The sequence below is a fragment of the Xiphophorus couchianus genome, chromosome 12 (assembly GCF_001444195.1).
Source record: "Xiphophorus couchianus chromosome 12, X_couchianus-1.0, whole genome shotgun sequence".
Classification (NCBI taxonomy): Eukaryota; Metazoa; Chordata; class Actinopteri; order Cyprinodontiformes; family Poeciliidae; genus Xiphophorus; species Xiphophorus couchianus.
Genome location: NC_040239.1, coordinates 22,345,026 through 22,417,114, shown reverse-complemented (window position 1 = coordinate 22,417,114; position 72,089 = coordinate 22,345,026). Strand labels below are relative to the sequence as shown.

The 72,089-nt window shown below is 36.8% G+C and overlaps 3 protein-coding genes and 2 long non-coding RNA genes across 8 annotated transcripts; 3 read left to right on the top strand and 2 right to left on the bottom strand.

Annotated features, from left to right (window-relative positions):
- Nucleotides 1-11,636: 11,636 nt before the first annotated feature.
- LOC114154955 (uncharacterized) lies at nucleotides 11,637-20,361 on the bottom strand. The gene is made up of 2 exons (XR_003597654.1): nucleotides 20,285-20,361; nucleotides 11,637-13,132 (listed from the first exon to the last, which is right to left on the bottom strand). It is a non-coding gene; the product is annotated as an uncharacterized LOC114154955 (long non-coding RNA).
- A 16,284-nt stretch (nucleotides 20,362-36,645) lies between these two features.
- Nucleotides 36,646-39,369, top strand: LOC114154121 (dual specificity protein phosphatase 14). Its single transcript, XM_028032928.1, has one exon. The coding sequence runs from the start codon at nucleotides 38,673-38,675 to the stop codon at nucleotides 39,216-39,218; it is 546 nt and encodes a 181-aa protein (XP_027888729.1). The 5' UTR covers nucleotides 36,646-38,672; the 3' UTR covers nucleotides 39,219-39,369.
- Nucleotides 39,370-40,760: 1,391 nt separating this feature from the next.
- LOC114154122 (uncharacterized) lies at nucleotides 40,761-42,660 on the top strand. The gene is made up of 2 exons (XR_003597497.1): nucleotides 40,761-41,288; nucleotides 41,400-42,660. It is a non-coding gene; the product is annotated as an uncharacterized LOC114154122 (long non-coding RNA).
- On the bottom strand, nucleotides 42,430-65,643 carry tgoln2 (trans-golgi network protein 2). Its single transcript, XM_028032927.1, has 4 exons — nucleotides 65,423-65,643; nucleotides 45,422-46,899; nucleotides 45,160-45,243; nucleotides 42,430-43,513 (listed from the first exon to the last, which is right to left on the bottom strand). Exons 1-4 carry the CDS (start codon nucleotides 65,475-65,477, stop codon nucleotides 43,508-43,510), a joined length of 1,623 nt encoding a protein of 540 aa, XP_027888728.1. The 5' UTR covers nucleotides 65,478-65,643; the 3' UTR covers nucleotides 42,430-43,507.
- LOC114154119 (uncharacterized) lies at nucleotides 56,740-62,657 on the top strand. Of its 4 annotated transcripts, XM_028032924.1 has the most exons (9): nucleotides 56,740-58,470; nucleotides 58,810-58,944; nucleotides 59,076-59,210; nucleotides 60,052-60,120; nucleotides 60,248-60,342; nucleotides 60,671-60,797; nucleotides 61,196-61,313; nucleotides 62,036-62,112; nucleotides 62,289-62,657. In XM_028032924.1, the coding sequence occupies exons 1-9, from the start codon at nucleotides 57,274-57,276 to the stop codon at nucleotides 62,397-62,399; spliced, it is 2,064 nt and encodes a 687-aa protein (XP_027888725.1). In that variant the 5' UTR covers nucleotides 56,740-57,273; the 3' UTR covers nucleotides 62,400-62,657. The 4 variants fall into 4 exon arrangements, 3 of the variants coding, with proteins under 3 accessions (XP_027888725.1, XP_027888726.1, XP_027888727.1); XR_003597496.1 differs by lacking the exon at nucleotides 60,248-60,342; XM_028032926.1 differs by lacking the exon at nucleotides 56,740-58,470 and having other exon boundaries at nucleotides 58,492-58,944.
- Nucleotides 65,644-72,089: the final 6,446 nt, after the last annotated feature.

The window sequence follows — 72,089 nt, the reverse complement described above, 5'->3', positions numbered from 1 at the left end:
AACATCACACTCATGCTTTTTGCACACAACAGCTGGACCAAGAGAAGGATGGGGGAAAAAATAAAGATAAAAAGCGATCAGGTCAGAGACAACTAGTCTTTCAAACAATTTATTTATTTATTTATTTATTATTATTATTTTTGACAAATGTAAAATGGGATCCGTGGAAAAGCAATCTTAGACAATCAGATAGCTGGAAATTGTGTGAAGCTGTAAAAACAGTTTTAGTTGGTCAGGTTTCTTGTTTCCTTCAACACTTTTCTGTGTTTCGGTGAGGTTGGGAGCCAACGTCAATATGGAGCAAGAAGGAGACGTTCATGTCAAGGAGATTTCATCTGATTCTGTACAATTTATGAAAATGTTCACATTGCGTAAATATTTTTTTTTCCAAAGTTCTCTTGAGCAAAATGTAAACTTAGTTAAAATTAGTGTAATTATTTAAAAACCTAACCAAACAACTGGCCAAAAAAGATTCATTGTTACTTCCTTCTTTTGTCTGAGTAAATGCAACATCTAAGCTCTTTTTTTGTACAATAAGTGATCAAAATGACCAAGTAGATGAGTTTCGTTAGATCTAGGTGTTCAAATGTCACGCCAGTCAAGACAAAAAATTATGTTATGTGGAGGCTAGACACACTACACAAGAGAGAAATTTAGATATTGAAGTCTGTCACTTCAGCCTGTCTCCACTCAAGTGGGAAACCCCTGCAAGAAGGCCAAAGTTTTACATCTGGACATAGAACAATATAACAATGCCATCATAGTCTCAGGTAGGTGTATCTTTGCAGGTTTTGTGCACAGAAAAAGTTGCCCAAACATTTACATACAATGGCATCTCTGTTTATATTTGGAAAACTGAATGCAAATCTGCAAACTATTGCTAGGATGGTGGCTAAGGAGGTAGGAGTTCATCCTGTTGCTGGTGGGTTGCTGGTTCAATCCCCTTCTTTGTCAGTCTCAGTCATTGTTACCTGGGGCAAGAGACTGCCCACTAGTGGTGGTGCCATTTTAAGACGGCCTTGCCAGCTCTGGTAACATTGTAGCTTACCACCATCAGTTTGGGACTGATTCTGGTGTGAACCACTCTGTGGTCCTCTGGACTAGATAAGATGCTACACAAGCATTTCTTATGACTATGTCTGACCTTCTGCAAACAAAACAGTCAACTCAAATCCCCCCCAAAAATAAGTGAACCTCCAAACCAGGCACGACAAAACCTACTGTGTTGTTTGCCTTTATGTGTTAGTTGTTTTCTCATCTTGGTCATGTTTATACTGTTGTTGTTCACAAAGTTATTGAGTTTAAACATCTGGAAGGAAAGAAAAAAAGATATAAAAACTAATGGAGGGCAATTTTCCATCTTCTGGAAGTCAGAGGGAGGTTTAATTTCCACCTTTATGGATGAAACTGATTTATTTTTAAGACCGTTCTGTCTAAAACAATAATCCTAACTTTTCCTTTCATGCTGCTGCTATCAGCATTATCCTTTTTGTCAAACTACATCTGCCTCTGTTTGCATCTCCTGCAAATGAATTCGAAACAGAGTTCAGGAAAAAAAAAAACAGGCCATCTCTCAGTGCTCTCTCCCGTTCCCTCTCTGGATCACAACAACACAATTTCCATTTATAATTTCAATTGTTAATTTGCATAAGAAAAATTAGTTGGATGACATGCGTGATGTTTTTTTCCACCCCCCCTTTTCTTTTCTGCTTAATTTTCCCACTAATTATAAGCAGCAATGGCACATTATTTACATAAATAATTGTTGTTCCTTCTGTTCGCTCGTATTTTCCTCCTTTCTTTCTCTGTCAGAGTTGTTTTGGCATTTGTCGTCCGCAGGGGCAATTCTCCTCTGAGAACATTTTCACATATCTCCCGACTGAAATGTCTTGGATCCTCAGTGTTTTGTGTTTGTTGTGGTGTTTTGCTGTCCTTTGTTCAATAAATAGACTCATCCTACATTCTCCCTTCGCCTCCAAACTTCTAAACTCTCATAAATAAATATGTCAGTAAACACTTTCCTACTGTTTTTCCTTCAAGATAGAAGAGTTTTCCACTTCTGACTTTCCAGGGAAGTTTGCAGTCCACAGGAACAAACTTGCCCACTGCCTGGGGCTTTGTTTTATCATCACCCTTTTTTTTTGGCGACGCCACATTTTGATCTTCGGGATCAAATATGATTAGTATTTTACTTATTTTGAGCTTGTTGATAAAGTCTAACGTGCACCGTGGCTAAAGCTGTAAATTACCCTCTGCTGCTCAGGGACCTTTTATAGTACAAACAAAATATTAATGAATCAAACAATCAGGAGCATAATGCCGGTCACATTTCACGGTTTATGCAGAGCACATTGCCACATATCAAACCTGGTAATTTGTACTCACGGAAAATGGCTCTCAGTAGCTCAATAAAACATTTGTACATTCACTTTATAGAAGCTCATAATTAATCATGTTATAACAGCCAAAGTTCCTATGAGGCCAATTTACTATGTCAAGTGTAAAACGCAATTTACAAAATAAATGAAAGACTTACTGTGCATTGCTTGGGATGCTTGTACTAACTCTTTAGTAATGCATTTTACATGAACTTCTTCCTCTAAAAACCTGGCAAGAACAAATTAATTTGTGTGTTTTGAAAATGAATATTTTTTTTAACTAGAAAATAATGTATATTAAATAACCTTTTTGCTGTCTTATTAAAGTAGATTTATTCATTCTAAAAGAAAAAAAAGCAATACATGGAAGTTTAGTGACAATGACAAGTAGTGGTTTTGGCCACAAAATTAATGTTTATTTTGAAACTACCATAGATGTACATACCATGTTATTATTTATGTATTTAAACTTTATTTTAACAATTATAATGAGTCAGTTTGTTATGAAACGCATTGATAGGGAAAACTATAATTCAAATATTTCTGCAGTCTAATTGAAAAAGTTTTAAAAGTCCAAATGTGCCTGATGACAAATAAATCTTCCATTCTTACTAAAACTGCTAACATATTTTCACCATTTAAGGCACGTAAACATTAAAGGCTGGTACTCACAAGTCAAAGTTGTGCACTTATAGTGTCAGCCAGTGCTGCTGTGTTTCGCCACCACAACCCATCAAAAGTGCAAAAATAAGCCCACTCCAACATGTTTACCACATTTTCTATCTGTGGCAGCCATGTTGGATCTGACCTCAGCTTTGTTTGGGGACCTAAAGACTTTTCAAGTTACGATTCGGTCTTCAAGGGCGTTCTGTTTAATTTTTCTGACTCAGAACTCAGAAATTCTGACATCTAAATACAAACTGAGCTTGAAACTTGTTATTGGGTTGAGGTTTCTGGAGAGAGAAAGATATTTAAAAACAAAGAAATAAGCATAATCTGACATTTACCTGTTAATGACAGAATAATTGTTTACCCCTAACAAGACATTATGGGGGGGGACCACAGGAATGATTGAATGCTGTGAGATGCCCTAACCTCTTCATAATTCTCTCTTTGTTATGTTCCACATTTACATTGTTAACAAAACAACAACTATTCACTACATATTAAAACATTTCTAAAGCAAGAACAATTATTTGACAATAAAAGTGTTTTTTTTCTTCTCCGTGTAATCGCACAAGCCGTAACTTTGGCTCTCTTTCAGCAGACTCAAACTGATTGTTTATCTAAGGGTCCAGTTTGCTCCCAGTGACAAGGGGATAGAGAAGTCGCCAGGAACCAGCGACAGGAACTGCATGTGGGGCGCACATGTTTAATTGAGGGAAGGAAAATGTGCATCAGTAGTATTGAGAGGAGCAGAGGGTGATCTTCAGAGGCCAATTAATTTGGAATACAAAGTAGTGGTGCAATCTGCTCAGGTTTCTGTCTGGGTGCAGGGCTAACTCACACCAGCCCTCGTCTCGAAGGCATCTGAGATCAAATTAATTTCAGCATTTCCACCACCACCACCCCCTACAACACCACCACTGTCTCTACATATATTTTTAGTCCGTAAAGTCTAAGCTATTATCTTGCCGAAAATTATTCACTTTCTTTTTTCTTTTTTTTTTACCCTTAGTGGAGAAGCTCACCGAGTTGTGTTTGTCAACAAGGACAAAAATAGCACATCTTCTCTGCCTGCTTCTTCCTGTGTGTCCAGAAGAGAGCGAAGCAATAAAACGGCTAAAACTATTTCTGGAATTGGTCAACCAACTTCCTGTAGAGACGCACAATGGGAACCACGACCCTTTTCTTTGTGCTCAACATCTCAATATAGTGGTACCCAGTGCTCTAAAAAGATTCCTTAGCATCCGTGCTTGACGTCTTACAGGTCTCTAAATTTATACATGTGGATACGTTTCTATAGCAGTAGCAACACCGGCTTTATTGTGTACTCAGACTCCTGATAAATGTAGTGCATTTTCTAGGATAAAAGTCTGGAAAGAAATGAAACTAAAAAGAAAATCATGATATATGCCCACGCTGACGGAGGCCTGAGTAAGAGGCAGAGATAAGGAAGGCTTGCAAAGGAGGGAAACCTAATTGTGCAGGGGAGAGCGGGTAAGAGAATGTGGGTCCTCTGTGAGATGGTTAATTTATAAGAGCGGTAGTGGAGGTACCATGACAGGCCGGGTAATGCTAAGGAATAGTTTGAAAGATTCCTTTGTCTCTCGGGTTAGGAATCCATCCACGTCACTCAGTTCCCATTTCTATCTTTTTCTCCCTCTGGCTTTTTCTGTTTCCATCACACAGTGGAGATACTCGCCTCTCTTCCTCTTACAAAAGTAATCAGTCTTAATCACGGCACAAATGCAATAGTTTTCCTGACTTACATGGAAGCAGTGCCTTTAGCTTGGATCAAGCTGTTTTTTACAGGAAGCGATGCTGCAAAAAAGAAAAAAAAAAAGTATAGCCAGGCTTACCTTTTTGTACATTTTTACATATGATTCAACTAGAGTTTATGACTTTGTTTTCCACTTAACTTGGTTTTTCATTCATAGAGAATTAGGCAGCCAGTCCTCTGTTTCCTGCAGAAGTCACCCCTGCTCTCTCCCGCCCCTCTCTCTTTCTCCAAGCCCTCTCTCTCAGTCTGTACCTCATTGCCAATGCAGGGAGCATAGCGGCAGCCATAGACTCGCACGTGGAAACACCCGGCAGACAAGAAAAATGACGGCCAGCGCAATCTCATTTTCTGAAGGGCTGCAAGTCAGGCAGGAAATGGCTATTATTCCATCGACACTGTCGGTATTAAGTTATTTCCTTCTCTAAATACGAGAATGTTCATGAATATCTATTGAGTTCCAGGTGCAAGCGCAAGAGGTTTTGTCGCCACACACTTGGATGATTGCAGCCCTATATTCTGCCTGCTGCACCCTCACTTCTGAGATTGAAGTGAAAGACAATGCTAGTGGAAATTGGCTAATAAATCCAGAAGAGGCAAAGGGCTGTTTGAGCGATACCACCAGCTCATGCAGAATAAAACCTCCTGTCCTAGCTCAGCCTCATGCTTTCCAAAAAGGGGGTGATCTCGCCTGGAGGGCCAACTCTTCCTCACTTTCCACAGCCGGAGGCCTTAAAGGGAGAAATCTAAGTGAGGTTCTGTTAAAGGTTTATATGCAGGTAAAATCTAATCTGCTGTCGATGACTCTCATGGTGTCTTCATTTAAGTTTAGTTGGTCCTTGACACTTTTGCCAACTTGACAGAAGAGTGGCTGTCTGAAAAGAAGCAGAAAGTAACTTAGCTCCATGGTTATACTTGCAAGCAATTGTAGATGCTGTAGAAGAAGAATAACGTCGTCTTACTGTGAAGAGTTAAGACTTATAGACATCAGTCTTTCCTCATGTATGATTATGTTTGGTTGTTCAAAATGAACTCTCTTCTGTGTTTTTTTTTTTTTTTTTGTAACCACAACAATTATCCTAGATGTCACAATTTTTACGTAGTCTTAAAAAAAATAAAATAAAATAAAATAAAAAACTTAAAAACACCCACCATTCTCATCATTGGTCCTAAATCACCTTGATCAACACCTAAAATTTGCACACTTGGTCTTTAACTTTGGAGGCATGGATTTCTTCTTCATCTTGTAATAAGGCAGAGAAACTTGGTAGATGGCTAAAACCTATGGACCAAACATTGCATTACAAAGTTTATTTGTAATATGACTATAGTCAGAACCTGGAGTTGAAAAAACTTCACTTAAAATGGAAAACATTAAATTTTACTTGGTTAAGATATTTAGCAATCAACTATAATCAGTTAAGTTAGTAAGTAGAAATATTTTTTGTCATTACCAAGACTCTAAAATTAAATCATAATAGTTTTTTGTTTTTTTTTAAGTCTCAACTTTCCCTCAGATCTGTATTTTCATGTCAGGTTCTTCATAAGTCTTAGATAATGCTAGAAAAATTATCAATTAGCTAATTAGCCACGAGCAGTATGCATTTTTTTTTTTACATACAAAAACGGAAACACAAAAGATGAATCTGAATACTTGGCAAGAGCGCACGAAGGGGCTAAAGCTAATCGCTAATTTGAAAGTAGTCCAGGTTTCATACAGGAAGATCACTGGTGAAGCACCCTTCAACCTCTGTTTAGCATGTAAAAGATAATCCTTGCTGTCTGTTTAAAAAAAACACATAAATACTACAAGAGTAAAGCTTGGTAAAACAGCATTTGCATAAACTGATGTGGAAATTGGAGTTGGTTAATAATAATCAACATCCATTCTTAGTTTCCCCATCAGCCATTTGCGTCTGCTGGTATATGTGTGACTATGCTTGGGCATAGTCTGCAGCATCAGTATTTCAAAGGAATTACACGACCACTTTCTTGAGCTCTTTGTCTTTCATGCATCAGAACATTGTACTCCCTGCAACATGTGCAGAAACATGAAAGTCAGAGCAGAAAAAATTAAGAAAAAAAAGCAAAAGCGATGCAAGAGACTGTAAAGGTTGGAGGATGACGATCTGCAGCCTGTTACAGGCTGAAGTGACCCGTTACCTCCCACTCTGTGGCGAGACAGAAGGCAGACAGCAGAGAAGAAGAGAGACCTGGTGCTCTGCTTACATCTGTCCAGTCAGAAGCAACACGCGCTGAAGAGGATACGGGCAAAGAATGGATTGAAGCTGGTGGAGCGTAAATTAAAGTATTGATTTCAGGGTCACAGTCATAGAATGAGGTTTAGAAATAAATTGAAATAAACATATCAATACATCAAGTGTATTGTACCACAAGTACACAAATACACTTCCTCGAATACATTATGAACCATGTTTAGACTAATTGATCGTCGATTAATGGCATCTATCAGTGCTGGGATAAAAAAAAACTCTTCCACATTTTCTTACGTCAAAACCGCAAACGTCAAAGCGTTTTACTATCACTTCCTGTGAACTTTTGTGAAGTTGGTAAAACGTGATGTGTGGTTGGACTCTAGAAAACATACAACTTCTGGAGGCAAATGGTTATCCTGGATTTTATTTAGTGAAAGGGAAAACAAATGTTCACTACATTTCCTAACATTTTGAAAACTGCATCTGCTTTATTGTGAACCATCTGCTTTGTGTTGGCCTGTCAGACAAAGTAACAATAAAATACATTGAAGATTTTTGGTTGTAATGTGTAAAAAAAAGTATGAAAAGGTTGAAGCAGTATCAATGCTCTTGCAGGTTACTGAATGTAAGAATTGCATGTAAATGTTATGGTGATTGCAGCGAATCACACAACTGAATGCAAGGTTTGAATTGTGATCACAGAGATATTAAACATTGTCTTTTGGAAGCATGTGCCTGGTAATTTTCATAATTTCGGGCTTGCTAACTGTAATAAGGTTTCTTTTCGCCTACACTGCATCTAAAATTATACAGGCAGGTCATCAACGGTAATTTGTCATTCATTATGAGCTCTTTTTCAGAAGTAATTTTACTGCACAAATTTGAGAACGAGAGACTATGATAAACAGCGTGAGCAGCTAATCGGAGTCAGTATTTCAAACATGAAAATTCATCTCATCTGCATAATAAAAGAATAAAGAGCACACCATAAAGTGAACACTCAGGAAAGGTTAAAGTACTTCCAATTTATGGGTCAGAGGGAGACGCTTTAGTGGGAAGAGGGAGTGAAATTACTCGGCTGGGAGACCAACAGAATCTCAGTGTAAAGACATGGCAGCCAATTAAGAGAAAGGTCAAACTATAAAAGAGGAAGCGGCAACAGGGAGGCTTTGCACACAGCCTCTCTTACTTTTCAACTATCCCTGCACAATATATCTTCTGCTCACAGTGCATTGTTTATAATGACAGCATGCTTTATGGATACAGTTGCAACCCCATTAAAAAGTCTGTAGCTGTGTTTGAAATTAAGCTCTTCAGAAAACTTGTTCTTGTCAAAAATTTGATTGATTGATTGATTGATTGATTGAAGATACTTACTAGATTTTATTGATAATAAAAGATAATAACAGGTCATGCCACAATACTGTCAGTATAGCACCAACAACCATCATCTCTTTTAAATTCTTATAACATTAAGTTTCTTTTCTGTTTTCTTCGACACAGGTCATATGGGGATATGTGGAAGATGAATACATGCTATGCGGGATGTTCCGAATAATCCAAGATGACATTTTCTAATTTAGAAAAGAAACACTAAAATAATAAAAAAAAATTGTCTCATATGAAGCTTAACAGATGAAGTCCTCGTGTATTTAAAGTTATATTTTTCCAAAAGTCCTTGCCTTGAAGCAAGGACTTAAAAATATGTCAATCTTTGCTTGACCCATCACAATCACTGTTTAGACATTCTTTTAAAAGCAACATTCTAGTCTTAATCATGTTATTCTGGAAATATTCATAATTGGGCTACAGTACAGAGCAAGGAGCTGTAGTTGTACAATCAAGCTTCCCTGTGAGCAAATCTTTGTTTTAAATATGATCAAACAAAATCTAACCATGCCTAAAATCAAAAAGTGAACATCTTTTCGAGATGTTTTTAACATTTCCTGATTGTCAGCTAAATTTAGAGTTATTTTATTAAAGAATGTTGACATCCAAACAAGAAAAAGCAGAATGAGTCAGGCAAAAATTCATGACTTCTAAATTATTAACACATCATCTTTACAAAGTGAAATAAATATTGAAATGCTTCAATGTGCTGAAATTATTCATTAATTTATAAATCTATGCCAGTCAATCTTTTGTCCTTATGGCAGAAGCTTTAGTCAGAACAGCATGCCAAACAATTGAGATTTTTACTTGTATGAAAAATAACTGAGTCTGGTTATCTGCACAGCCTATCGAATGTTTAACAACACTTTAGTTTAAAACTTACGACTGGAAATAGTTATCTCTTACTAATGTCAAACTTGTGTACGTCGGGGAAAACACAGAGTACTCAATTTTCATCGCACAACCTCAACTCAAAAATAAACTTGAGGAAAGGAAAATTCTGGGGAGGAAAAAAAAAAGCTTCACCTAATTCATGATTATTCATTTAAGTCTTCCTTTATGCAGCCTTCAATGCAGTGAAACATTGACACCTTGCCCTGTCCTCACTTTCCACCTGCCTCTGAGCAGCTGGCCAGGCTCATGGGCATGAAAGTGTGGTAAGAGAAATGACATGTGTAATGGGAAGTGGCATAACAATTAGGGGGCTTATGAGATGCTGGTGTGCTTGTTGTGCTGTGGCAGTCGGTTATAAGCCCATATGACTCTGCAGGTCCTTAACGTACAAATATAAACTCGCGACAGTCAGAATTTAGGATGTTTTATCTACACCTTTGAGGCAAAACTCTTTAACATCCGTGAAAACTCGCAGTCTTTTGATGTTAGTGGATTGATGTCAGTTACTGTCAGACTTGCCACAAAAAAGACAAGACAATGATGAATTAGATGGACGTACAGACGGTGGCAGGAGGGAAGGGACTCAACGGGGTTGTTAAGGTAAGAAAAGGTAGGGCAGAAAGATCTGAGTTTCTCTTTTCAGAGTGTAGCGCCACTCTGCGGCTCTTTGACCTCTGCAAACTTCTTTCTTTTCCCTACTTCAAATATCCTGAGAGGTGACAGCACCCTGTCACCTCTCTGCTCTCTCCCCAAGGAGCATCTTTGCTTCATCTCTAAACCAATCATAGCTGACGGTAGAGCAAGGTGCGCCCACCTGTCTGGTTCTTCTGTCTGTTTACTCCACCTCCATTTTAATAACAGCCTTTGCTGCTGACATCATTGGAAACAATGTTTTGTTTTGGGGTTTTTTTGGCATAGTTGTGACAAGTCAAGTGTTACAAAGAAGGTCCCAGATTTGTTTTGCTCTGCATTTGGAACTTTACTTGTAACAGTCTTTTGCAGTTTCAGTCAGAAACTTTAAAAAGGTCTTCGCTCACAGCCAAAAACTTCCTTCCATCCATCCATCGTCTATCCCCGCTTAACCTTGTACCAAGAAGCACATACTTTTTGGCCTATATCTAAATAGTTTTGCATATGAGTTCCAAAGATGGAAGTTTGCACTAAAGGATTCATTAAGTTCTCTATGGGTTGAACTCAAACAGTAAACCGCTAATTTTAATTACATTTGAACCTTTTAAACAAGATTTTTTACTCAGCTTGTGTTACTGATGGGATATTCTTAATCTTTAGCTATTCCTCTGTACTGTTCCGTTTCCTCAGTACCATCTTATATTTTGTACAACGTTTTGGGTCAGTTATTAAATTTCTCCACCTCCATATGTATGTCCTTACACAGCTGTCAGGTTTGAGTTATCGCCTCCCCAGATTTTAAGCACTCCTTTATTCAGCCAGTTCCTTGTCAGATCCTCCTGTTCCTTATCCCAACTTTTAGCCCATCTTCTCAGTTGCTAAACCTGTTGCTCCTGTTATGCTCTTCAGTTTGTGCTCTCTACTTTGCAGCTTTACTGCAGACATTTTTGCAGTAAAGCTGCAAAGTGTAACCTAAAGAAAATGACACTTCTACAAACTTCTATTTCATTCTGACTAATGTACATTGGAGTTTTTCCTATTGATCATATTCTATTTCATTGATTTTGATGCTAATACATTTTATTTATGTGGAGGTTATACAGTTGAGACTTGAGACTGGTCCTTGGAAGCTTTCAAGCTTCTCCACACTCTAAAATGAGTGATATTCATAGGTAGACACATTTCAAACTTGCACACAGAAAAACCAGATGGTGGGCAGCAGACATCAAGAAGAGAAGCTCTCTTTTGTGGATGTAATATGCAAGACAAACATCCAGCTTAGCATTTTTTAGCACACGTTGGCACACTTTGGGCAGTGTACGAACGTCAACAGTTTAGCCAGAAGATGAAATTGATGTCAGGCGAGGATAAAAATGAACTGACCTTAAGAGAGGGAGGATAGACGGCACAAAGCTTTCTTGCCTCATCTACATTTAGAAGCTCGTCTGGGGGACTGCCTAAATCAACCCGTTACCCTTAATTATCTCCAAGGAAAACTGTGATCCACCCCAACCTTTTAATATAAATCCCGCAAGCTGACATCTGACTAAACAAATAGACCACACGGTCACTCTCTTCAGTGCTTTATTTTTTTTTCATATATTAATGTTGGCCAGGAGCCTTGTTCAAAATAAATCCATAGCAGCCTGAGCTGACCTGGTGCAATACTTTAGAAAATTAGTTTGGTTTTTTTTGAGGAGTGGAAGGCTCATAGGTTGACTAAGTCATTCCGTCAGTCTCATTTTACAATGATAATTTATATTAAGAAATTTAAACAATCCATCACAAAAATATGTTCATATACAGTTTGAACAAATCCAGAATCAGTGGATTGCTGGTGAAAAATTCACAAATGATGAATGAAAGTTTTTCGGGGGTTATGCCCAAGACCATCATGGGAAGACAGTATTACCTTCCTGGCCTGGGGTAGTTCTGGGATTCTATGAAAAGCTGGACACACTAGCGGGTGAATGTTGAGGTTTCCCTCCTGGACTACGCAGCGGGGTCTTGGAATAGCTGGAGATGATGGATGGACGGATGGCAGTAACTTCTAAATGCTTAACATATATATAAAGTTCTCCAGATGCATCTAGCAGGTCCATACTGATCCCTGTGTCATACTCAAACAGATCTGCTATTTGTCTTCCAGCTGAACACCATAAACATTTGATGTAAAGCCACACCAACTACGACGGCAATAAATCTGAAAGGCAAAGCAGCTAAAGATGGACTACCTTGATTAAAGGTTGTATGTCACTTCTGCTTGCACTTAATTGCTGTATCATCTATTCAAGTTAGGACTGCAGAATATGAGGGTGTTGCTGACAACAGAGCAGAATGGGAGTTCATGCTACAAAGGCCTCACTCTAGGGGACTGCAGTTCTGGCAGCAGTATGTGTTTACATTGTAATTAGGACTTAATTGTCCTAATTAGAATCCCCAAACCCTGATTACTCAAACTCCTCACAACCTGCTGAGCCAAACATCCCGACTCCAATGCACTCTTCAGCTCAGACACTGTGCATAAGGTCTGCTCCAAGAGCATGGTGTAATGCTGATATGATTTCATGAACTCTGACTGGGAAGCATCTTCTCAAACCAATTCAGGATGCTGTTTGGGAAAAAGAAGACTTTCCTGGGGAAAAAATATGGCTTTAAGCTGGAAGCATTTTTGCGATGGGGAAATGTACATATGGCAAAACTTTGGTCACATCGTTTTTAAGACTCTTTCATTGAAAATAGTAAAATTTTTCCACCATCAAATTTTCTTCCAGTCCATGTCCCTTTTTCTCTTTGTACCGTCTTCCTCCTCACTGTCCTCTTAGAAATCAGAGGGCATCTGTTCTGGGTGGTTGTGTGCAACAAGTGGAACATAAACACACCTGTCTCCCTCCCCCTTTTCTACCTGCTCACAAAGGGATGCTGAGCAGAAGGGCCCATCAGTGGTCCGTCTGAGACCTGTAACCAACACTGCCAAGCCCGGTTCCCAGTAGAGCGCTGGGCTAAAAATCCAAATGGTGTGTGGAGAGACGGGGGCAGGTTGGCTGGCTGCAGCTGTGCTGGAAGACATCATGCGGCATATCAAACCACAGCCAGCTCTCCTGGGGTTCCGCATGGCTGGACGGGCCTCACACTCTGGGACCCGCAGGGAGGCATCGATCCACAGCCGGCATGAGGCGCTTCTTCACGTCAATGAGGGTAAGGAGAAAAAAAAATAAAGAGCTTATTGTTATGTATGCTTTTAAAACTTTTATGCATATTTAAAAGAGTATTCATCAAATGTTCTGTTCATTAAACTTAATATTCTGACATTTTTTTTAATTGAAAATAACTAATAACCATAAATGAGTCACAAAGCCCTGTGTGTGTGTCTCCGAAAACAGAAATCTTTGATTTATTTTTTTCCCCCAATGTATATGGTAATAATTCATGTATCTTATCAAATTTTACTGATGGCCGCTCTCAGTTCTAGGCATGAATGGCTGCAGATTTTCCTGCAGGACTGGCTTCAACTTTTGGAATACATTAACCAAAAAGATATTTGCTACATGCGAAAACTGATACAGAGGAAATCTTTTTATTGCAGGATTAATTGCTGCCAAAAACTAAAGGGAAATAAGTGGAAAACGGCAACACAAGAGGATAGGTTTCTTGAAAATGATGCATCAAAATTTACTTTTCGATCTACATTGAAGTTACATCTTAAAGATTACTATAAGATTAAGGCTTTTAGCACAAAAAACTGAAAACATTTTTGTAAAGGAAATATAAATCTCAGTTTTCTCAACATTAACATCCACCCATCTAGTGTCTTTACATGATAGCCATCTGCTGTGGTGAGGAGAAAGGCAAAGGAAATCCTGAACACCTGAACAGTGTGGAAAGCCTTTAATTCTCAAGTCATTTTGTATTAAGTGGAAGCATGCTGCAAAAACAAAAAAGTAAAAAGAAAAATAGTCTGTATATAAATCAGTTTATTTTATTTATACGTTCTTTTGCTCTATTTTATCCTGTTAAGCTTAAATTGCTCCAAGAACACACACTATGTAGTCATGAAAATACCTTAAAAACGAAAAGATTATGCCTCAGTCTAATGAAATTGCAGATGAAGAAAATTATTGACAGATGTCAGTCTGAAAAGGCTTAAGAAAACGTTTTTAACCCTTACAATGTGAGAGCCATTATCCACAAATGTAGTAAACATGGAAGAGTTGTACCCTTTCCTGGCTAATAAAATAAATTTAAAAGAAAAGAGAAAGAGAGCATCAAAGACTCATTCAGAAGTCAAAAAATAACCCAGAACAACATCTAAAGCATTCCAGTCCGGCTTGTCTCAGTTTAGGTCAGTGTTCATGATCCAACAACAGGAAAAAGACTGGTATTAAAAAAAACATGGCTTATGTGGGAGAGTTCCAAGGAAAAAACTACAGCCAAATCACAAAGAACATGCAGGTCTGTTTCACATTTACCAACTAAAATCTTGATGCTTTCCAAGTGCTTGGGATAAATGTGTCGTGGACTATTGACGTAAAAATGGAAGTGTTCTTACCGTGTGCATCCTGTCACATCTGGGGTAAAACTGATGCTGAATTTCAGAAAAAGAACATCATACCAGTGAAACATGGTGGAGGATGTTATGCTACTTCAGGATCTAAACAAATTTTAGTAATTGATGAAACTATGAACTCTAGTATCTGCTAGATGGAGCTGATGGAGAATATCCTATGATCTCAAAGTCAAGCACACTTTGGCTATGCAACCACACATGAATCCAAAGCACACCGGCAAGTTTACCTCTGAAAGGCTGAAAAAAACAGTGACGATTTGTAGGGTCCTAAATAAAGTCTGGACTTAAATAACATTTAGATTGTATTTTGTGACATTAAACAGTTCATTTATGCTTAAGCAGTTGCATTGTGGATTCATTAAAACAATTCTGCCGAGTGGGTAAAAATTCTTCCCCAGCAGCTGTTGCAGCCAGTGGTGAATGTTTTTTTTTTTACATGTGGTCCGGTTTTCATAATTATGTTCCCTTAATAAAGGAAATCAAAATTTGAAAGTTGTTCTTTGTACTTATTCAGGATCTTTCTCTATCAGAATCTGTTAATGTTTTTCTTTCATAGCAGAATGTATTTTTCAAAAAACCAAAAAAAACAACAATTGAGTCAAATGTTAACAGTGGCACAGCGTATTTTTCAAGCTGGCCTGTTATCCGTACAACTGAGTGGATTTATTTGAACCTTTTTGCCGTTTTCATCAGTATTTTTACGAGCACCAATACAAAAGTAGGGAGAAAAATCTAAAATGCCACAACAGAGACAAACTTTTCTGCAACAAAACCATATATTGAGCTATTTTTACAACAAAAAAAAAAAAAATTGTATTTTTAATCCAAAAGTAGAAAAATACACAAACACCCCCTTGGTGTGTGATCTCTGCTGAGCCCTCACTACTCACTCACGTCATGTAATGAACCAAGTCCTCTCACTAATGAGGCTGGCAAAGGACTCCAGGGTCAAGTTTTCTGTCTCTCAATTACACACACACACACACACACACACACGCATACATACAGTCGCTGCTCAGACTCACTTTTGAAGAACCAGCTGCAGAATTTTACAAGCTCTTACTTAATTATAAAGGACGGGTCAGAATCTCATATTATAGAGTTCATTTTGGAACCCAGGCATGACACCAGATGATGAATGTTCTCTTTTTTTATGGAGAAATGACACTTCTGAGTGACCTCAAGAGAATTCATTTGCTTTTAGAAGTATTTCCCCTGAACAAAATTGTGATGTGTGTTATTGTGAACTAAAGGGCTTAGAGACATACGAATAACTCGTGTTTGGAATTAATTTCCAGGCATATAATGTATAATATCACCGCATTTATTTGTTATTATTGTTGTTAGCTGCTATTCGGTATTTGCTCCGCTTGTGTTGTCTAAACGGCTCACGCTGTGCAGCCTCTGTGATGCATTATGTGGCGGTTTATATAGACAACCAGGCAGCACAGGCGATGGGGGGGATCCACTGTCATCAAAAGAGTGCTGGTAGTTCTGAAGAGGATTATGCTGAATGTAAGGCGAATTAAAATACAGATTTGAGTCAGAGGTAGACAGAGGCATCTTGTCACTCTACACCTAAAGGCATCCTTCACCGAGTGGCATTCACAATCACAAGAAAATAATACCTACATGCACACACACACACCCCAACACAAAATCAGATTCTCCATCTCTGCAGGTGCTGTCATGGGCCCACTCTTCAGCCCCCCATCTTTTCCCCGGCTCTCCTCTCTTTCCTTTGTTCCCAGACTGCACACCGTCATGTCCAGGTCTTGCCTCTGGGGAGCTCAGCCTGGCAGGAGGCTTGTTTTCAGAGCTTTGCTCTTTTCTTCCTCTCCCACTCTTCTCCTCTCTCCTTCCTGGGTTCTTCGTTTGTACTGGTGCTGGCTAATTACCGGCGCATTCTCCCCCCTGCCAACAGCGTGCTGCTGTTGAGCTCACCCCTTCTTCCTCCCTCCTCCAGTCGTACGTTTCTCTCTTCTTCCCCCCGCTAGGAGTGAGTTGGGGAAGGAGGTGGATGGAAGGGCCGGGGTACAGATGTGTATTAATGAAGCGGTGAAGGGCAGGGGGTGACTCACAGAGACTGGGAGAGGGGGGTGGAGGGGAGAGAGAAAAAGGAGCAAGAGGCTATTTGCATGCAGAGACAACGAGTTTCACCTCTGCTACAATCCTTCGTCTCTGCCTGCTCCTCTCCCTCCAAATCCTCCCCCCATTATCCCGCATTCTCTCACTTTTCCAGCTACCCTTCTCTCTCCTCTACCTTCTTGCCTCTCTCCTTTGCTCTCCGGCTTGCTGCCACTGCTGATTTGAATAATTCAGCACAAACCGGTATTCTCCAGGGCCCCATTGTCTGTGCGTGGCAGGAGAATGAGAAGGAGAGAGATAAGGAAAGAAAGGAAGAAAATAGAGAAAAAGGAGCATTGCAGGGCAGTGTGTCTGCGTGTGTGTGTGCATAGGGGTGTGTGTGTGTAAATGGCAGGAAGAGAGAGAGAAAGAGGGGGAGAGGTGGGTGAGAGGGAGGTCCATCCTGCCTTCTTTTACCTAGTAGTGGCGTAAATCAGCACTAATGAGGCAGAGGAGGAATACCTCGGTTTGCAACTGACTACAGACCGCTTTCCTGAGCAAGCACTCCAAAGCACACAGGTAGATGCTTGTTTAAGCAGTCTGCACACACACAACACCTTTATAACCTTCAGTGCTCTGCTGTGTTTTGGTTATTGACTTGTTGCTAACCCTCAGTCTCTTGTGCTTGCCACTCGCTGCATGTTCAATGTCATTCTGGAGGTGGGGGAACATTTGCAGAGAAAAGCTGGTAGGACACCGGTTTAAATGAACATATTTGGATGAATTTGCATTAAAAATAAAGATCTCATGCAAATATCTGACAACTTAGGAAGTGATCTGGCTTTAGGGATTGGCGGATTGCTAAAACAGAATAAAAATAAATTCCTGGAGTGCACTGGATCTCTGATACATTTACACCACGTATCTGATAGAAGGCAGCTTTTCTGTGAAGACCTCAGAGGTTTTGTTGGAGAACATTGAAGAACATAAAGAAGACCAAGAAGCACAGCAGACAGATCAGAAATAAAGCACAAAAAGTTGCAGAGACAGCCCAGCAATCAAATATCGAAGGAATATGACACCTGCAAACCTATTACGGCATCACCGTCCATCTAAACTGAGAGGCCATGGAGGAGAGCATTAATCAGAGAAGTCACTAGGACTGTAGTAACTTTGGAGGAACTGCAGAGATCCACAGCTCAGATGGGAGAATCTGTTGACAGGATAACTATTTGTTGCGCACTCAACAAATCTGATCTCCATGGAATGGTTGGGAATGGAAGCCATTGCTGAAGGAAAGCAGTAAGAAATCCAATTTGCAAGTTTGCACAAGTCATGTTGAGGGCACGGCAAACATGTCTAAGAGGTGAGTTGTTCAGATGAGACAAGACAAAACAGTGTGGGTTGGAGAAAACTAAAACCTGACATCAACCTGAGTGCATTTCCCCCTGTTAGGATAGCAGTCTCAAACGGCATTCCTCGAGAGCCAGAGTCCTGCAACTTTTAGGTGTGTTACTTGTCTGACATACTTGAAATAAATGATGAAACTGCCTCTCTACCATCCAGTCAAGCTTTAAAGAGCTAAGCTAATGTGCTAATGTTGGAGTCAGGTAAGCTAATGTGCTAATGTTGGAGTCAGGTGTGCTGAAGTAGAGAGACAAAAGTGAGGACTGGCTTTTGAGACCACTGTGTTAGAGGATCCAAATCATTTAAGGCTGAGGACAGTTTAGATTAAAACATGTGTAAGAATTTTCTATCAATCAATCAAAATTTATTTTTATAGTACTTCACTTAACCAAACTACTTTCCATTAGAGTAATAATAAAATATATAGACTAGAAGAAATATAAAAACATTGCAGTAATATGGTTGGTAAATAACAATGAATTAATTGCTTTGGATCAGATATAGTAAATAAAAACATAAAGGATTTTGACGCTAGTCTACTCTGGTCAAAATCCAGACTTAAATCCAGTCAATAATTTGTGAAAAGACTAGAAAAGAATAACATTTTCATCCAATCTGCCTGAGCTTGAGTTATTCAGTAAAGAAGGACAAGGGAAGGTATTCAGAGGTGGAAATCTGGCAGTGATATTCCCAAAAATATGTGCAGCTGTAAATGACACAAAAGGTGGTTCTAGAAAGATCAACAGATATGAATATATTCTTTCAAGGTTCTGTACATACAGCTTATCCAGACTTATCCAAAAGTCACCCAGAAACTGGGACAATTCTCTGCTTTGGCTATTAATAATTAATTTGATTGCAGGACAATCACTAACTGTACAATATTATATCTAAACTTTACTTCCTTATACTATGAATTTCCATTGCTGTTTTTATGCCAACATTTACTTTAAATATCAAACCATATTCTTTTTTTTTTTTCTCCGTTTTGGATTTTCTTTTCACACATCTAACTTCCCCAAAAGCCAGCTCCAATAAACTCAGCTTCACCTGGTACATCGGCACCCACCCAGCAACTCCTATGTCAGAGGGGCTCCGAACCCGTCCAGTCCGTGAGAACATCCCCAGATGACAAGTACCACACAATGCAAACGTGAGGAAAAGCTCCAGAGATTTAAGAACATACTGCAGCATCCTCAAGTCCTGCTGGTGATTTGTTCCCATAAGAAAATATGTCAGTAATAGCTACACCTTCATGAATATGGACCAATCTGGAGGCTTTGTACTGTCTGCACAGCGACTTCAGTCAAGTGCCTCTCTCTTAGGAGATGACACGCTAGCCCGTCTGATGTTGGGTTTTTAAAAAGACATATAATGTCTTGACATCAAAGGAATGACGCAAATGTTGTGAAAGGGCTTTCTTTTGTGAGGCTTGTGAACCTCCTGTCAGGCATGGGTAAAATGTGCCTTTTAAAATGTTTGGGAGTGTAGATACGAAAAACAAAGTATTGCATCTTTTTCTATCACACTTTAAGCTCTCCGTGGCTTCTGTGCAAGAACTAAAATCCAATAAAAAAAGAAAGACAATGATCTTGGGAGAGGCACAATCACAAGGTTTTATGTAGAGGTGGAATTTACTGGGTGCATCTTAAAACTGCAGTGATGCAATCTGAGGAAAAACATTGGGTTATTTGTATGAGATAAGACGTCAAGAAATTTGTAGTTAGGCTCAGTTAAGTAGCCAATCAGAAAAGCATGCAACATCATTGCAATTTCTCTGTTTCCTATAATCTCTGTATCTTTTTATCTGTTGTTTTTCACTTCCAGACAGTTCAGAAGCAACCAGGAAAGGAGTGGGATTTTGACTCATGTTGTAGGAATTCTGTTTAATAAATTCAGTGCAGGTGGAGGACCTTTTCATGCTTACAAGTTCATCAGCGTGTGATCCATAAAGTTGAGGGAACATAACTTTGACAGACTAAAGAAGGGCAAGTGAGCTCTTGTAAAGTAAAACTACGCACCCCTGGATTTACTTAAACAAATACCTAAGACCTTCCGACTTGAATATCCTTGCAGTGACATCAGCTAGTAACGAACTACTCAATTCTAGCAGATGCAATAAGCAAATAAGCAGCTTCTTAATCCTAAAAACAATATAAGAAGACATATCAGAAGAGAGAGCTTGGCCTAGCAGTCAAAACAGATTTTCAGAATGTGACGGAGGAACGAGCATGAAGTTAGTAAAGTCCGTGTGGACATACAAGCACACAAATATGCAAACCCAACAAATTACTTTTTGGTTTCAGCTCAAACTGGCGTGGTTCGTCGTGGTGCACACGCGTTGTTCCTGCCTCAGTTGTCACATCCATCCTAGCTTGTAATTTTCAGTGTCAAGCGTTCTTCTTCTTCTTTTTGTTTTTAATGGCGGTTGGCAAGCAACTTAATGGTGTGCATTACCGCCACCTACTGGTATGGAGTGTGGATCAGGACGCAACTTAAAAAAAAAAAAAAAAAAAAAAAAAACACTAAATCCTTTCTATCAGTTTAGTTTTCTTAAGAAATTTTATGAAATAACATAAATATTCAGAGGAAGAAGAATATCCCAAAATATCTGATATTTTTAACTGTAACTTATTCTTTAGAAGCCTATATTCTAATTTCCTTCTCTCCTCGGAGTACTTTGGACATAACAATAAAACATGTTCTACTGTCTCTTCTTGAAGACAAAGATCACAATTACCTGATGGATGTTTCCCCATTTTAAATAGTGTACTGTTTAAACCTGTATGACCAAAACGTAATCTGGATATAATGTTTTCTTCTTTTCTACTTCTTTCTGTTGCCCTCATTGCACCAACTGTCCTTTGAATACAATAAAGCCATCTACCAGTTCTTTCTTCTTCCCACTGCTTCTGCCATCTTTCCTTAACCTTTTGTTTTATAATAGATTTTATTTCCTCTTTACTAAAAGGAATCATTATCTCAATGGAACTGTTTTTTGAAGCTTGTTTTGCATATTTGTCTGCCAACTCATTTCCTTTTATTCCTATATGCGATGGAACCCATGTAAAAATGACAATTAATCCCATGGCCTGAATTCTATAAAGTATTAACTGAATCTCAAATAACAGGTCTGGCCTACAGTCTCAAGCGTTTTCCCGGTTCAAATTTTTTAAACAAAGTAATTTCCGGTCTAAAGCGCGTCGGGAGAGAGTCACATGACGGCGTAATGATGTCATCAGGACGTATTAAGCGTTTTCTATAAAACTGAATATTGTATTTTTGGTGACTGGTTTATTCCTTTTTAGTTTTTTCTCAGCGTTATTATTTCCTTTTGTACTATTTAATAAGAGTTTATTTGGGTAATTTCTTGTTCTTGTTTTGTCTTCCTGTGGGCGGAGCCTGTGACTATAAAACAGGGCTCTGCACCACAGGCAGGTCACATTGAAGGTGATAACCTATGAGCTGTGAAGAAGGTGCTGCTGTTTTTGTCTGTTTTTGACTTGCCTAGAAGTCCATTGTAAATATACTGCACAGCTTCTCAAAAAAAAAATTTCACCCGAAGATAAGCACAATAAACACCATCTGAAGTGAACTACGGCATTGGCCTACTATTTGTTTGTCCAAGTCATAACAGAGCCCTTCTACACAGAACAATTATTACCTTAGTGTGGTATGTTCGACCTGGAGGAAAAGGGCCTTAAAACGTTGATGTAAGTTTTTTTTGTTGTTGTTATTTGAACTAATAACATTTGCTCAAAATTTAGTCTAAAACGAATTGTTAAAAAAACTCATAGTCATAACAAGGGCTCTTCCACACTGCCTTTACAAAGAGAGCTCAAGCTAAAAGAGCTAAACACTCACCTTTCTAAAAAAAAAAAAGTCATTTGTCGGTGAAAGACTTGAAGAAAATAAGGTTAGAATCTAGAGCAACAGAAAGATGAGTGCAGATTTACCTAGCTCCAAAGTGATGCGCAGCAGGGAATGAAGAGGAGGTGAAGGGGTGAATATACTTTATAAGCCTGTGGGGGTAGTATTATTGTTCAGTTGTTTACAGACAGTATGATGATATGGTATTACCTTAGTTGGTTAGGGGCAATATTGTGGTCTGCACAGTGGGATAGATGTTTGTACTATCGTCTTGCAGGAGGAAAGACCTGGCTGGCACTCCAATGCAAGGCGACCATTCAAAAGCAATGGCTAAATCTGTCTACACAGTTTTAAGACAAGGAGGTGCTTCAGATGATACGGGGGCAGTATTATGAGATGAAGATGATTGAGTTGGTCAAAGGATGTAATTTGCTGTTACTTTTGGGATTTGTTGGCGACTCTTTGTGGTTCAAAGTAAAACACTCTTGCAAAAAGACTTTCGAAACAACTCAGGAAGGAGATCAATTACGGCTCATACCACACTAACTATGTGCGTGAGACTCAAACTTAAATGTTGTCCAATAAAAGATTAGAGCTGTGATTCTCACTACCTTTTGTTCTGCATTAATAGTGTGGTAATTCAGCATGTTTAGCTGGTGTGTTGTGTTAGCTCTGTGGATAATATTAGTACTCGTCAAGACAAAGACAGAAACAAAGAACGAGAGAGAGAAATCTGAGAGGGAAAGAAAGAAAAACATTTGAGAAAGATAGAAACAGAGAAAGACTAGAATAGAAATCTAGCATCTGTCATGCAGCTGGGAGTATTTCTAAGAGATGCCAGGAGAAAAAGGAATTAAACACATCATGGGAGAGAAGGAGGGAGCCGCTCGGAGAAAGCTGGGAGGGGAGATGAACATAGGATCCAACATGGCTGGACTGGATTAAAATGGCTGGAGTTAAGGAACACTTTTCTGTTTACATAGCCATAATGGCCTGTTTGAACTTTCCTGTCAGACAGGACTCATTTTGCTGGCATGATTAACTTTGGTTCTTAACCAGACTTGCATGCTGACCTTTCCAAGCTTAGCCTCTTTTTATGATGACGATGTAGGTAATTTGCACCTTGAGTAAAGTTTTATCAAGTGCTAAATTTACAGCATTGCAGGATTTCAGGATTCGTGCAAACGAGACGTGTCATTGATGAATGCAAACTCCTCTGCCTGATAACAGCTGTAAGTGGCAGCAAAAATAGGACCACACACACCAGTGACGTGCAGTGGAGTGAAACCCCGGCACCGAGCCTTGGCTGAGCCTCACTCCCGCCGACCCTGACAGTAATCAGGAGGAGAAGTGAGTGCTGAGGAAGTGTCAACAGAAACAAACCCAGGGCTTCGTTTGGGCCAGATTGAACTGATAGCTCATTGTTGGTGACATAATTTAGATGAATGGTGGGTGCAATCCATCAGTGGAGTATGGCTGGTGAGGGTGAGTAAACGAGGTGGTGTGCGACCCGCTCTGTGTGTTCCTGCCAGTGTAGGTATCCTGTTACCCTACACCTGTTAACAACGCCAATTCGCTTGTATAAACAGTAAAGTGATCCTTTTATCGAAGCCAAGGGGACAGAGAGAAGGGGGAAGAAAAAGAAACGAGTAGAGGGAAAAGGATAGAAAAGATGAAGCACAGAGGATTAAAGAAATGTTTTCTTGTTTGATTTTAAGAAAGACAAGCAGTTCTGGACATGATGGATGAACCCGAGGTTTGGAAAGACAATTCATGGACAGATGACTCAGATACACACTCCAGCACCGAAATTGAAGCTTCTAGGTTAAAGCAACAGGGACATCTAGTGGGGAAACATGTCACTGCACTTCAGCGCCACGCTCCAGCTGAAGGCCAAACCTTTACTCTTGTAAATCAGTCAAGTTACCATAATTACCGTATTTCTATTTATTAAATGACAGAATAACAAGTGATAGATTTTAAAACAGTTCTTATTACTTTCTTATACTCAGGGGTTTAGATAGATTAGGATTACAATAAATTTAGAAAGCCGATATGATGACGTTATCTCTTTGTGAGCTTCTGATAGGTTCATCATTTAGGTTTGATAGAGACAGACCTGTGGATGTCTTTTAAGGCAACACCTCACACATACAAGAGTTAAGAAAAATTAGCCAATATATCATAAGGAGAATTGTGAACCGCCGAAAGTTTGGTTCATTCATTTTCCAGATGCTTGATGATTCCATAGAGATCTGCTCAAACATGTGCGTATGTAAACAGCATGAGAATGTGCAGCTGTCGTACTGTCCAGGAAGGAGACCGGTTCTGAGTCCAAGAGATGGATGTGTGAATCAAGCGAAAACTTAGTGAAGTTATTGATTGAGGTTAGAAGAGTGAGAGCGTTATTAATCCAAAGTGAAACTAGTTCTGCATCAAGACTGAAAGGTCGCTCTGAGGAGAAGAAGCACAAAACGACATAAAAAAACATGATTACAGTTTGTAAATGCATCAAGGGACAGATTCTTACTATTTGTCATGTGATTTGATTCCACTGAAATTGGAATATGTGGCTGTAATGATCACCATTACATTATGAGGAAAAGGGGAGCAGGCTTGCAAGCCTGAGAACATGTGAAGAATAAATGTGAAGTTGTGTTGGCAGCGTAATGTTGAGTCGGGGTTTCCCTTGAGAAGAGACTGATGCTGTTCACAAAACAGATGAGTCACGAGGACAGAATATTTTGTGAAAATATTGAAACAACATCTCAAGAAAGGCAAGGCAAAGCTTGGGCTCAAATGGACAGTGACCCTCATCACACTGCCAAATATGATGCAAATATGAAGAACAAAAAAGTGGCTTATGAGTAGAGCCGAAAAAGGTGAGTGAGAGCAAGGCAGCCTGCAAACCTGGCTCAGTTTCACCAGTTCAGTCAGGAAAAATGGACCAAAATTCCAGCAAATTGTGGTGCGAATCTAGAGCAATTAAGGTAATTCCAAGTTAGGGTTGATATGACATTAAATGCTTTAAATGTGGACAAAACAGGGTAAAAAAAAAAAAAAAATCCCAAATTTTATTTTAAACTATTTTTAGTTGAAAAGTAGGGCAACCAGCTTACCTACAATAGCTATAAAACAAGTGTTAAGTTTTTGGAGGGTAAGATTACAATGTTTGTTGATCAGCAAGTCTTTAACTTCATTTTTTGGGGGTTCATAGAGGAAAAGAGGTGTGGTGTTTTAGGATGGCTGTGCCAAGAACAAAACATTGTGTAATGATGGACAAGAAAAATAAGACCCATTGCATTAGCTGGGCTGTCTGTGCTAAATAGAGAGAGAAACACAAAGCTAGCTTGCTAACCAGAGCTTTTACAACTCTGCAACACCACACAACTGAAGGAAGGATTTAATCAGCTAAATATACAACATGTTCTAATATTTGCCTCATGTTTAAATCTGTGTTCAAGCAATCAGGGAAACTGTTTTCACTAGCAAAGGCTACTGGCTAACTTTTGTTTTGAGTGTTTCAACATCAGTGAGGACAATCAGTTTTTCTAATAGTTTTAGTTTTACTGAAACTTGTTCAAGAATGTTTTTTTGTTATTTTCTGTTTCCACCATGGTAATGACACGGTGCATAGTCCTAATTTTTCTCTCCCTATTCCATTGTACAGAGACACTTTCTTTAAATGGCAGGAGCGAGGCGCCAACCAGCCATATTTATCCTGAGAGGAAGTTCCTCGCGTCCTCCTTGCCTCTCTGTCTCCCCCTCTCTCCGCCATCACATTGTGTCTGCAGCGTGTCACGTCTGCCTGGCAATTATTATGAAATTAAAGCTATTTTCCATGGCCGCTGTTTGCCCCGTTAATAACCGCACCGAGATAGGCCTCCGTTCATTTAGCATTTTAGTTCAGCTCAATTCCTGTCGCATTAGCAATAGGAGCAAAATCAGAGTGTCACTCAGATATTCTGCCTAATGGTTTGGCAATGGCTTGGCCTTTTTTCCAACCCTTCTCCCTTTCCTTTTTGCGATCCTCCTAACCCTATCTCTCTACCAATTACGCTGTTTAATCTATATGTAGATAATGGTGTCCGGGACCTCCCTGTTGAAATGTCAGGTGTGAAGAGGTTATTAGCTAACTTTTAATTACTGTCCATCACTCAACAGCCAGCGGAGCTGATTGGCTCTCTCAGTCTGCCTGCTTATCTGAACGTTTGGCTGATGTCGCTGAGAAAGAGGAAGGCATTTAAGAAGTAGCAGCTCCCTGACTTACTATCACTATTTCTATTCTATTAACTGAACTAAGTGTTTTAGAAGGAAGACAAAGGAGGAGGAAGAGGAGGAAATGGTGTGGATCACATGTTAAATAGTTTAATGGTTAAACAGTAAGAGGAACACGCAGTGAGGTATAAGGTCACAATACAGTGAATTGACACCTGCAACAAGAATAAAAGTAACTATTCACCAAACTAATGTAGAGTAGAGATTTAAACATTGCCTCCAGGTTTTCCCAAAAACCTGCTGGAATCACATTTTGTGTTACCGCAGTGCAGACAGAGTTTAAATGTTTTGACCTTATTAAGACTGTAATTGCATTGTTCATATAGATAAGCTAGATTTTAATCTCTTTCAAACGCTTTACGGGTCTGTAAAGAGTTTCCTTGAAACCCCCCCTGCTGCGATGCTAAGCTCTTTATGGGCATTTAAAGACCCTCAACCTTTGACCCAAAGTTTACAGCTCAACTCTTCCATTCCTGCTCTGTGATACATTTGCTGGGCTGCAACATTATAGAGATGTGATCTCATGTGTTTGCCAGGCCACAACTCAATGACGTGTCAGTCAGACTGAACATGTCTGCATAAAATATTCAGTGTTTTCTGTCTGTTTTCTAAAATATACATTATAATTATATTTTTTGTGGTATTGCAGGCTAAGTCATACCATCATTAAATGCAAAGATTTTCTTTATTTTTATGAACTCGGCCTAGACGGTAATAATGATTATTAAATCATACCCCTTGATCTTTTTTTACTTTATAACAAAAATATATATATATAATTTTAGTGGAGTTAGTGCATTAAATTGGTGCATAACTGTAAAGGGGAAGGAGAATTGTGTGTTTTTCAAAAACCTACAAATTAAGATCTAAAGTCTGACATGTATTTGCATTCAGCTCCATTCACTCATTTACCCCAAAATAAATATACTGCTCAAAAAAATAAAGGGAACACTTTAAGTGTGAAACACCTGTTTAAGTGTTCCCTTTATTTTTTTGAGCAGTGTGCATTGGCAACCAGTTGTCATGAGAAAAATAGAGTGCAATTCAGTCTCAGCTTAAATACAGCATTCCTTAGAAATCTCTGCATTTGCCTAGAAAACAAAATGCATGAAAAAAAGTCCTGTTTTCAGTTTACTGCAAGCAATGTGGAGCAAACAGTCAAGAAATATGTGGAAGCAGGTGCTCTGATCTGAGGTGACTGTAGTTGCGGCAACGTTTTGCTGCTTTTCTCGACAATAAACAATGAAGCTGGTCAGATGTAATGGGAAGAAGCATGGAAGTAAATCCAGGAAAACCCATGAAAAATCATTGAGCCTGGTCTGGAGATGGTAATTGATGAGATGCAAAAAGCTGTACGCTTTAAAAATACTTTTGACAAAAGCAGCTCTAAATGTGCAGTTAAGAATAGAAAGCCTTTGCACAATAATAACCTGATTCCTCTGCTTTTATTTGAACGTTACAAGCTGAGAAACACTCAGAATCACTCAGACACACACACTAGCATGCGCTTACAGAAAAAAACCAATCTCTTTTCGTGCTTTGAACCGTCTTTGAGCTGATTTACTATTTAAAACTCAGTGGGGCCAAAGCACCTCTGATTACAGCACCTCTGAGAAAAAAATACTTCCGAAACTCACTTTTTCTTCTTTTGCTTCCTAGTCATCTTTTACAGCTGCATTTTTTTTTCAAAGTAGAGAGCTGCTTTCTGCAGACATCCACCCAGCTATGGAGGCTCCGGTTTCAGAGAGCTGCTTCTGGATTAGACGCCGTCAGAGATGTAAACAGCCAAGCTCTGTCATCACATTCCTTATTTTAGTAAAGGCAGAACAGGGAGACAGAAGTGAAGAATTGGCTGCAATTAAAAGATATTCTGAACCAATTATTAAAATTAAAATTTATTTTTCAGTTTTCTGCTACCAGCCCCCATTGTTTTCCTTTAGCACATAAACGTCCCTGTGGTATTCATGACCCAGTAAACCTGAGTACTGGTGTGTTTGGAGAAATAACCACACACCAGAAGACGTTGTTTAAGTTGATTATGTTTCTCATTCCGACATTGCTACCTTTCAACTGAACTTTATGTGATATTTAAGACTTTAACTTAGTCCCAGCCTTCAGTTTGGACTCTTTTCTCTGAGTTTCTGCGGTGAATTACAGCTGACCCATGAAGACCTGGACCCTGCTGCTCCTACCTCTGGAAAACCTCGTCATCTGGAACGCATCCGCGCTCAAGTGAGGGAGGGGCAGAGCTCCTTTAGTCTGATGCAAACAGAGGAGGAGGCCACTGGAATGAAGCTGCCTTCTGCTCTGTTTTGTTATTATCTACCTTGGCAGTAACAGTTTGATTTCCCGTTGGCCAGGAATGCTATTTTAGATGGAAAAGTTGTGGAAGTAATGTCTGCAGACAAGAAAAGCTGCAACATCTCAGAACATAATGTTTTGGGATGAGCTGCACCAGCATGTTGCAGAGCTACTGTGGTGATTTTATGCTCCAATATATCTTGTTTTTCATGATTAACGTGTCGCATAAGCTCCCTCTGCTTTTTAAACTTTATAATGAGCAGCCATAGCAACATGAAACTGTTTACAAGTTTGAGTGGTTTACGTGTGCGCATGAAAAGCCTCTTTTGGTTGCAGCGAAAATCTGAATCTGGTGTTTGAAGAACAAACTCCGGGACAGAGAAACGGTGAAAGTATTTTCTTCGTTTTTGTTTAATATTTGAGTTCAGTTCTAAACTTGTTGATCCACCTAAATAGAGCTCTAGACAGATTTGCATTTAAATGAAGAGTTGTAGAAGTTCTCCATTAGACAATTGATTACCAAATAATGTGATGTCATTGCGCCATTATTACATGAATATGAAGATCAGCACGAAGTCTAACATCTCAAGCGATGGAGCAAACTGCACAAAACACACTGCCTGGTGAGATGCTGCCCTCTGCTGGAGACCTGCATATATGCACGCAAAAATCTGTATGATTTGGAACAGTTAGCACGTTTATAATAATAATAATAATAATAATAATAATAATAATAACTATTATTATTACATTGTTTCTTTATTTCGACATAACAGAACGGAAACACAATAAAAATGCTTTATTTGTACACAAGACCAGCTCTTAACAGAGGAATAGTTCAAACAAACAATGAAGCAATAAAAAGTTCACATTTCTTACGTTCATAATTCTTTCGGCTGATCTGACAACTATTGAGATATTATTGAATTTTCAAAGTATTCTGGTGGCACGTGGGACAATTTGTCATCGCTGATTTACAGAATGATAAATATAATCTGAACAAAAAAACATGCTTACATTGCCAAAACGGCAAAAAAAAAACTTAGTGCAGCTAACTATTAAACATATTTCTCAGAGAATGTGTATTTTTTATTGAGGTACGGGAACAGAATGCTTTAACGACTCAAGCAATCCAACTTCCTGTTGCAGAAAAGGAGAATCTGCTGATTAGAAACAATCCTTTCCATCTCTGCCATTTCATTTCTCCTCACCATCATTTATCAACTTTATTAAATAAATATATATATATATATATATATATATATATATATATATATATATATATATATATATATAATTAATGTCTCCCTTCAAAAATATTCACGGAAACACAGAAAAGAAGGTCAATAAAATTTCAAATTTGATTCTGATACAAAAAATGCTGAATGTACTGATATAATTTTCAAAGTTGTGGAAAAATATCTTGTCGAGACAGCATTCTTTCTTATAAAGATCAGAACATTTTTATTAATTATAACATGACAGTAATTCTTATTTGCTTAATTACAGAAAAATAATAGTAATGAAAATAGTAATTAGTAGTTTAGATAAATAACTCAATGTATTTTTTTCTATGTAGCAAAACAATAGATAGGCTAAAACTTCCTATAACTTTTAAGAATTTTGATGCAAGTAGTTGGATTGAGTTGAACAAGTTATGAGGAAAAACATTCTTTAAACAACAATGCGCTCCATATGTTGTTGTTTTTCAGCCTTGCTCAGTTTCTGTTGATGGCAATTCATATTTCCAGAGGTGCTCTTAAAGTCAGCATCAGACCCTCAAGTTCTGGGTCTTCAAAAAGAACAAAAAAAATAACATTGCAAGCAAAAAGAAAACCTTCCTCAATTAAGATTTTTAAAAACACATAGCATAGTTATTCCTTTAACTTAGCATGTCTAAAAATAGAAAAACCCCTTAAAAAGGGCAGTGCCATTTTATAGCATGATTAAATAACTATGTTGCCTTCAGTTGTTATGAAAATGTTGTATAGATCAAATATGACTTAAAGAAATTTGACTCTGTAATTTAACACTTTCAAATTAGACCTCTGTCTCTTCAGGAAGCTCTTTCTCTTTCTCACACTCTGCCTTCAGGACATGATCACAACAATGTTCTTCCATTAACTCTTTAACAACATTTCTACCAGCGTTTCACTGAGACGTGGCTCATATAATACAGCTGAATGGTTGCCACGGCAGATTCAAGGATTTCTCCAACATGCATGAAAGAATGAAAGCAACACTTCAGGGATGTTTTTGGTGAGGGAACAACATGATGTAAAGTTAAAAATGAGTTGATTTTACATAATAGTGCCCCTTTTATACAGAACAGAGAATACCTGGGGATTCATTGTTCATTTTAGGGCCTCAAATCTTTCTTGCTTTGTAGTTTTGGTCATTTCCCACCTGATGGAGCGGCCTGCAATTGAAAGTTTTATGCTAAACGCACATCAGTTCGTAGGTGACAGGGAGGACGTAGTGTGACTAGCAGGAAGTTGCTCATGTCTAAACAGCTGGCATTATGGAGTCGGGCATTTTGAATACTACACTCTTGCAAACATGGGAGCTTCACTGACCTCTACAGATTCCTCGTGACCATCAGAGTATCTACCCTTTGGATGCTTTATCAAATTTGCAGTGTGACTCACGCCACTTTGTGGCACAGCTATCATCAGTGGCTAGCAACATTCATTGACTTTTCCTGTTTCTTTGCCTGACAAGGCAAACGACCTCCGTACAATGTTGCAAAGGCCCTTCTGTTAACCTACTGGCCATGTTATAGTAGCTTTCAGCGTCCAGCACAGGCTCATCGTGAGACACAGCGCGGATTGGCGGAGCAGCACAACCTCTCCTGTGAAAAATTGCACGTCAACTTGGGAAAATGAAGATGGCTCAGGTTACGCAAATCAATTTTGGTGTAAACGTGTAACTTTAAAAAAGTATTTTTAATGACAATTATATAAAAAGTATTGGTGATTTTGACTGCAGCACGCACTCTTTCTTCTCAAACATCCGTTCAAACACACTTAAATACATTCAGTAAGCGATGCAGCTCCTCGGTTTGAAGGTGCTCTGGTGACTGTCACATTAAAAACACAGTTAGTGATTTCAGTTAGTTAAGGTTAGAAAATTAGTTTATTAGTAGGTTAGTTTGTTAGTTTGCAGAGCTTTTGGAAGCTCCTCTGGTTAGTAACACTTAAGTTGCTTTTTAAGAGATAAAACCTCAACTCAGCTCTTAAAACACACTTGGGAAAGTTGATGCTTTTGGGGGAGAAGGGAAAGCCAGTTGACTGTCTTATAATCAGCACCACTGGTACCACAACGCATGCTTTAATCAACGTGAAATCAATCAGATGACAAGGAGATGTTAGTAAGAGTGGCAGATGGTCCGATACAGCCTCTGCATTGTTAGTATGAGCACTATTAGGAGTTAGTTACTACCTACAGGGACAAAAAGGCCAGGTTGACCACACAGAATACAATCAGAGAAAGAGGAAACTGCTTTATAAAAAAAAAAAACATGCAAATTTAGCCTTTAAAATGAAATCACTTGGGATCAGATTACACTTTTCCAGCTTCAGTATGTGGTCAACCGAGTTTGACCTCAGCAGCTGCTGCTGCTGCGGCTTTTCTTCTAGCTGTTCGGTTTTCAATGTTGCCCTTCCCCGGTCCTGAAACCCTTCTTTCCATGCTCGCTTTAGGATCTCCGAGTTGGACACCTCTAACAGAAGGATTGCAGGATCATGCAAGAGAAGTGTGCATCTTGAAGTGAGCATAAAGCAGGAAGGGAAGTTAGTGGGTTAGAAATGCAAGCCGTCTGCATTCTCAACACGGGTTAGTACTCCTTCAACTGTTAGCAGACGTTAGTACTGTTAGATATTAGTCAGATATTGTTAGTGCAATCCAGACGTGGGTAAAAGGCTATTTACACATCATTATTAGCATTTGCTGTAATTTGCTTAAGTGTTAAATGATGGGGCTGCTGACACTGAAACTGTCTGACTTTTGCCAGCAGGCATCATTGAGAAAACTGCCCCACACTAATTTCCAATGACATCCTTGTGATCTAAATCACAAGTAGCACAGTTTTTTTTTCTTTCATTTTTTTAATGAACAAATGTAACAAATGCTAAGAATCATCAGTAAATAATGTTTTATCCCTTATCTGGTACATCCAGTGGCTATAAAGGATAGTAGCGGCAGTTTCAGGCCCTTTACAGACACATCTTATCGGACTGATGAGACACACGTGCACAGGTACTGCCACTAACACAGATGGAGCGCATGCAGAGAAACACATGCATTCTCCCACACACACACCCTCACGCATTCATCCCACACACACACACATACACACACCCTACAGTTCAACTGCAGAATAGTACAGTAAAAATAGCTGGTTTCGCATTGCACTCGGGAGGTTTCTCAACAAACAGAAATGTGTGATTTACACATTATTAGAAGGTGAGAACATCCATCATTTTCACACACTAGCACGTAATATTTTTGTTCATACAGGCCTTGAACATAAACCCCTCATAGATTTGGATCTGGAAACACTGGAGGCCAGTTTTCACAAAAAGACACAAAAGGCAACATTACATAAACAGGTGAAAGCTTGGGAGAAATTATCAATTGCAAGAAAATGTAACTCAGGTGGAGTTGATTTACAGTAAAGGTTTCCATGCATCTAATCAACAGAAATAGAAACAGGAGAGGGACTGAATTAAGCTATAAAACAGCTTTAACAGAGCAGTAAACGGTTCTGAATGAAGTCCCTCCCAGCAGCCACACATGATTAAACAGATAATGATGGCAAAGCAATGGCTTAATTCTCTTGGCTGATGAACAGAGACAGAAGTCGCCTCTTGGTAGAGAGACACACTAGTGCTGAAGGTTTTCCTTCGAAGACGCATCACGGCACAAGTCTCCGGCACTGCAAGAGAAACAGACCAAACACAGCGAATAAAGATTCATGTGCAACTTTTCAAACCTCATAGGTGAATCTTTGTCAGTTTGAAACTCATCGAGAAGTTAATTTGGGTAATTCAGTTCAAGCAGTAAAACTCATACAGATTAAGAAGAGTGATATTTTTAAGAATTTATTTCTCTTAATTTAGATACCATAAAACTAATTACACTATAAATAAGCTCTTATGATTAAGGAGGGTGGGCAACAAAACAATGAGTTGCCAAAAAAAAACTCACTGTTCACAAAGTTCTGGAAGGTTAACTGGAAGGTAAAAGTGTGGTTCATCAGCAAAATGAATAGTCAGATCCTGTAGTGAATCACCACACACAAATGTATCCGGGACATGGGTTACAGCCTTTACACTCGTTGCTATAAGCTACCCCTGAACCAGAGAAAATGTCAGAAATGTCTATCTGTGCTAAGAAAAAGGACTGAATTGTTGCTCAGTGGTCCAAAGTCTTATTTTAAGATGAAAATACATCTTAATTGAGAACCAATGTCCCAATGTATTATAAGCTGATTTTATTTTCCAAAAGGACTTGACACTTGCCCACACTGCCAGACATACCGCCTGCGAATTGAAGTTCTTATTAGCTGTGAACATTCAAGTGGACAGAAATAATGAATGGAAACACATCACTCTGTAAAATCACTATGATGTAGGGGTTATGCTTTCTGAACTGAATTACTGAATAATGTTTCAGTGCCTGTGTAGGAGACACATAAAGAGCTTCATCATGAAAAAAAAAAATGTTTTCTGGGATAATCCTACATAATGTTGAATAAATAAATCTGAGAAGCAGATTATGTTAATCAGATTTGATCTATGTGTTCATGTTGGTTTATCTCTATAGTGTAATCCGACACATAGGGCAGATTCACATCAACAGAAACATGTCAGTGACTTAACACATTGCTAATCTCATGTTGCAGCTCATGTTTCCACTAATGCAGGAGCTAAACACAAATACACTGAAATCTGTCTGGGAGCTAGAGACACTAAGTTAATAAAGAATTAAGATGAGTGGTTAAAATAAAGTAAAGTAAAGAGCCATAGGGTGAAAGTGTAAAACGAATATGAGGGAAATAAAGGGTCTGTCACCATGAAAGTGGCAGATTCAGTACCGCTCTGTAAGGCAGCGCAGCAGAGGGGATGGAGGAACGCCAGCTGGGGCACAATGGGATCTGGTTGAGGCCAAATCTGCTTTTTCATCAGTGTAACTGGAGAAGGGACACACAACACAAAGCAGCAGAAAAGTGGGACGCAACCCAACTGTCCTATCAAGATCCCCAAAGGGATCTGGCTCCTGTTCTTTCCCGTCAGAGCTTTTCATTATACGTGAGCAAAAACATAACACTGATAACTAAATGACCAGAAACTGATCTGTGAAGATTAATCTGCTCCAGCAATTTTAACAAAGATAACACATAACCTGCCCTGTCGTTGGATCCTCCCAGAGTCCTGTTTGGTGCCATGTCAGCAGCTCTGGGGACGAGTCCAGTCCGTACAACACTGGTCAGCTAAAACAGCAAACACATTATTCTCAATCAGTTTTGGTCATTCTTTATTCCTCTCTACTTCCTGTTCTGTGTCATGTCAGATCAGAGTGCTATGATTAACAACTGTGTTATAGCCCATAGTCTTCAGCTCAGAGGCGGACATTATGCATTTTAAATATAAAATAAACAAACTGTAGAGACGTGTTAATTTCTCTGATATATTAGTTTAGTTTGGCATTAAAATGTGATGAAATGTGATGAACAGCTTTTCAGTATAGACTCGGTAGAGTCGGGGAAGACGGTCTGAGTTTAATTGTGCATAATTATCACATTGATCAAGTTCCCACAGTTTCACTGACTCAGCAATCAGTGTACAATAATTCAGGTTAGCCGTGACCAGGTGTTACATTGAATTCAGCATCTTTTAAGCAACTTACAAACATTAGCTTAGCATTGTTAATTTCCACAGACAGACAGACAGACAGACAGACAGACAGACAGACAGACAGACAGACAGACAGATAGATAGATAGATAGATAGATATCTCAGCCTCTAAGCTTTTTCCAATAGAAATGTTGCTGCAATGCAACCACCTGAACTACCAAAGCTATGCAAAAGACAAGCAGACGCAGAAGCTGGAATGTGGTTGTATTATTTTACATTCTGTTCTGAAGTCAAAACTCTTGTGACTGATTGCTGGGCACCGCACCAGTGTAAAGAGCTGCCAGTGTGCATTGCTCTTTACACTTTCCTTTGAAAAAAGGCATGAAGGTCTTTTTCTGTTTTCACAAATAAAATAAAGTTTTTATGAATCATGAATAATTTAACAAATATACAAAGCCAAATAACCCATTTCAGCTTTGGACAGCTGTATGAATTTTAGACTTTAAACTACAAATGATCAGATGCGGAGTCTATCTAAGATAGACTCTATAAAACAGAAAACCATAAAAGTTCAATAAAGTGTCATAATTACTTACAGTGTAAAACATGAGGGATGCTCAGTCAACCCTGCAAACAAGTAATAGAGGAGTGGTTTCGAGTTAGACTGACAGGTAGTTTTTTTTTTGTTATTGTTTATTTTATTTTTTAGGCGGAGCACCAGAGGTGGAGAGCCACATCATTATCAAAAACTTCCTCTGGTAGTTATCCGCTAATCGCTGACATACAGTATTTATTTAGATTTAACTACAAATACAGTTAAATATAATAGGACAGGATTGAACTAATCATGTTACATTATGGCTGAATATTACTATCAACACTATGAATGTTTTCGTTTGTGTGATTTGCCTGAGCAAATAAATTTGCTTGACATTAACACAGATTAGGAGCAAATTTAAAAGCAGGGCAATGTTTGATAAATGTTACAGCAAAGTCTCGAGACATGTTTTCTGTCTCAGAAGGAAACCTCTCTTGAGGGCCCCCTGCTGGCCTGGAGACCCTGCCAGCAGAGCTTGCTTCTGGCTTAGGCCGGCTCTGTTCCCCATGATGAAAAACCATGTTTTTCTATTTTATTCAATATAAACATTTATTACATGTATATAGTTTTATTTTTACAACAACTGCCCACGAATTTGAGAATGTTTTTTCTCAAGACCTATGGGCCTTTCATGTCAAGGGAGCAGAGGTGCTACTAAGAAATCTCCATGTACTCCTTGGAATAATAAAAAGCTAAAAAATAAAAATAAAAGTTTGTATTGAAAAATTAAGAATATTTTTCCATACCATGGATCTTCAGGTTCCACCTGTCCCGCAGCATAAAAGGGTGCGAAGAGATCATGGCTTCTTCCTTTTCTTCCGCTTATCCCTCCATCCTGGGAGAAAGCTGCTCAACATGCGCATACCCGCAGTGTTGGCGCAGTTTATCTGCCTTCACCACATAAAGGAGGTCGCTGCTCGGACCGAGTCTCCAGCCGTTCACCGTGAGCCGAGGCTCGGCGTCCTCTTCATGGCCGCCGAGCTGAAACAAGCAGATGTGGGAGTGCCAGCAGCAGCTGCGCACTGACGGGGGAGACGGCAGTTCGGTTGGCGGGGATGGGGTGGGGGCGCAGGACAAAGTGGAGCAGGAAGCTTTGGACAAAGATGATGAAGCGAAGGTATTAATGAGAACAGAGGCTCCTTTGAATGAGCGGGACTGCGCAGTCCTGAGAGAATGAGCGGCTCTCGGTCTCCAGCTGCTGCTACAGGTTTATGGTCTTTTGTATGCAACCCCTTTATCCACCATCTGTGTTTCCTGGGCAACCGAGGATTGCCTGCAGGCACCAGCTAATGCACCGCAGCCACCTCAAATCAACACACTATTGCCGCACTGTCATTTTTATAACATGTGCTGCAAGACTATTTTACGTCTTTTAATCATATGCCAAATAATCAAAGTAATCTTTTAGCAAAAAAATGTGCAATTTTTTTATAGGACAACCTCGTGTGGGTTATTTTTATTTTTTTCTAATCTTGTCCTGAGTTCAATATGGATCAATCAATTCCTGGGGCAATTTAGCACAAGTTTGGGTTATAGGTTTAATTCCACATGGTTAAGATTTAGCCTAAACAATGGTTTAAAGTAATTATCTTACTGAAAGGCTGCCAGACTTAAAAAAAAAAATAGGCTGAGGTGGATTTCTAAACAAGTGATATCTGGGTCAAATGAAAGATTCTGATCCATCCATGTTATTCTTGCAAAGTTGCTGGTACATATCTCCAGAAACCAACACATAGACAGTGTTGTATTCACACACCTAGAGGTCTTACACTCATCAGAAACATATATTCCTTAAGTTCACATTCCTGTATTATTGCTTTTTTTCTTGATGTAATATTCTAATCCTAAATATTGGGGTTTGCCTAAAGTCATCATGATTAACAGAAATAAAAGCATGAATTCAGTGTATGTTGTTATTTTATATTCCAAGTGTAATTATTCCATGTGCATCACTTAGTTAATCGAATTACAGAAAAAAAGAATTTTTCAATAATACTCAAATTTTTTGAATATGACTATATATGGGCCTGCACTGATTTTATTCTTATTTTCTATTTCAGAATTACAATAGTAGAAGATATAAGGACATAATTCAAAAATATTTATTCCTGGATTCTATGAGCAGACATTAATATTACAAGCATAAGTATCATCACAATATATTTGAGATATCTGATAGCTGGCATGTTAAACCGCATCTTATAATTAGCAGATTTAGTGCAATGAGTTTTACTAAAATGTCAGTCTCTCTGTTAAAGCTGTTGAAGTTTCTAGCAAGGAGAGAATGGTTGTCAGGTAGCAGATTAATATCACCAAAACCTCTGATCCAGAGGAGAAATGTTGGTAGAACACCCGATTCCATCTGCAGAATGAGCCTCCTGTCGATAAGAGGATAATCTACATAATCCTCACTATGGGACTTCAGAGTTATTTATAATTTGTCCACTTATTTCAGAGAAATCTCAAAGATAGCTTTTCATAATCTCGACAGTTTTGGACATAACCAAAATGTAATCGTGGAATCGATGCCCCTTTGGGCCGGAGTATCATGTTTTTTTATTATTTATAAATCCAGAACGTTCTTTCTTTATTTTCACCAGACATTTTTTAGCTTCAGTTTTAAACCATTTCATCCACTAGGGGGCGATATAGTAACGTGAGCTGCTTCAGATTTGATCCGTCTCGGTTACCATACAGGCCTCCGCTCTGTGTGTTGGCGCATTTTAAATGGAAGTCGACGATCTGCAGCCATCTGGCTGTTTTCTTCCTCATCGTTTATGCATCAGTCTGGCACCGCAAGTCTCTCTGGCTTGTGCCGGGTCACCGAGCACCTTTTCCTGAGTAGTAGCAGAGCAGCCAAGGACTGCTCCCAGGTGACTGGAAATGGGATAACCTGCATCATAAACGCCACAGAAACCAAGAACGATGCTGCTCCTCCTCCCGGAGTGGAGTACGTCCACATCCCGGTGCCGGACTCCCCGCAGTCCCCGCTCAGAGACCACTTTGACCAGGTGGCGGATAAAATACAGAGCACCGCGGAGCGCCACGGCTGCACACTGGTGCACTGCAACGCCGGGGTGAGCCGCTCCGCCGCCCTCTGCTTGGCCTATCTCATGAAGCACCGCGGGGCCAGCCTGCTGGACGCCCACCGGCTGCTGAAGAGCTGTCGGCCTATCGTCAGGCCGAACCCCGGGTTCTGGAGGCAGCTCATCCAGTATGAGGCGGAGCTGCGTGGGAGCAGTTCAGTCAGGATGGTGCCGTCTGCTTTAGGAGAGATACCTGACATTTACTTAGAGGAGACCCGGAACATGGTGCTTCTGTGAAGAGACGCTCAATCATTGGGGCAATAAACTGTGGTGCTGATGAGCAGTGACGTAAACATGAGTCATCTTTGGGTTAAAAAGACAGACTTTTACTGGCACTGGGGGAGTTTTATAAACTGTTTAATACAATCTGAGTAAATACTTGTTTGTATGTGTCCTGTTTTTAATATTTTTCTTAACTTATTTAACAAATTATGTGTTTCTCTTTTGGTCGTGAGATCCTGAGAGAAAGAACCAGATCTGGTCACATATAAGAGGCTTAAATGAGCTTTTGCCATACGGTCTACCCTAATGGTGGGTGATGAGCTCCTGCTCATCAAAATGAGTCAATCAGACAAAAGGCAACGAAACTGAAGTTGGTTTAAAATTCTAGCTTCAGATTCGGGAAATGGCTAAAGGGCGATTCCACCTAATTTTTCAATACCTTCCGCATCTTTAATCGACTCTAGTTTAAAAACTACAACACATAGACTCTTCAAACCTGGACTGGATTATTCTGCTCTAATAGCAGAATATTTAGAACCGTGTTTGTGATTTGTGAAACTACAATAAAGGTTGATTTCACCACTTTTTTGGATCTCTGTCATAGTATAAGTGCTCCAATTGCAAAACTACAACACCTAGACTCTTGTGTCTAGATGTCTAGAAACTAAATTGTGTAATTTGGTCTAGCTGTCTAGAGGCCTTTTACACAATTGTGTGATTACACACTAAATTGTGTAATTTAGTCTCTTGATTGAGACTAAATTATTCTCAACCAATAGCAGAATATTTACAACCATGTTTGGGATTTGTGAAACTTCACTTAACAGACCGCTGAAGATCTTTCCTTCCAACAGCCGTCACCATCTACAATAATTCTTTGAAGAATTAATATTTAATTTCAACATTTAATTTGCCATTGGGATTAATAAAGTGGTTTTGAATTTGAATTGAATTTGAAAAAAAAACTGTATGGACCAAATGTGAATAGTAATCTAAACTTTAGTGAAGTTTCACAAATCACATAAAGGTTTCACAAATCCCAAACATCGATTGAAATATTCTGCTATTAGAGCAGAATAATCTGGTCCAGGTTTGAAGTGTCTAGGTTTTGTAGTTTTGGAATTAGAGCAGTTCTAATGTGAGCTAGATGCAAAAAAGGGTAAAAAACTTACTTTATTGAAGTTTCACAAATCACAAACATGGTTTTAAATATTCTGCTTTTAGTTGAAAATAATCTAGTCTAGGTTTGAAGAGCCTATAGGTGTTGTAGTTTTGGAATTAGAGCAGATCTCGTGTGACCGCGACCGAAAGAAAAGGGTGAAAATGGCCCTTTATTGAAGTTTCACAAATCAGAAAAAGGTTTCACAAATCTCAAACATGGTTATAAATATTCTGCTATTAGTTGAGAATAATTTAGTCTAGGTTTGAAGACTCTAGGTGTTGTAGTTCTGGAGCTGGAGTAGTTCTTGTAGGCTATGATCCTGATGCAAAAAAGTGGTAAAATCAACCTTTATTGAAGTTTCACAAATCAGATAAAAGTTTCACAAATCCCAAACATGGTTTTAAATATTCTGCTACTAGAGCAGAATAATCCAGTCTAGTTTTGAAGCGTTTAGGTGTTGGTAGTTTTTAAACTAGAGTCGATCCAAGATGCGGAAGCTATTGAAAAATTAGGTGGAATCGCCCTTTAGCCATTTCCCGAATCGTAAGCTAGAATTTTTAACCAACTTCAGTTTCGTCAAAAGGCACCAATCCCACCTGGGAACACCCAGAATGTGCTGGAGAGTTTTGTCTGGGTTTCCCTCCAGGACCTGCTAGCCAATCTTGGTTAAGCAGAAGACAATAGATAGGTGGCCACTTAAAAATTTCTATAGGATATTGATTATTGAATAAATGTTCAAAATGTCCCGTTGTCAACAATGACATAGTTATTAGGTTAGGATTAGATTACATCAGAAACTAGTTACAAAATTACAGATGCTGAAATTCAAGCCAAATGTTACACTAACTATTTGCATACTTGTGCATTAGGTCCATCAAGATGACCGTTCAGGGGTATTGAAACATTTTACAAGTTAAGCTATGGTATGGAACCTTTCATCGCTCTTACTATTTCGTAATGCTTTTGTCAAAGCCCTATGCATTATTATTACAACAAAATTGACAATAAGAACTATTTATTGCTGTTTTTTTTAGGTCACTGCATGGCTGCGGTGGTGTCACAGCAATCATGGAACCACAAGCACAAATACTGCTCTTGGAAAACATTCCTACTGGTAATTAGCATCTTTAGGATACCAGTCACATAAAGAATAGTGATTTGTCTCACTGCAAATCACAACTGCATTTAGTCAAGTTTTCAAATTTATTGATAGTTTCACTGAATAAACAGTGGGAAAAAAATGTAAAGCTAACAATCCCCACAGTATGGACATTTTGGGGGGTGTTAAACATTAACTGGAATTTGTCATGACAATAATAATCAGAATTATAAGAAATGTATCACGATGAACTATAAACAATAGGGCCCACCCTTACATGCCGACCTTTGTGGAATTGGACACCAGTGTCAGACTGCAAAAGACTTGCTGATGTTCACCTTTCAGCAGAACGACCTCAAACAACAGAAAACTTCAGATCAAAGCACAATCATGCCTCAGAATGTTGTCAGAATCTAGATGTATGATCTGTGAGGACCGGAAAACTGCTGTCAGAGCAAAAGGTACATAAAGAAAAAAGCATCAACTCAGCTTCAAATGAACGCTACAGTTACCAGCTTTGAACTCTTAAAAAGTTGTTACTTTGTGTTGGTGTACCTGACACCAACACAAAGTAAAATATCAATGAAATACTTTAAGGTTGTAAATTTGAGAAAATATGGGGAAGTTCAGGATGTTTAAGTACTTCTGCAAGGTACTGTGTCTGCTAAAATAATGCAAGACTAGCATGCAATCTTGTTATATTTGAGGGCATTTTTTAAAACCAGAGCAGACAAAACCTGATATTACATTTTATAATAAAATGTCTTGTTTTCAACATCCAGATGAGAGTCATGCTGTGCATATCTACTTTAACCAGAGATATTAAGAAGCTTTTTTTTCCATCCTGGAATGATAATGTAATTTTGCAGTTTTTAGCCCTTTTAGCCCATTCCTTTTTGCAGATGACAGGGATTAAATTAGAGATGTGCTATTTAAAGTATTCTAAGAGAAAAAAGTGACAGAAGAAAGTTAAAAAATAGCTTTTATTTTAATAGAAGCAGTCAGCTGTTCATATTTGATATGAAGTAAAATAGCAGAATGTCTATACAATTCTTTTTGAAACTCAGAGGACTAAAAAGATTAACTGTTTAGCATACTACAAACATGGCTTCCAGGAAGCAGCAGAATATTTTCTCTTTCACCAAAACTTGCTAGAAAAAAAAAGATTACTGAAAGTATGAGGCAAAAAAAAAAAAGAAAGACAGCAGCACAATAAATCACAATATTTTCTTAAATCATTTGGCACAGGTATGGCATTTTTTTCTAAATACAAAAACAAATCCATTCAAGTTGAAAGAACAAACTTCTTATTTTAGTGGTCATGTCATGTGTACAGAGCAATCTTTTTCCTGAAAGAACCAAAACATAGAGGCTGCAGCCAAATCCCACCCTAGAAATGCAATTTAAGGTAGAAGCAATATATTGTGGACAACAGATCCAACCCATCAAGTGGTATAAGTTGAGACAAAAAAAACAAAAAACACCCAAAAGTCACCATTGGCCAAGCATGCTATATCTGGACTGACAAGATTTTAACAGTGGCTCCAAAACAGATTGTTTAAGGAAACAGCACAAATAAAGGCATTTAAACAGAAACATGACATTGACGACTTATTCAGGTGCATGTTGAAATCTGTCCAGTATCATAAAATAAGACGGAAGTGCAGACAACTGATTTGCTACTTCTACACCCTGAGTGAGGGCCTTCGACAGGCCAGATTGCAAAAGCAGTGCAAAATACTGCAAGCCTATTTCACATAACTTCCTTTTTTTAATGCAAGCCTATTTCACATAACTTCCTTTTTTTAATGCAAGCCTATTTCACATAACTTCCTTTTTTTACTCCCCTCCACCTCAGCCCCCTCTAACTTCCTCCCTTTCCCAATAAGGCATCAGTGTCGTCTGCATAGTCATTCAACATTTAGAAGTCAAGAATAGAAGAATGTCCATTTAACAGGTCGTTTTATTTACTGTAGATCCCTGATTTGTATCCACTCGCAGTCTACTAAAGCCGTTTTCTCAGCTTCTCTGGGCAGCTTTGGATCACATCTGAAAGAAAAATAGTTGAAAGTCAACAAAATTTGATTGGATTTGATGAGCCTCTCATCCACGCAGGTGGTGAAAAAGATCATCATAACAATGCTTAAACATGGCGGTGGCAGTGTGATGGTCTGGGAGTGTTTTATTGATTCAGCACCCGGATGAATTTTGAAGTCCACCTATGAATTTCAAATTAAAGAATCAAAAGAGGAAAACTAATTGAAGGCTTTGGAGCGGCCTAGTTAAAGTCTAGATTAAACTGCGACTGACCTTAAACAAACTGTACATGCTCAAAAACCTTCCCATTTGATTAAAAATAAAAAACGCTGCTGGGCCTGGTCAGTTTCTTTGGTTTAATAAATGAAATCATTTGAATGGTGTTTTATTTGTTTTCATTCTGGCTATGCTTGTCTGATATTAAAATGTGTTTAAAGAAATTAAACCTTTAAGTGTGACAAAACAAAAAAAATAAATCTATAAACATAAAAATACGTTTTCACTGTACTACAACAACATTATTTTTTTGCACTAGCTGTCTAAAACCAGATAGAGCTCAAGGTAATATAAGTCCATTTCTGATTGGTCGATCAGTCGCTCTTGATGTCTCCTCCCAACAAGTTTATCTGGGGCTTCAGACTGGAAAATAGAGTACATCAAGAAGGTTTTGTCTCATCATGGTCAGATGTTTGGCTTTTCCACTAAAGGTCATGCAGAAGAACTGGTTTGGATTCCATCACCCAAAAGACCAGACAGAGTTTTGTTATTACTTCATAATAAATGTTTCATATTTTTTGTATTTTAGTGATATTGGAAGGACAGTTTTGCATGGAGGTACTATCCAGTATTATCCCTGTAAAAAAATTCTCTAAAATCCTCACCTTAAATTAACATCGTTTAAATGTTAATTTAAACAATGCTGCATGAACACTTTTACCATCAGATTATTAGCATTTTTGTTTTTTCATTTTAAGTTGAAAAGAAAAAAAAACAAAACAATCGGAACTCAAACTAAACTTGATAGTTTTAAAATACCATTTGCAATGTTTTGATAAGCTGCTGTTCCCAGTACGCCTGCTTCTGGCTCCTGATGAAGCGGTTCTTGATATTCATGTTAGCATGTTATCCAGAGGTGCTTCCCTTGTCGTATTGTTAATCCTGTTCCAGTGTGGTCCAAAGACTGGAACCGCCTAGTCAGTTACCTGGGCCAGGACAGAGAGCCCATTCAAATCAGTTGCTACAAATTCTCTGTTAATGAAGCCGAGAGGAATGAGGTCCGAACTGTATAGCTGCAGAGATCCAGCTAGTTCAGTAAGTGTAAGTGGCAACAGCTCGACTTTAGACGCAATAAGGACCTTCATCCTGTTTTGTGACTGTGGTGGCGCTAAAAGTCGGCAGATAAATACTTCTTTCCAACTCCCTTTTTATTCCCCTCTCAGAATAAAGCTAAAGCATAACTCAGTTGCAAACTGTTCTTTATTGTTGTTCTTTCAATCTCTCATTATGTCAATTGATTCTTTTAAAAAATTAAACATAAAAATATACAATCTCACATTTTGTAGAAAGACTTTTCTAAATAAAAAGGTAAAGATTTTCTCCTTCAGACTGAGTTTGTGCAGTAGGATGGTTTGTCGTAATTCATTGTTGCTACAACTTACATGTTGTTCCAGCTTCTGGTAATTTGAAGATTTAGGTCGACGTGTGGATCTGGAATTCTTCCCTTCCAAAACAAAGGCGATAATCTGGATAAAAAATAAATAAATAAAAAAATTACGATTTTGATCAGTCTTACAAAAATTAGATTTAGGTTCCCATAGACTAGCTGTCAATAAGAGAACTGTAGTCTAACTGTGCTCAGGGCTCTTTCACACAACAATATGGAGTTACATAAAGTTCAGTTTCATTGTATGTTTAAAGTACCTTGCGCTTGTTGTGCTTAGCGATGTAGAGAACGACCACCAGCACAACTCCGGTGACGAAGTAGGCAAAGAAATGACTGTTTTCATCCTCCGTCGTTCTTGAATCCCCTGGATTGTCAGATTGATGACCTGCATGGTGCTTTCCCTTCGTATCGGCTGTATTTGTGTCTTTGTCGGTTTCACCAGCTACATTCTCCTTTCCCTTCGTATCGGCTGTATCTGTGTCTTTGTCGGTTTCACCAGCTACATTCTCCTTTCCCTTCGTATCGGCTGTATCTGTTTCTTTGTCGGTTTTACCAGCTACATTCTCCTTTCCCTTCGTATCGGCTGTATCTGTGTCTTTGTCGGTTTTACCAGCTACATTCTCCTTTCCCTTCGTATCGGCTGTATCTGTTTCTTTGTCGGTTTTACCAGCTACATTCTCCTTTCCCTTCGTATCGGCTGTATCTGTGTCTTTGTCGGTTTTACCAGCTACATTCTCCTTTCCCTTCGTATCGGCTGTATTTGTGTCTTTGTCGGTTTTACCAGCTACATTCTCCTTTCCCTTCGTATCGGCTGTATCTGTTTCTTTGTCGGTTTTACCAGCTACATTCTCCTTTCCCTTCGTATCGGCTGTATTTGTGTCTTTGTCGGTTTCACCAGCTACATTCTCCTTTCCCTTCGTATCGGCTGTATTTGTGTCTTTGTCGGTTTTACCAGCTACATTCTCCTTTCCCTTTGTATCGGCTGTATTTGTGTCTTTGTTGGTTTTACCAGCTACATTCTCCTTTCCCTTTGTATCGGCTGTATCTGTTTCTTTGTCGGTTTTAACAGCTACATTCTCCTTTCCCTGCGTATCGGCTGTATCTGTGTCTTTGTCGGTTTTACCAGCTACATTCTCCTTTCCCTTCGTATCGGCTGTATTTGTGTCTTTGTCGGTTTTACCAGCTACATTCTCCTTTCCCTTCGTATCGGCTGTATTTGTGTCTTTGTCGGTTTTACCAGCTACATTCTCCTTTCCCTTCGTATCGGCTGTATTTGTGTCTTTGTCGGTTTTACCAGCTACATTCTCCTTTCCCTTCGTATCGGCTGTATTTGTGTCTTTGTCGGTTTTACCAGCTACATTCTCCTTTCCCTTCGTATCGGCTGTATCTGTTTCTTTGTCGGTTTTAACAGCTACATTCTCCTTTCCCTTCGTATCGGCTGTATCTGTTTCTTTGTCGGTTTTACCAGCTACATTCTCCTTTCCCTTCGTATCGGCTGTATTTGTGTCTTTGTCGGTTTTACCAGCTACATTCTCCTTTCCCTTCGTATCGGCTGTATTTGTGCCTTTGTCGGTTTTACCAGCTACATTCTCCTTTCCCTGCGTATCGGCTGTATTTGTGTCTTTGTCGGTTTTACCAGCTACATTCTCCTTTCCCTGCGTACCCTTGTCACTGCCAGAATTACTTTTTGGAGAACCAATTTCTGGTGCAGATGTCTTGACACCTGTTGGAGCCCCTGAGAAAAGAAAAAGCAGCAATTAAATACAAAATATCACGGAAACCTCCCGCATGGCAACAGCTCGTTTATTGCTCAATGTCCTTCTAACTTGATTTCTTGCAAAAGTTAACCGATAAGTAAGTGAACCTAATCTGATCCTTCAAATTCAGAAAATCCTAAAAAATCTATCATCCAACCAGACATTTAACAAACAAAACATGCCCTGCCCACTTCTTGGCCCAAATGCCTGGGGTGGGTGTAGTGGATCTAGAAATTAATGTGTTACTAAAACAGACACCCCCATTTTTGAAAAGATTATTTTAAGATGATTAGAACAACTGTCTAACATTAGCTGACTCATGTCAATGACTACCTAGTCAGTAGAGGGCGCTACTGTGAGTGAATGAACAAACGAGGAAACTTCTATAGTGTCTGCCCGCGCATGCGCAGTTAATAATAAACCGCTGCCAGCAGAGCAAGGCACAACGTATTAACGTATCTGTTCCTCATCATTCACAGGTACTATTTATAACTATTCCTAAACATTCTTAAAGATGTTGAAAGTAATGTGAACTGTCTGTGACATTATAGTAACATTTTGAGAGAACTTGATCCGGGTTCTGAAAAGTATTTGATTTGTTTTGTCGAGTCGAATAATGGCTACCGTTAGTAGTTCTTTAACGGCTTGATTACAGAGAGCCCCTGGGATGTACAGATGTGCGGGTGAAAGAGAACATCGTATTCGTTTACGTTTACTTTTTGGTATCTGAGCTAATGGCTGAAGGTATGAATGGGCATTAGAGTTATTACTGTCTTTGGTGATGGGAAGTTATTATTTTGATGAACATTAAGTTTATTTTGCAATGAACGACATATACACTCAGAGGCAGACACACGTAATGGGTTATTATGTTGCACTTTATTTTATTTTACAAAAGAGTATTTGTTTGTATGACTCAGGTTATTAACAATATTGCAAACCAAGAGGTCAATTGTATTTGAGCTGTTTTGAAGTGAAAGACTATGACAGTGTATTTTGACATGAATACTATCCCAATGTTATGATGTTTTGGGATAGTGTCAACTCAAGGATAGTTTGATATTTGTGTTTAAATAGAATGACTGAATGTTTAAGACTGTTGGAGTTAATAATAAACCGCTGCCAGCAGAGCAAGGCACAACGTATTAACGTGTCTGTTCCTCATCATTCACAGATCCACAGCGCATCCTGCCTGTGCATCGCTTGTGCCGGCCCAGATTCCCCCTAGGTCTGGGGCCGGTAACATGGGCACCAAAACATTCAGCTCATAGAATGTTATAGTTTTAGTAATCGTAACAATCATAATAAAAATAGATAAGGCATGTACACAAAAGTACAATTTTTGCTCTAGATAAAGATTAATCTCCTGTCTAGAGTCTCCTTGTGCTGCCCCTCTTCTTATGGTTTGTTACATTATGCCTCAAAATCAAGTTGGGCCAAATCCTAGCTTCTTCCTCTGAGCATCATCTGAGAGCACTCAGTCTGAACATACGTTCACATACAGCGTACAGAGCCAAGTAGACATCTTAAGTTTGACACAAATGTGGCGGAGCGAGGATTCTCAAGAGTTGAGTGTATGCCAGAACACTATTGACTGAGATTGTGTGAGATTTAAATGCACACCCCTCAAATTATTGTTCACTCACAGAGATATACATACTCAGATCAGTCTCACTGCATATGCAGACTGGTCACTACAGCACTCAAGTTGGTGGCACAAATAATGCTATAGACAAGAAAAGAAACAGGAAGAACCTTCTAAATTATTCTGCCATTGGTAGATCAAAAACTAGGCCTGTCACTATAACAAATTTTGCTGAGCAATTAATTGTCTCAAAAATTATTGCGATAAACGATAATATTGTTTAAAGACCTTTTTACACTGATTTAATGGAAATGATGTAATAATGCGATTTCCTGCCAAAGATACAGTAGATACACTTTATTTTCAAAAGAACACTTAACACTGGAAACTAAAACAAACTAAACAAAACAACCAAAAACAATAATAAAATATATTCTCAGTCTCCATTAACAAAAAATGTACTTGAATTAAAAACTAAACAACATAAAGCCAAAGTGGAAATAAATACTGCATTCAACCAAGAGTGCAGATTATGAAGTCTGTATATCATATTGCCCTTCAGTAATAATTAGATTTAAATAGAGAAGATGGGCACATCACCTGATGCAATAGTGCTTTCTGAGGGGAAATTACAGAGAGGAATTCCAAACAGCTGACACGCTGCAACCTGTAGTCCAGCGGACATTGGAGATGATATGTGGAAACAACATTAATGTTTATTCAACATTTGGTGCAAAGAATATAGAAATGACAAGGGGAGGAGTTGGAGCGAAATTGCTACCGCAGTTGATAAACCTTCGTTAACGTGATATAAGGGACATAAATAGGTTATAATGATTTTCATTCAGGCAGGACTTAACGCTGACACTAGAGCAACATGCATTGCAGGTAGATTGTAGTAAAGCATTGATTAATGTCTGGTTTTAAAATTAGTTCACTGGACTTGTAGCCATTATTTTGTGCCCATTGTTGGACACCACACGACAGGATCAAACCCGATCGAACCCTTATACCTAGGATTTCTGTCGGCTAATGTGTGGACTCTCAGGTTTTGAAAATGGGCCGACAATCGGCTGAAAACTCTAAGATCGTGCAGTGTGCGTTTCGTTTTACACTAAGGAAATGAGGAAGGGGGGGTCAGTGGAGAGCACCGGAGCTGAGCCTTTTTTCATTCAGTGTCATCAACAGAAAGAGAAAAAGGCCGGAAGAAATGATAAAGCCGATAATTAAAATGAGGTTGATAGTTTTAATTTATTGTGCGATTAATTGATTTATTGTTTATCACGACAGGCTTACCAAAAACTGCATCAAAGTATCATTTTACATTAACTACTGGAGCGACAAACTGCTTTGAACAAATAAATATGAAAAATTATAAATGCAAAAACAACAAAGACATGAGAAATGAGTCTGTGTCAATGAAAGTATCGGTGTAATTAAAATTAAAAGTCCTGATATCGTGTTAATGTACAAGTTAATCGAATGGCTTTGCCAAGGCTTCATTATGACATTTCATTCTGGAAGTATTTTCTGATGCAAGGAAGTCAGCTCTTGGTGACATAAACTGAAATACTCAAGACATTACTATACAGCATTGCACAGTCATTTGTAATCTACAGTTACTTACAGAAAGTGAGGTAAAATAAGCACCATACACTGAGTACTATGCTTCACATTTTTACTGCATATTTTATTTGCAATTCTAATTTGCTCACTGCATTATCCAAAATCAAAGTATGAATGTATAGAAAAAACTTAACATTCTTTGGGTGACGCTGGACACAACTTTAAACAATATCATCAGTGAAAGTTGAGGTAAAAGAAAATGTACTGACAGAGAGCAATTTTTAAAAAGAATGATTAAAAAAAAAATCAGAAAATGACAGATTTTGAGAAAAAAATCTGTCTTAAGTTTGGAATGACTCCCGCAATGAAATGAGGACTATTAGTTTTAGAGGGAATGAGTAATCATCATTTATTAGTGAAGTTCATTTTGACCTACGTGATAAAAAGTATTGACACTGTCATAAAACAGCAGGGAATTGTGTGGAAACAATTGATGGAAGTCCACAACGATTTGAAATTTGCTGGAAGGAAGAAAAAACTGCTACTATGATCAACAAAGGATTAAACTTTGTGGGGCAGCATTTGGCTTAGGTTACCCAAATGGTTAACGACGACACTGGGCGTGATCTTAGTCTTTTAATGAGAGGATCAAAACGTTATCAAAATTAACCACAATCTAAAAGTTAACTATGGATTTAGATACAAAATTAGCTCAACCATAGTCTTAAGTTTTTAAAGAAAAAACAACAGTGGACAGACCATATAAAAACTCAACAAAAATGGCCACAACATACAGTATCCTCTATTTTTAATCACACTTAAACATTTTGGATCATTAAACTTACATGATATCAGAGAAAAATAAACTTGATAATTCTAAAACAGTTATTAAATGGCAATTTTATTATCAAGTAAAAAAAAAGCTACCCAAGACAAGCTGGCCCTATGTGAAAGAAGTACCTACTCCCCTTGTTAAACCATCACTTAGTCGAATTACCACAAAACTTCATGAGCCATGCCTAAGCCCAACTGTCTGACCTGTACAGTAAAAAAGCATAAAAATACTACAACTAGTAGCAAAAAGAACAAAAACGTTTGTCTCTTTAATGATATCAAAACTCTAAAAGACTGATTAGACAAAAGTGGAAAACTATTGAAGGTGTGTATTCCATTACATGTGGTGTGAAACATTGTTTCAGGAAAGGATAATCCTACCTAAGCTAAACATGGTGGCAGCAGTGCAATGGTTGTCGACTGCTTTAGCACCTGGACAAAATATTGTTTACAATAATGAATTCTGCTCTCAACCAGAAAGTTTTGAAAGTCTGTAACCTTAGTCTGTATCCTTAATCCCAAGGGGATTGTAAGGTACTGTAATATGTCACTCTGAATAGTTCTAACAAACAAAATGAATGGTGTAGTCAAAGTCTGGACTTTAAATGTTGATGTGTTACCTTTAAAACAATTCGGCAAATAAGAGAGGGCCAAAATTCACGCACACCAATGATAAAGACACATTGGCAGTTATTGTAACCACTTGATGTGTAGCCAACACATTAGGGTTAAGATGCAAATTGTTTTATCCTTAAGAGATTAAATAATAATATAAAATCTGCATTTGCATTTAGTTAGGTGATCCTTGATAATATTTATACAATGATATTAAACATGTACAAAAAAGCAAAAACAATAGAAAGCTGTAAAAGCCAAACCATTTTTTTTACAGCAATGCATATGGATAAGGTGAACTGAGCTAAAGGTCTATTTTTTTATTGTAATTATGCACATTATGTTTTAAATCTGCAACTGAAACATTTGTCGTATACTGGATTAGTGACAGTCTTTGAATGATCTACTTGACTACGCAGATTGCATCGGTGGGCGTCTGCATCTAGAACAGGAAATAATCTACATTCTGCCTCTTTCCGGTAACTTGAGAGGTCCATCAAAGTCATTTAAAGGCAAATATTTAAACTGCAATGTGCTTCTGTTCATTTAGTCTATGAGGCGGACTGTATCACAGTATTTTCTAAAATAACAGTTTGAAATAGTTGTCACCCTGCTGTAAGTATTAATGCTTGGTCTCTAGTTTTCTTTTAGTCTCTGTGAATACATGATTTAATAACACTTCAACTTCTTTGTTTGAAAGCTGATTATTTTTCAGCATAATGAGCCATAAGAAAATGGCAAAACAAAAACCACACTCAGGTGAAGCTGTGAAATAATTGTCACACTAGTGAAAAAAAAAGACATTAAAATTTAATCTTATTGTTTATTACTGCACATGATTTAGGAGATGAGGCTTTCTGTCCTGTGCATCTGCTGTGATTCTAAACCTTGGAGACGAAATGTGTGAACACTAACAATCTCTCAATAGAGTTAAGGTTCAGTGGTGGACAATCCATGTGCAAAAACGATGTCTCGTGCTCCGTGAACCACTCTTTCACAATTTTTGCCCAATGAATCGTGGCATTGTTATCTTGGAATAAGCTCATGCCATGAGGGAAGAATCCCCCCTTTGATTAAATAACTTGTATTTAGAGAGTCACCTGACCTCCTTCTTTGGCCACATGATGTCGTTGAACCTAAACCTGACCCAACTGAAGCAACCCCAGATCGCAGCACCGCCCAGAATCATTTTTGTCTGCTTCTCTTCTTACCCTGAGGCGGATATGTATGGACTCATCAGACCACGTAATCTTCTTCCATTGCTCCAGACTCCATTCCTTATGCTCCCTTGCAACTAAAAAACTTTTTCTGACTAACATTGTTCTCTTATGACCACACTGTTGTTCAGCCCCAATTCCTTGAGATCATTTTGCAATGTGCTCATGGTAATATTCACCGCAGTGAAGTTAGTTTCAAGTTGGATATTCGATATTCGAGCTCCGCGGAGTAAGCGGCGTTTAGCTCAAGGTTGATCCGATTTATGAACGTTACTGTCGGCCAGCGGTTCTCTATCGCTCCCGGCCGCAGCGCCCGAAGGTTCACTTAGGGACTATCAACAAATTACCGAACCAAACATTCTTATCAAAGAAATGTTAATAAATGCCTTGAATTGTAACCAACTAACTAATTGTCATTGCTAATTCATGCTTTTACATGAGCCAAAATAGCATCTATAAAATTTTAAAGTCATATACAATATTTTCAATAATTTTAATATTAAATAATATAATGTTTTCTTCAATAGCTTCCAGGTCATGTGACCTAATGACTCTAAATCACTTTGAAATAATTACAATAGTCTCTATAGATGAGGCACAGACATTTGATTTCCATTTTTAGCCATTTTCCATTTTTTATTAATTTTTTTTGTCAAAAATGAGGGTTTTTCTTCAATAGCTTCCAGGTCATGTGACCTACTGACTCAAAATCACTTTGAAATAATTATAATAGTCTCTATAGATAAGGCACAGTCATTTGTTTTCCATTTTTGATTAATTTTCCATTTTTTAGGAATTTTTTACGTCAAAATTGAGGGTTTTTCTTCAATAGCTTCCAGGTCATGTGACCTACTGACTCAAAATCACTTTGAAATAATTATAATAGTCTTTATAGATAAGGCACAGTCATTTGTTTTCCATTTTTGATTAATTTTCCATTTTTTATTAATTTTTTACGTCAAAATTGAGGGTTTTTATTCAATAGCTTCCAGGTCATGTGACCTAATGACTCAAAATCACTTTGAAATAATTACAATAGTCGCTATAGATAAGGCACAGACATTTGATTTCCATTTTTAGCCATTTTCCATTTTTTATTAATTTTTTTTGTCAAAATTGAGGGTTTTTATTCAATAGCTTCCAGGTCATGTGACCTAATGACTCAAAATCACTTTGAAATAATTACAATAGTCTCTATAGATGAGGCACAGACATTTGATTTCCATTTTTAGCCATTTTCCATTTTTTATTAATTTTTTTTGTCAAAAATGAGGGTTTTTCTTCAATAGCTTCCAGGTCATGTGACCTAATGACTCAAAATCACTTTGAAATAATTATAATAGTCTCTATAGATAAGGCACAGTCATTTGTTTTCCATTTTTGATTAATTTTCCATTTTTTAGGAATTTTTTACGTCAAAATTGAGGGTTTTTCTTCAATAGCTTCCAGGTCATGTGACCTAATGACTCAAAATCACTTTGAAATAATTATAATAGTCTCTATAGATAAGGCACAGACATTTGATTTCCATTTTTGATTAATTTTCCATTTTTTATTAATTTGTTTTGTCAAAATTGAGGGTTTTTATTCAATAGCTTCCAGGTCATGTGACCTAATGGCTCAAAATCACTTTGAAATAATTACAATAGTCTCTATAGATGAGGCACAGACATTTGATTTCCATTTTTAGCCATTTTCCATTTTTTATTAATTTTTTTTGTCAAAAATGAGGGTTTTTCTTCAATAGCTTCCAGGTCATGTGACCTAATGACTCAAAATCACTTTGAAATAATTATAATAGTCTCTATAGATAAGGCACAGACATTTGATTTCCATTTTTGATTAATTTTCCATTTTTTATTAATTTGTTTTGTCAAAATTGAGGGTTTTTATTCAATAGCTTCCAGGTCATGTGACCTAATGACTCTAAATCACTTTGAAATAATTACAATAGTCTCTATAGATGAGGCACAGACATTTGATTTCCATTTTTAGCCATTTTCCATTTTTTATTAATTTTTTTTGTCAAAAATGAGGGTTTTTCTTCAATAGCTTCCAGGTCATGTGACCTAATGACTCAAAATCACTTTGAAATAATTATAATAGTCTCTATAGATAAGGCACAGTCATTTGTTTTCCATTTTTGATTAATTTTCCATTTTTTATTAATTTTTTACGTCAAAATTGAGGGTTTTTCTTCAATAGCTTCCAGGTCATGTGACCTAATGACTCAAAATCACTTTGAAATAATTACAATAGTCTCTATAGATAAGGCACAGACATTTGATTTCCATTTTTAGCCATTTTCCATTTTTTATTAATTTTTTTTGTCAAAAATGAGGGTTTTTCTTCAATAGCTTCCAGGTCATGTGACCTAATGACTCAAAATCACTTTGAAATAATTATAATAGTCTCTATAGATAAGGCACAGTCATTTGTTTTCCATTTTTGATTAATTTTCCATTTTTTATTAATTTTTTACGTCAAAATTGAGGGTTTTTATTCAATAGCTTCCAGGTCATGTGACCTAATGACTCAAAATCACTTTGAAGTAATTATAATAGTCTCTATAGATAAGGCACAGTCATTTGTTTTCCATTTTTTATTAATTTTTTTTGTCAAAAATGAGGGTTTTTCTTCAATAGCTTCCAGGTCATGTGACCTAATGACTCTAAATCACTTTGAAATAATTATAATAGTCTTTATAGATAAGGCACAGTCATTTGTATTCCATTTTTGATTAATTTTCCATTTTTTATTAATTTTTTACGTCAAAATTGAGGGTTTTTCTTCAATAGCTTCCAGGTCATGTGACCTAATGACTCAAAATCACTTTGAAATAATTACAATAGTCTCTATAGATGAGGCACAGACATTTGATTTCCATTTTTAGCCATTTTCCATTTTTTATTAATTTTTTTTGTCAAAAATGAGGGTTTTTCTTCAATAGCTTCCAGGTCATGTGACCTAATGACTCTAAATCACTTTGAAATAATTATAATAGTCTTTATAGATAAGGCACAGTCATTTGTTTTCCATTTTTGATTAATTTTCCATTTTTTAGGAATTTTTTACGTCAAAATTGAGGGTTTTTCTTCAATAGCTTCCAGGTCATGTGACCTAATGACTCAAAATCACTTTGAAATAATTATAATAGTCTTTATAGATAAGGCACAGTCATTTGTTTTCCATTTTTGATTAATTTTCCATTTTTTATTAATTTTTCTTGTCAAAAATGAGGGTTTTTCTTCAATAGCTTCCAGGTCATGTGACCTAATGACTCTAAATCACTTTGAAATAATTACAATAGTCTCTATAGATAAGGCACAGTCATTTGATTTCCATTTTTGATTAATTTTCCATTTTTTATTAATTTTTTTTGTCAAAAATGAGGGTTTTTCTTCAATAGCTTCCAGGTCATGTGACCTAATGACTCAAAATCACTTTGAAATAATTATAATAGTCTTTATAGATAAGGCACAGTCATTTGTTTTCCATTTTTGATTAATTTTCCATTTTTTATTAATTTTTTACGTCAAAATTGAGGGTTTTTATTCAATAGCTTCCAGGTCATGTGACCTAATGACTCAAAATCACTTTGAAGTAATTATAATAGTCTTTATAGATAAGGCACAGTCATTTGTTTTCCATTTTTGATTAATTTGTTTTGTCAAAAATGAGGGTTTTTCTTCAATAGCTTCCAGGTCATGTGACCTAATGACTCTAAATCACTTTGAAATAATTATAATAGTCTTTATAGATAAGGCACAGTCATTTGTTTTCCATTTTTGATTAATTTTCCATTTTTTAGGAATTTTTTACGTCAAAATTGAGGGTTTTTATTCAATAGCTTCCAGGTCATGTGACCTAATGACTCAAAATCACTTTGAAATAATTATAATAGTCTCTATAGATGAGGCACAGTCATTTGTTTTCCATTTTTGATTAATTTTCCATTTTTTATTAATTTTTTACGTCAAAATTGACTAAAATTTACTTTTAGTAAGAAGAACATCCCTAAACCATTTGACAGCGAAATCTCTTTTATTGTGAAACGGCTTGGTTCGGTGACACACCGTAAAAAAGAATGGAGATTCAGACCAGCAAAATACTTAAAAAGAGGTAAGATAGCCAAAGCTGTAGCAGATGGTGTCAGTAAATACTACTATTCAAAGTTGAGGCAGACACCAATCCAAGAAATCACAGCGGGGAACATTACGAAAAGCCTCACTAAAGATGTTTTAAGAAAAATTTCATCAGAATTAAAGAAGAGTACAAGACTCCATGATGACATAATACTTGAGCTCGTGTTAACACAAAAACTGATTAAAGAAACAAGCATTAATTCAAACTCCAAGGGATATTTCCAACAACTTCACATTGACCCTTTTGCAGTGCATTTACAAACAGACACTGGATTACAGATATTGGCCCACCATCTAAGAAATTCATCACCTGTTACCCCCCACCTTGATGCCACAGGGAGTGTTGTACAAAAAATACCTGGTCAGGAAAAAAAAATTCTGTATTATGCTATGGTTTTGCCAGGGATGGGCAAGGACAAACCTCCTTTGCCCATAACTGAGCTACTGACCAACAGCCATACTGTTCCTTCCATTTCACACTGGTTGATGGAATTCAACAGAAAACTGACCCACACTACCAAAATCAAAATAGCACAGATAGAAACTGACTACAGCTGGGCTCTCATTAATAGTGTGCTACTAGCCTTTAACAAGGAGGATATTTCACAGTACCTACATAGAGCGTTTGAGATTGTGCATGAACATAAAGTTGTAATGAAAAACTTCACAGTATTGCACTTGTGCTCTGCCCATATTATGAAGGCTGTTACACAAGCTTTTGGGAAAAAGACCCGTGATCGAGGCTTAAAAGAGTATGCAAGCTATTGTTTTGCATCCCTTTTAAACTGCAATAACCTCCAACTTGCCATGGAGGTGTTTTACAACATGTGTGTACTATTTGATGCAAAACATTGCAACCCCTTAGTACAAACAAGTCAAGCATACCTCAACAGCTGTATCTCCAACAACAAGTCAGAGAAAGATGAAGATGGCCAGCATACAGCAGAAGCACAACACAGCAAAAGTGACAAAAGCAACAGCATTATTGCTAACTCACCATTTACAAAGACTTTCCAAGTTTTACGGGACCAAGCTCAGGTTGACATTCTGTCCGAGGAATCAGAGATCACAGAAAATCATTACTGCTGTCCTGGTATAGTTGATGTGCTTGTGAAGAACTGCATGGGAATCATCCCACTGTGGAGCGGAATGTTACTTGGCGACTTAACACGGTACAAAACACCCACATCTGCTGCAACAAATAAAACAAGCAAATCAAGAGAAACAAACTGCCATGTGGAGCTGTGGTTTGGCTTGGTAAAAAAGAACATCTTGGCCAAAAAAAAGTACCTCAGACCAGCAGACTTCATCACAAAATTGTATACATCTTTACAAGGTCGGTATGTTGAACATGTTATGCAGCATGGTCTGCCAGACAAACTTCTGGACAAAACTGTCAGAGTTTTGACTAAACCGGCGGATGATCCCAAAGAAAAATGGAACAAGAGGGAAAGTTCTGCTGGTCAGACAAAGACCAAATCCAAGTATTTCAATCCCCCAAAGACATTACCCAATCCCAGAACTTCCAAAGGCACAAACAAACAAATCACCAAAGCTGATGATGATGATAATAATAAAGAATCACAGGTAAGGTTTCACCTGCCTTTGAGGCTCTGTTGCAGTTCCACATAAAGAATTAGTTTGTTAAAAACAATGAAATTATCTGATAAAATTTTTTTGTAATATTCATTTCTGAAATTTCATTAGAAGTAAACAAGTAATAATAGCCTGCATTTCACAATTTCATAATGTGGTTAACATGGGATAACATAATTGACATCTATGTATTGCAGTCTGGTATAGATTTTGTCTTTATTATGGCTGGCTGTTAGCATAAAGTATTATTTAAATTTTGTAAAATATACATTTTTATTGTATTACTTTCAAATGTTTTGATTTTTTTTTCTTTGTATATCTGATTTGCAGTTAACCTTGCTTTGGAAAAAGAGTGACACAGAAGTTGTAGTAGCAGTTGTTCCGTCACAGATTAAAGGTCGGAGCATTGTGATTCATCATTCTGACTTGTGCACTCTTCGACCATATCAGTGGTTGACAGGGGAGGTATGTGTTTGTTTCAGTCATTTATAAAACATCTTCATTTTCAATATTAATACAAACCAATTTTGAGATTTGTATGAGAAGACTTTTGGATGCATGTTTAATATGTGGAAATGCTGATATTCCTTGTGCAGATCATTGAAAGCCTTCTGCATGTGGCTGCCCATGCATTGGGAGTCATGGACACCTTCTACATCCTGAATCACTACTCAGCTGGTGTGATTTTGTTCGGGGACAGAACTGAGCTTCCTAGACAAAGTTTACCAAAGGTAATGGATTTCTTTGTTGCTATATTATGTCATTATAAGATGAATGAACAGAACTTTCACAGTTACACATCATTTACACAGAGCTACAAAATTGACAACAAAATTACTTCTAACATGAAATCATATGTAATGTGTTTTTGGCAAATATGTGTGCTTGTTGATAAAAAGAAGAACAAGATTTAGTTTTTTGAAAAGGTTTGAATTAAAAGCTGGGTTGGTTTTAAAAGAGTCTTCTGAAAGAATTGCCATGTTTTACTGACTACTTAGCTGTTTTAAACATTGAAACACTTGACAAAATTAATGTAATTGTTCACTGCCATGCAAGTTCCAAATATAAGTGTCATATATATGGTTATCCATGCAAATGAAGAGCTGAACATGGCAGTAAGGCTGGACAACTTCTTTAGAAAACATTACATAATTAATTCCACATTTTAAAAAAAATTCTGTACTAGACACTACATATAGGATTTCAGAGTAATGTAAATGTCAATCATTTAATAAAGTAGAAGTAAGAATCTTGATCTAGTTGCACCCACATTAATCTTGGCTAAGTAATTTCATTTGATATCTTGTATGTGTCCTACTAACTAACATCAACATCACTGCAAGCTTTACACCATCCCACAGCAGCCTGTACAGGGCAATATTTAACACCTTAATTCTTGTAAAACAGTGTATTGATTATTTTATCATTTTTAAAACACCTTGTCATTGAAAAGAAAAATTTTAAGTAAAAGTAAATACTGACATGTGGGAAAAGATTAATTGCGAGACATGTGCTTAAAGTTTTTCTTTATGTTAACATTTAAATTTTGAACATTTTTAAATGCCATTTCAGGTAAACTTTGACAACTATGAAGCAGTTCTGTCATTTGTCCTTGTGAACAACAATCACTGGAAGTTGCTGGTTTGTAATTTTTTGTCTATAATAAATATTTTTTCATTTTATGGTTTGGATAGAGCATGACATATTCACATTAGTTTTAATGAAATTTTTCTTTGTTATGCCCCTTTCCTTTGTTGATCTGTTTTAGTACATCAATGCAGAAGCCAGAACTGTGTTCCTAATAGATCCTGCACAAGTATCATCTGAGCTTGTGGACTCCCAAAAGGCAGCTAAAAGAATACAGTAAATAAAGCTCTAATAAATTTTTAAAATGTATTAAAAATTAATAAATTTGCAAAGTGACCACATAGAGATTGAGTTAAAAATCTTAATGTATGTGACATTCAGATTTAAGAATACATTATGGAAATATATTATCCTTAATATTTTTTACAAATATATTGTGTAAAAAATATTTACATTAATTTAAATATTTATGTAAATATTAATTTCAATAAACTTAACATTGTTGTTGTTAATAGAAACTGATAAGAGGAAAGCGTGAGTTGTCTTATGAGCGTAATTACAGAATACAATTGCTCTTACACAAATCATTTTGTTTGTTATCCAGAGAATACTTCAAAATGAGAAGGACATGCCATGGAAAAACAGACTGGGTTGGGATCCAATGGAAAGGGGGGACAATGCGCCACCCTATTCAACAAGACGGAAGCAGCTGTGGAGTTATTGTAGTCAAAGTAAATTAACGAGTTCATGTTTTTTGTTATACAAGTGTGGACACTGTGTAATTATTATAGAGAAAAGTTGTCTATCATCAAATACAGTCTCTATGGTTAGTTAAAATGGGCTTTCGGAATTGTGGAAAGAGTGTGTATTCACTTGGAGGAATACAGACTCCCCCAACAGTAGCCCATAACTGGGGTCAGTGCAACATGCCACACAGTATTTGTAATTACACTTCTTCCATCATCTTCTAAATGTTGAAACATTTAGATGTTTCACTACAGGTATCTGTACTAACAAACATACCTGTTTTAGTATATGTGGATACACTATATATGTCCACATGAATGTTTAAGTCTGATGCATTATAATGCAATAAAAAAAGTCTTTAAAAACTTTTTTTTTTCTTTAGATGGCAAAAGCTTGGATGGAAGCCTTCCCTCTGATGCCAGATGTAGATTTTGACACAACAAAAAAGGCAATGAAAAGTGAAAGAAGAACTCTCGCTCTTCAAATCCTTGATGCATCAGGTATACCATATGTGCATGTCTTTCATTTCGACTTACAATACATAAACATACACACATATATATTTTAGAATCTCCCCATCTCTTTCATTACTGAACCAGTCTCGACTGGTGAATTTAAGGTTTTTTATTTTATTTGATTAAGATCAACCACCATCATCAAAGTCACCACAATAACCTCAATAAATGTGAAAACTAAAACATATACAAACATTGGAATACAAAACATGAACTTACAATAAAGATAACAAAACTAAACAGATCTCGCTGCTTTCGCTGGGGAACACTAAGTTTTGATTTCTTTGTGACAAGCACATCTTGACAGTTCGATTAATTCACTGTTTCAATGACTCTGTCAACTTAGATAGGGTCTGCCCTCATTAGCTCCTGCAGCCCGTGAGGTCAATAAAAACATAAAAACATTACAAAATGCAAATTCCATTTAACAAAATATAAACCACCAACAGTGCCAATCCAAACAGACAAAAATACCTAAACGATATGCAACCTTGATAATTTAGAGAAGTTACTTTACAAATGTATTTTAAGTAATCTCCAAGTATTAATAATTTTAAATGAATTTTCTGAAATAATTAGCTATTTTGTTTTATACATATATATATATAGATATAGATATAGATATATATATATATATACATATATATATATATATATCTTGTTTGAATATGCTGTATATTATGCTGTATATTTCTTATTGATTACAGTATTCGATGACCACTGTTGGTGTGCGATGTGCGCTGCATACAAAGCCCCGGGGTCTGGCCCTGGAATGACAGACTGGGTGAGAAATCAAGAGTTGTCAATGTAAATTTCAGAAGTAGACACAGGAAATAACTCTTGGGAGCCATGAAATGTTTTATATAACAAATGACAAGCAAGTAAACACCAAACTGTGTGACAGGAGATGAGTAAGTTCAGTACTGCTAAACATGTATATTTTCTTGTATTTGTGAACAGATCCAGTGTGACAACTGTGACCGATGGTACCATGCCCTGTGCATGAATATGAAGAGCACAGAATTTCAAAAGAAAAAAAAAGGCAGTTGGAAATGTGTATTGTGTAGTTAATCTTGAAACTAGAAACTGTGTTCATTATTGTTCAAAATACTTTTTGAAAATATCTGTGGAAAATGAAAATGTAATATGTTTGTTTGGCATTGATGCTATGTGTGATGTATAAAGTGTACTCGAATGATTTCAAAGAGATTTGAAGTCATTTTATGACGTAATCTGAAAGCTATTAAGCAACAATCTTAAACTTTAAGGAAAATATTCCTAAGAATTATAAAATAAAAACATAAAACATAAATGACTGTGCCTCATCTATAGAGATTATTTCTATTATAATTATTTCAAAGTGATTTTGAGCCATTAGGTCACATGACCTGGAAGCTATTGAAGAAAAACCCTCATTTTTGACAAGAAAAATTAATAAAAAATGGAAAATTAATCAAAAATAGAAAACAAATGACTGTGCCTCATCTATAGAGACTATTATAATTATTTCAAAGTGATTTTGAGTCATTAGGTCACATGACCTGGAAGCTATTGAAGAAAAACCCTCAATTTTGACAAGAAAAATTAATAAAAAATGGAAAATTAATCAAAAATGGAAAACAAATGACTGTGCCTTATCTATAGAGACTATTGTAATTATTTCAAAGTGATTTTGAGTCATTAGGTCACATGACCTGGAAGCTATTGAAGAAAAACCCTCAATTTTGACAAGAAAAATTAATAAAAAATGGAAAATTAATCAAAAATGGAAAACAAATGACTGTGCCTTATCTATAGAGACTATTGTAATTATTTCAAAGTGATTTTGAGTCATTAGGTCACATGACCTGGAAGCTATTGAAGAAAAACCCTCATTTTTGACAAAAAAAATTAATAAAAAATGGAAAATTAATCAAAAATGGAAAACAAATGACTGTGCCTTATCTATAGAGACTATTATAATTATTTCAAAGTGATTTAGAGTCATTAGGTCACATGACCTGGAAGCTATTGAAGAAAAACCCTCATTTTTGACAAAAAAAATTAATAAAAAATGGAAAATGGCTAAAAATGGAAATCAAATGTCTGTGCCTCATCTATAGAGACTATTGTAATTATTTCAAAGTGATTTTGAGTCATTAGGTCACATGACCTGGAAGCTATTGAATAAAAACCCTCAATTTTGACGTAACAAAATCCTAAAAAATGGAAAATGGCTAAAAATGGAAAACAAATGACTGTGCCTTATCTCTAGAGACTATTATAATTATTTCAAAGTGATTTAGAGTCATTAGGTCACATGACCTGGAAGCTATTGAAGAAAAACCCTCATTTTTGACAAAAAAAATTAATAAAAAATGGAAAATGGCTAAAAATGGAAATCAAATGTCTGTGCCTCATCTATAGAGACTATTGTAATTATTTCAAAGTGATTTTGAGTCATTAGGTCACATGACCTGGAAGCTATTGAAGAAAAACCCTCAATTTTGACGTAAAAAATTAATAAAAAATGAAAAATTAATCAAAAATGGAATACAAATGACTGTGCCTTATCTATAAAGACTATTATAATTATTTCAAAGTGATTTAGAGTCATTAGGTCACATGACCTGGAAGCTATTGAAGAAAAACCCTCATTTTTGACAAAAAAAATTAATCAAAAATGGAAATCAAATGACTGTGCCTTATCTATAGAGACTATTGTAATTATTTCAAAGTGATTTAGAGTCATTAGGTCACATGACCTGGAAGCTATTGAAGAAAAACCCTCAATTTTGACAAGAAAAATTAATAAAAAATGGAAAATTAATCAAAAATGGAAAACAAATGACTGTGCCTTATCTATAAAGACTATTATAATTATTTCAAAGTGATTTTGAGTCATTAGGTCACATGACCTGGAAGCTATTGAAGAAAAACCCTCATTTTTGACAAAAAAAATTAATAAAAAATGGAAAATGGCTAAAAATGGAAATCAAATGTCTGTGCCTCATCTATAGAGACTATTGTAATTATTTCAAAGTGATTTTGAGTCATTAGGTCACATGACCTGGAAGCTATTGAAGAAAAACCCTCATTTTTGACAAAAAAAATTAATAAAAAATGGAAAATGGCTAAAAATGGAAATCAAATGTCTGTGCCTCATCTATAGAGACTATTGTAATTATTTCAAAGTGATTTTGAGTCATTAGGTCACATGACCTGGAAGCTATTGAAGAAAAACCCTCATTTTTGACAAAAAAAATTCATAAAAAATGGAAAATGGCTAAAAATGGAAATCAAATGTCTGTGCCTCATCTATAGAGACTATTGTAATTATTTCAAAGTGATTTTGAGTCATTAGGTCACATGACCTGGAAGCTATTGAAGAAAACATTATATTATTTAATATTAAAATTATTGAAAATATTGTATATGACTTTAAAATTTTATAGATGCTATTTTGGCTCATGTAAAAGCATGAATTAGCAATGACAATTAGTTAGTTGGTTACAATTCAAGGCATTTATTAACATTTCTTTGATAGGAATGTTTGGTTCGGTAATTTGTTGATAGTCCCTAAGTGAACCTTCGGGCGCTGCGGCCGGGAGCGATAGAGAACCGCTGGCCGACAGTAACGTTCATAAATCGGATCAACCTTGAGCTAAACGCCACTTACTCCGCGGAGCTCGAATATCGAATATCCGACTTGAAACTAACTTCACTGCGGTGTAATATTCTTACTTTCACTATAAATATAAAGTCGACTGGCTTGACCGAAGTGAAAAAGTGACCTTAATAACTTGTATTTTTAATGAGTTTGAGCATTCAGGTCGTTCTGGTTTGTAATTACCTGATAATATGGCAGCTTTTGGGGGGATATCCGCATTTCTGAAATTTTCTTATTCAACATGCTTGTTGTCAAATCTCACTGTGCATTTTATTTTTTACCAACAGCCACATTACGTAATAAAAAAAAAAACCACAAACCAATGGCTCATATTAGCTCAGACGCAACACTTGGTTTCCGTAACAGTGACTCATATTTCTAACTAAAATACTAAATAATTTAAACTACACAAACTGTTATTTAAACTACACAAACTTTCACTCACCTGCGACCAACACGCAGAGCAGTAAAATAGAAAGTGACAACAAAGCCGTCCGCATTGTGTCCGCTGCGTCCACCACCCGGTGAAATGTAAACCAAATCTGTATAATCTAATCTGTCCAGTCCTCTCAACTCAATCCCAAGAAACAAACGAGTCAGGACAGTTTGTACGATTTACGTCGCGGTTTTGCTTCCGTGTATAAACCGCTTTTCTTCTGCTGCTCCACCAAACAGGAGGAGTTGTTTTCCGCCCCCTACTGGTTGAATGCATGTATTACATGGATGCTGCTTCATCCGATCTGGTGACTGGAAATGGAGATCAAACTGCAGGAGAAGGACCTCGCTGCAGCAAACAGAAAGGGGCGGAGACGGACCACTGTCAGTCTCAATAATAAGATTCATACCTTATTATTACCAAATAAGCTATGAACCTTATTTGGTAATGGGACCATTGCACTCCGGAATGAAGGGGGCGTTATTTCCTATATTATCCGCGGTCTCCCGTTTTTATTTTCTTTTGAAATCTGTGATATGTCTTCACCTTTAGGGAGGATTTTCACTCTCAGTATGTTTTTGAACTACTCTCTTTTATTTACTTCAGCGCAGGTCACAGTTTTTAACAAACTATGTAGCTTTCGTCTACTTCTAAATCTGCTCCTTAGTCGCATCTTTTCGGGCTTGCTACTGCCTCTAGTGTCGTGGGGTGGTAACACAATTAATTTAATTACATGACTAAATCAGAATACCACAACGTTTTTATTATTTATTATTAATTTCGGCATTTCTGGTACCGTATAAGATAAATTATCTTATAAAACACCATATAGTTTAATTTCCTTAAGGTTGTAGAGCTAATTGCGTGACATTTAAACAATATTCTTTTACATTATAAATAATATCTATATATCTCCATCAATTATAGGAGGAACAAAAGAAATAAGAAGACATGGAAAAACAACTTGATCAACTATAATAAAAAAAACAATTTTCAATGTATACATAAGAAATTTAATTGAGCAACAGCTAATAACAAACAAATGATTTAGGTACAGAAGAATAACAACCCAGGTTGTTACAACCAGGGCTGTTAAACCGATACAAGCAAAAATTCACATTTTTGTTTTTACGGTGCCATGTATATTATTCTGAGAGACATTTTATTGGTAGAGTGTTATATATAGGAAAAAATATGATGGAACTATTTAGTTTATCAATGTGGTAATTTTTCTTCGACTCTAAAACGATAGATCAGATTCATAAAATCACATTATCAACAATTTGTGAATAGAGCAAAACACTTAACAAGCTATAGGTAAATGTTATCATTTAGTTTGGTTAAGAATAATTATTGCACTGTCAATAAATGACCTCTAATAGATGTTCTTAGTTGCCAGAGCAACACAGTAACACCTTCATGAGCTCAAAGGTTCAAGTTGACAAAAAACGAGGATGGATGCTCTCTGCTAAGATATTTCTTGCCATCTTTCATGTTATTTCAGAAAACAGTTGAGACAGAGTTGTTTTTGGTTTCACCACTATTTACCTGCTATTTTACCCGCCATTGAAAGTATTCTTAAAAGATTGTTAGTCTGCAGCTTATGTGGCCAAACGAGCTGAAGAAATGAAAAGTTAAAACTTGAGTTTAAATGTTTTTTTTAACTTGAGTTGAGTTAGAATTCAAGTTAGAACGCTAAGTTTTAACATTTTATCTCAACAACCTATACCTAACTACAGGTTGTACACAACCTCAAGTTGGGCAACCCTAAGATCACTGGGTCTTCTTAAAAGATAGAGTCTCTGAGAACAGTTCTTAAAGATATAGCCAGTGTTTTCAGCAAAGTTGAGCTGACTGTCCAGGAATGACACAAGGAATTTAAACTTTGCCACAGTTTCAACAGGTTGGCCATCAAGTGAAACTGGAATCACTTTCAGGTCTTTTTTTATCTCATTTAATTAGCTCTACTTCCTTAAGAAAATGAAAAGGTATGCTCTTTTGTGAGGGAATTTATCCTTTACGGGTCCAGTAATGCCAGAATTAATAATAAATAATAAAAACGTTGTGGTATTCTGATTTAGTAATGTAATTAAATTAATTCTGTTGCCACCCCCACGTCACTAGAGGCAGTAGCAGGCCCAAAAAGATGGGACTAAGGAACAGATTTAGAAGTGCACCGAAAGCTACAGAATTCGTTAAAAACTGTGAGCTGCACTGAAGTGAATAAAAGAGAGAAGTTCAAAAACATGCTGAGAGTGAAAATCATTCCTAAAGGTGAAGACACCGTATATCACAGATTTTAAAAAATAAAAACCACGATCATATGCCCGGGCTGTTACAGAAGCAAACAATACCGAAGAAAGGGATGAAGAGCAAGGAACTTTTGAAAAACAGATAATATCATTCTTCAGCAATAAGGGAATCAGCATTGATAATAATGGCATTGAAGCTTGCCATCCAATTCCACAAAAAAACAAAGGACTTAAACCAGCTATTGTAATGAGATTTACAAACAGGAAACACAAAAATGAACTCTTAAAACAAGGAAGGAAATTAAAGGGAACCAATGTTTATATAAATGAGCATCTAACCAAACTAAACGCAGATATAGCAAGACAAGCACGTTTTCTCAGGAAACAAAAGAAAATACAATCAACATGGACCTCAAACTGCAGAGTCTATATCAAATTGAACGGTTCACCGGAAGAAGCTAAGATACTGTTCATCAGAAAAATTGAAGAGTTGGGCAAATATCAGTGAAACATGATAACCGGGTAACCATGATCAACTTTCTGAAAACCAGTGATGATAAGAAAATATATATATGAACATAGACACAGATATTGACCCCGACAACAATTTTCTTGATTATTTGAATGACAACTGCCATTACTATACTGATGAGAACTATAGCCAATGCTATAATTCGGATCAAGAAATGTCAATTATTCACTTCAATAGCCGTAGCCTTTATGCAAATTATGACAAAATAAAAGAATATTTACATCAACTAAAAAGGTCATTTAGCATTATAGCAATAACAGAAACCTGGCTCACCTCTGAGAAGGGAGTAGATTTCCCACTGGAAGGGTATGAGTTCAATTACGTTAACAGAAAGAATAAAAAAGGTGGAGGTGTTGCTTTGTACATTAAGAATGATCTAAAATATAAGATGCTAGAAAAAATGTCAATGCCAATTGATGAAGTTATGGAATGTATTACTATTGAAATCCAATTTGAGAAGCAGAAAAATATAATGGTCAGCTGTGTGTACAGAGCACCGGCATCTGATACTGACATCTTTACAAATTACATGGAAACATTGTTTGCTAAGATGCATCAAAAGGTAATTTTCATCTGTGGAGACTTTAATATTGATATGCTGAATCCACATATGGTTAAAAGTACATCTAACTTTATTGATTCTATACATAGTTTAGGTTTATATCCACTAATTACTAAACCAAGCAGAATAACAACACAGAGTTCAACCCTGATTGACAATATATTTACTAATTATATGGAAAGTGAATTGAGAAGTGGACTTCTTATAAATGATATCAGTGACCATCTACCAGTGTTTGTTATACTTGAAGATGTTTGCAGAAAAATAAACAAGGTCACAAACATCACTTACAAAAGAATAATATCAGAGGACTCAATAAGAGCATTAAGAAAAGATCTTCAATCACAGAACTGGAAAGTGTTGTATGAAGAAAGAAATATTGATAAGGCTTTTGACATATTCACCGAAATATTTAAAGCATTTTATGATAAAAACTGTCCAATCGTAACTTGTAATTACAGGCAAAAAAACAAACATAAGCCTTGGATTACAAAAGGCATACATAAGGCATGTAAGAAAAAGAATAATCTATATAAACAATTTATAAAATATAAAACGGTTGAAGCAGAACAAAAATATAAATCTTATAAAAATAAATTAACTATTATTATGAGAAAATGCAAAACAGATTATTATTCTAAAATATTAGAAAATAATAAACTAAACATTAAAGGAATTTGGAAAACTTTACATAGCTTGATAAGAAAAAATTCTTCTAATACTACTCACCCTAAATATATTATTTATAATGATAAAACCCTGAATGAAAAAGTTGGGATAGTAAATGGATTTAATGAATATTTTGTAAATGTAGGGTCTACGTTAGCAGAACAAATAAATAAATCAAACCCACTGGATGGGGATTCATCGGAAATATGTATTAAGCAAAATACATCATCTATGTACCTGAAACCAGTAGACAAAATTGAAATTAAGGAAATAGTTAATCAATGTAACAATAAAAAATCAATGGACTGGAAGGACATTAACATGTCACTTATAAAACAGATAATTGATGATGTGGCAGATCCTCTAACTTACATCTGCAACTTGTCATTCATTTCTGGAACATTTCCAAATGCAATGAAAATAGCGAAGGTTATTCCTCTATTTAAATCTGGAGATAAGAATATAATTAGCAACTATAGACCAGTGTCACTTCTCTGTCAATTTTCAAAAATACTAGAAAAAGTTTTTAGTAAAAGGTTGGATAATTTCATTGAAAAGCAAAACATTCTGACTGATTGTCAGTATGGTTTTAGAGAAAAAAGATCAACTTCGATGGCACTGATGGCATTAACAGAAGAAATTATAGACAATATGGATAAAAAGAAATGTGCAATTGGTGTATTTCTGGATCTCAAAAAAGCTTTTGATACCATTAATCATGACATGTTATTAAAAAAACTGGAAAGGTATGGCATTAGAGGGGTGCCATTAAACTGGATTAGGAGCTACATTGGAGATAGGAAACAATTTGTAGAATTAGATGGTCAGAAATCAGATGTACTCAACATAACCTGTGGAGTTCCGCAGGGATCAGTTTTGGGACCCAAATTGTTCATTTTGTATATAAATGACATAGTTAAAATATCAAATCTTATAAAATATATTATATTTGCAGATGATACAAGTATCTTCTGTACCGGAGAAAACATTCAACAACTCTCTAAAGTGATCAACACAGAAATAGAAAAATTACAGCATTGGCTCAAAAACAATAAATTATTTGTAAATTTAGATAAAACCAAATTTATGATATTCGGAAACAATAAAAAACAGGAAAATAATCCAATTAAAATATCAATTGACAGTGTTAATTTAGAAGAAGTACATGAAATAAAATTCTTGGGTGTCACATTAGATAATAAATTCAGCTGGAAACCACACATCGGACAAGTAAAATCTAAAATAGCCAAGAGTGTTGCTGTTATAAGAAGAATTAACTTCGTACTAGACTATAAATCTTTGTTTATTCTATATAATACACTCATTGCACCACACCTGACATATTGTGTGGAAGTCTGGGGGAATACATACAAAACAAATTTACAGCAATAATACCTCTTACAAAAGCAATCCATCCGAATATTACATAAAGTGGGATACTGGGAACACACAAACCAGTTATTTATTAAATCAAATATACTGAAATTCTGGGACCTGGTAACATTTAAAACGACACAATTCATGTTTAAGGTCAGACATCAAAAACTTCCACACAGTATACAGGAAATGTTTGCTAACAGAGAGGGTGGGTATTATCTAAGAGGTGAAGGATATTTTAAAAAACAACATATTAGAACAACAAGGAAGAGTTTTTGTTTATCTGTGTGTGGAGTAAATGTCTGGAATGGATTGAATGATGAGTTAAAACAAATTACAAATGTAAACCAATTTAAAAAGCTGATTAAAGCAGAGCTCATTTCAAAATATGCTGTATAAGATGTTTAATATCCAATAGGCTATAATGTAATTGATGATATAAATAGTACTTAAAATAATTTTGTATAGTTATACATGATGGAAAAATGGAAAAAATTTTCTTTTTGATGTTATGACAGTTCATTGTAAATACATTGACAAGTAGGAAAGGGGCAGGACATTATAAGATGTATCTTCTACCTGCTCCTTTTCGAACAGAAAAATTTTGCATGTCACATGGGCATAATAATTTGTTTCATATTTTATTTCTTAAGTTGTTTCATTCCATTTTATTTTATTTTCTTTTTGATTGTTTTAAAGTCTGTTCGAAATAAATAAATAAATAAATAAATAAATAAAAATAAAAACGGCAGGCCGCGGATAATATAGGAAATAGCGCCCCCTTCACTTCCGGAGTGCAATGGTCCCATTACCAAATAAGGTAATGAGACTGACAGTGATCCCTCCCAGCCCCTTTCTGTTTGCTGCAGCGAGGTGTACTTGAACTGCAGTTATTTACCATTTATGGTGACTTAGCTAATCATTACATGTTTCGCATAACTAGCAAAAAAGGGCTTCATAGAAAAGAGTGGCCGTGTTCCAGTTGTGTGTTTAGACGTAGATCAGTTTGATTAGGCATTCAGTCACCTGACCAATCACAGCCTCATAATGTAACCCTTTATGAGCAGCAAAGATTGGTCAGAGAAATATTACAAATATTTCATAGCCAGTCAGAGAAATATTACAAATTTGATTCATATTTGTAATTCTTTCCATGTACAAGACTTTCCATACACAAAACATGTATGTAAGTAATTTGCTAATTGTATTTTAATTTTGGAAAGTATAGAAATTTAGAAAACTGATTAATTTATTATTATTATTATTATTATTATTATTATTATT

What these genes read in the sequence shown, in the direction of transcription:
- LOC114154121 (XM_028032928.1), top strand. Translation starts at nt 38,673, where the DNA reads ATGCATCAGTCTGGCACCGCAAGTCTCTCTGGCTTGTGCCGGGTCACC.
- LOC114154119 (XM_028032924.1), top strand. Translation starts at nt 57,274, where the DNA reads ATGGTTTTGCCAGGGATGGGCAAGGACAAACCTCCTTTGCCCATAACT. An exon ending in AAGGCAGCTAAAAGAATACA is followed by an intron (nt 60,343 to 60,670) that starts GTAAATAAAGCT and finishes TTTGTTATCCAG; the next exon opens with AGAATACTTCAAAATGAGAA. An exon ending in GCCCTGGAATGACAGACTGG is followed by an intron (nt 62,113 to 62,288) that starts GTGAGAAATCAA and finishes ATTTGTGAACAG; the next exon opens with ATCCAGTGTGACAACTGTGA.
- tgoln2 (XM_028032927.1), bottom strand. Translation starts at nt 65,477, where the DNA reads ATGCGGACGGCTTTGTTGTCACTTTCTATTTTACTGCTCTGCGTGTTG. An exon ending in GCTCTGCGTGTTGGTCGCAG is followed by an intron (nt 46,900 to 65,422) that starts GTGAGTGAAAGT and finishes TTCTTTTCTCAG; the next exon opens with GGGCTCCAACAGGTGTCAAG. An exon ending in CTAAGCACAACAAGCGCAAG is followed by an intron (nt 45,244 to 45,421) that starts GTACTTTAAACA and finishes TTTTTTATCCAG; the next exon opens with ATTATCGCCTTTGTTTTGGA.